At 31.7% G+C, this 63444-nt stretch overlaps 3 protein-coding genes across 5 annotated transcripts; 1 reads left to right on the forward strand and 2 right to left on the reverse strand.

The window, feature by feature from the left end:
- Positions 1 to 4131: 4131 nt before the first annotated feature.
- LOC119669732 (casein kinase I-like) lies at positions 4132 to 6630 on the reverse strand. 2 transcript variants are annotated; one of them, XM_038079743.1, is made up of 2 exons: positions 6520 to 6630; positions 4132 to 5325 (listed from the first exon to the last, which is right to left on the reverse strand). In XM_038079743.1, the coding sequence occupies exon 2, from the start codon at positions 5225 to 5227 to the stop codon at positions 4190 to 4192; it is 1038 nt and encodes a 345-aa protein (XP_037935671.1). In that variant the 5' UTR covers positions 5228 to 5325; positions 6520 to 6630; the 3' UTR covers positions 4132 to 4189. The 2 variants fall into 2 exon arrangements, with proteins under 2 accessions (XP_037935671.1, XP_037935672.1); XM_038079744.1 differs by lacking the exon at positions 6520 to 6630 and adding an exon at positions 5413 to 5451.
- A 12123-nt stretch (positions 6631 to 18753) lies between these two features.
- Positions 18754 to 55877, forward strand: LOC119669733 (interference hedgehog). 2 transcript variants are annotated; one of them, XM_038079745.1, is made up of 8 exons: positions 18754 to 19171; positions 21275 to 22234; positions 22346 to 22484; positions 41469 to 42131; positions 42190 to 42366; positions 43766 to 43920; positions 54703 to 55068; positions 55157 to 55877. In XM_038079745.1, exons 1-8 carry the CDS (start codon positions 18842 to 18844, stop codon positions 55697 to 55699), a joined length of 3333 nt encoding a protein of 1110 aa, XP_037935673.1. In that variant the 5' UTR covers positions 18754 to 18841; the 3' UTR covers positions 55700 to 55877. The 2 variants fall into 2 exon arrangements, with proteins under 2 accessions (XP_037935673.1, XP_037935674.1); XM_038079746.1 differs by lacking the exon at positions 54703 to 55068.
- LOC119669734 (regulatory protein zeste) lies at positions 23857 to 30950 on the reverse strand. Its single transcript, XM_038079747.1, has 3 exons — positions 30024 to 30950; positions 24724 to 25142; positions 23857 to 24648 (listed from the first exon to the last, which is right to left on the reverse strand). Exons 1-3 carry the CDS (start codon positions 30242 to 30244, stop codon positions 23981 to 23983), a joined length of 1308 nt encoding a protein of 435 aa, XP_037935675.1. The 5' UTR covers positions 30245 to 30950; the 3' UTR covers positions 23857 to 23980.
- Positions 55878 to 63444: the final 7567 nt, after the last annotated feature.

Raw genomic sequence — 63444 nt, forward strand, 5'->3', positions numbered from 1 at the left:
AAAAAATAAATCATCCACCATATATGAACACAGTTTAGACAGCCAAAAATCAGATCACTCCTAAGCAATGATTTAATTCAATACAATTCCTGCAATATATCTATTATTTCATTTATACAATTGAAAGCGTGACATCCTATCTTTGAGTTATGTTTTTGTGAAAAAATGATATCAAATGATGTCAAGAATATTACAAAATAAGTCACCATATATAAACATTGTTTTAATATCCAAAAATCTGTCTAGTCACCCCTAAGTATAAATTGAATTCAATTCAATTTCTGCAATATATCTAAAAGATATATAGTCCATAAATGAGAATTAGCAGAGAATGCTAAAGGTCATACCTTCGTTGGCCGATAAAAAAACATGTTAAAGGCTGGAAAAAACGTTGAGAAATGTATAACGCTGATTATATGCTGATCTGATGCTGATTATATTAAATAGAATAAAATAAATATTGAAGAATACATTAACAAAATTTGAAATAAAATTGAGTGGCTTTTATTTACACTCATTTTACATTACATTATATTTGAGTAATTATATCAAATAATAATACATCAAAAATGATATATTTTTGAATCCTTAAACTACCTTACAGTATCTTTTGTGAAAATAGGGTTTTTGAAAATTTAAACAAAAATACGTTGAAAACCGTTTACGTATCCAAGTTTATCTTTCAGATCACTCTGTCCTGTCATAAGTGAAAACTGTACCTACTTAATGTTTTATTATCATTGTTACTATATTTTCTTTTATTCTGTTCAACTTTTGTATCTTCTTTTTACAAGAATTTATCATTCCTAAACTCTCTATTCACAGAGCATGTTCCGTTCTAGCCAAAAATTGTATTTCTAAATTTCCATAAATCAACTAAAACTTTTTAGTGTTTTTCTCTCTTTAACAATTCCGGTAATTTTTCTTAGGCCCATATTATGTAGAGTGTCATGGGCTCGTCATGAGCAAAATTGTTGTTGTTTTCAATGCAAATTATAAAATTGAAAGTGAGAGAAAAAGCAATATATCGGTTTTAATTTGGTCATGAGAGCCGAGACTATCTGTGCCTCGTCACTTAGGCAAAATAGTGTTGTAGTGTCTTTTAGAAGCAAATAATTAGAATTGTGACACTCTGGACAATATGCATTTTCGTCACAGCTGAGAAGAGACAATTTTGACGAGCCTATCGCACTATATATAACATGGTCTTTACCAGAATGGTTGTAGAGTTCTGCAATGAATTATAATATTGTGATGAGATTAAAAGAGTGTTTATAACTAAAATATTATATTGAGAATATTTTGATTCTTGATTCTTCTTCTTGAGTTAGCCATTACTCTATAATGGCATGGCTGGGGGGCTAATCTCTACACCACGCTAGGCTTTAACTAGGCTAAGAAATCATATCATTTATTTGTCTTTTAGTCGATGATGGACCTTATTATAAATCAGCATATCTTCCTGAGAGTCCAGAAGTGGATTTGAGGATTGTTAGGACGTGGTTACGTAGCGTATCAACTTTAGTGAATAATTTTAGAGCTTTATTTCTGATATATTTTATCACTGAGTCAATCCTAAGATCTCTATGTATGTCTGTTGATCTAATATACCATGGAATCTTAAACAGTCTTCTTAAAGCCAGGTTTTCTGCTATCTGTAATTGCATTAACCATTTTTGTTATTGTCAAATCAGTTCAAATAGACACATAAATCTATATTTAAATTTTTTCAACATCAAATAAATTTTTAAGAATTGAATAAATCAGTCGAACCTTAAAGAGCTTTGCAATCGGCTAACTTTTCTGGTGTATTTAGAAGCGATAAAAATTCAATATTTTTTGTTTTGCATTGTATCTCAACATTCCTGCATGTTTGTTTGTAAGAAATTCTACTGTCCGTCCATGTATGCACCCGTATCTGTCGTTATATTGGCGAGAAACGTTTTTGCGCATGTCCAAGGCATTCTGTTGAACTTGTAAACGTGCGTAGAAGAACTCGTTTTTATGGCACTGGCACTGTTAGGTCCACAAAAAGATATGTGGCAACTTATATGCTCAGCACGAATTGAAGGGCTTAGCTTAGGCTTGTAATTGTATGCATAAAATATCTTTCGGTGGTATGCAAAGGTGGTACGCATACGTAGTTTGCACTACAGGGTGATTAATTGCAAAAAGTAAAACATTTAAAATGCTATAAATTATTTTTCAGTTTAAAGACAAGCAGAAGATATTTTCCAACCTGGGAATGACATTTTAAGGTCGTTTATATTGACTTCGTACGTACTGCAAGTTAATATTAGACATGATTTAAGGTTTCAGGGCATTTTCGATTTTATAAGAGATTACTAGAATTTACCACTTGCTGATAAAATGGAAGTTATTAATTGAGTAAATTTGTTAAAATAAATGTGCTTATTGGATTTTAGATACTCGTATATGCACGAATATATAGAGAGCAAATAGCATCAGTGAATTTGAAAAAATAAATGACTTTACTTCTTAAAGTTGTTAATTATAACATAACTTAAGCTAAAGATATTTTATAATTATTTTTAAACTGTTAGTGGAATTTTTTAATAGCTCACTATTACAGTAGACATTACATACAAAATACTGGTAGGACATTATTTTATGCATTTAAAAGCACCTTTAGATTCGTACGCCTTTAAAGAAACTGCAGGAAGTAATTTAAAGCAAAAAATCTCATCTAGAAAGTTGCTAGATCATATTATAAGTTCATCTTATAAATCTGATGGTATAAATTGGGTTCAAGGGTATTAGCGGCCTCATAAATATATTTAACTCAGGTTTCTAAACTTCAGTCGAAGATAACTAGTTGAAAGATATTGATTTCATTTCTTAATAAACGTATAACTTAAATAAAGTGTATTTCGTTATAGTTAGTTTGTTTTAATTACATCATAGTAAACTGGTAGTTAACAAGAGGACATCATTTTAGAAAATTTGTTGTCCCGATATTCATATAAGCAAAGTACTGCAGTACAACGTATATATATTAATTGTTTTAAAGATATAATTAAGAAGGAAGATACTATTAGTTCATGTTTTTAAACAAAATTCGTTGAAACTGTTTTTAATTATATTAGTGCTGACAATAGTACACTGGGACCTACGAGATTTATTGTGCTATCTTCTAGAAAGATTTTTCTAAACTAATCTAATCTTAAAGAAATATCACAGATATCATAGAATGCAATGAAAACCAGAATATGAAATTGGACAATTTTGTTGGCCATGGCTGGGCACTCAAATATCAATTGGACTGAAGTTTCTCTCCGCAATTCATACAATCTATAGGTGTTGGTGTTCTTTAGTCCCAAATTCGAAAGGTAGTAAGTAACAGGAGCATACATATCTAGTTGACTACTAATGTATAATTTAAAATCAGATCTTATTAGATTAAAAAATCTGCCAATATTAATTTATAGTTACACTTAAACCACTAGATGTTTTCAAATACCACTAATGACCATTTTTGGGACTCTCAAAAAGAGTCGTTTGATCAGTACATGAGTTTACTTAAATAAATATTGGATTTAAAAATTTTTTCCCTATTATATTTTTTAGTCGATATAAAACTCTTTTTGACTTCTTGATTCTTCTTCTTGAGTTAGAGCTATTACGCACTTTTACTCTATAATGGCTGTGGGTTTATCTCTACCCCACACTAGGCTTTAACTAGGCTAAGAAATCATATAATTTATTTGTCTTTTAGTTGATGACGGACCTTAAATCAGCATATCTTCCAGAAGTGGACTTGACGATTGTTAGGGTATGGTTACGTAGCGTATCAACTTTAGTGAATAATTTTAAAGCTCTGTTTCTGATATATTTTTTCACTAAGTCAATCCTAAGATCTCTATATATGTCTGTTGATCTAATATACCATGGAATCTTAAACAGTCTTCTTAAAACTCTTGTTATTAGACATAAAAATTTCTAATAAGTAATTTAAGATAAAAGTCAAAATAATAATGATATATATTAAATTTTTTTTTTTAGAAATTAGTTTATTTTTACTAAATAGAAGTGCATGCTTGAGAACATCTTTACAAAATTTTGAACTTTAATTTTGAAAAATTTATAAAACTAATAAAAAATCATTTGATAATATAATATAGAAAATATTAGAACAATATATTGAAACTGTTGTATTGGTGTATCGAACTTAATTTTGAGTAACTGTTTGTTTTATATCTTGTACCTTTTTAGTTTTTTTGACCTTAGCAGCTTGCTTTTCTTTTTTGGCCTTTTCTTTTTTCTCCTTTTCACTCTTTAGACGCAATTTACCCTTATCATCCAACCAGTCGTAGTGATTATCACGCTTGTAGTTCAAAATTTTATGCAAATTTTTAAATAAGCTAAGTAGATAATCATAGTCAGGATCCTCGTCATAAAGCAAATTGCGGATATAATTCAAGTATATAACAAACTCGTCAGGTAATTCTTTGCATAATTGCTCAACACTAATCGATAATTTCTTTTCAGCAATTTTTTCGTACTTTTGCTTTTTGGAATTTGCCTTCAAACCTTGCCAAGGCAGTATGCCCTTAGCAAAATATATTGCAGTGTACCCAACTGCCTCGAGATCATCGCGCCTAGATTGTTCATAGCCTAAATGTGAATTAATGGACGCATATCGTACAGTACCAACTAGTTTCTTGTCTTCTCTGAACTTAATATGTTTCTTCGATTTGGGATCACAATAAAACTTGGATAAACCAAAATCGCTAATAAAAATTGTTGATCTAGTACCGTCAGTATGACCAATTAAAAAGTTGTGTGGTTTAACATCGCGATGTATGATACCCTTTGAATGCATATATTCTAGACGCTCTAATAATTGTTCAAATATTTGTATTACCGTCTTCATCGAAAAGCGACAGTGGCAAGCTACAAATAATTCCTCCAGATTTGGACCCAATCGGTCTATCACAAGAACATAACACTTATTATAGCAACCGAAATAATGTACATTTGCAATACCAAAGCCACCAGCCAAATAATTATATATAGACTTTTCATTTAGTAATTGTGTAGCATATTTGGTCTTTTTTTCGATTTTAATAGCAACATGCTTATTTCCTGAGACGCTCTTACCAAAATATATATCGCCAAATGAGCCTTCACCAATTTTATTCAGTAATTTAAACTTACCACCAACAATAGTATCGTTCTCTTCAGATTTTGGTTCCTCCCCGCTCATTTTGGGCGCAAAGTAATACAAAGACAGTGTGATTGGTAAGAAGAATACCAAGAACAAAACAAGTAGAAGAACCCCAAATTTCAAAAGTCCAAGGACATCTAAATTTATCAATTTTTAAATTTAATTAATTTTTCAATATTTTTTTCTATTTTAGTTTAAGAAACACAGTAAAAACTTTTAGATACCTATGCGGAATATTTTGTTGATCAAAAATTTTATTATTAAAAACAGTTTTCTTACAAAAATATTGAATCTAAATTCAAAGCATATCTTATTAAAATTGTGATTGAGTTTTAGACTTACTTCGTTTATCATAAGAATACGATTGATTTTTTTAGTTGATTTAATGTCCACAAAATTGGTCTAAAAGGTTATCTGCTTTTAGAGATCCACTATACTTAGTTCATTGCTACTTTATCATCAACTTTATCATCATGGAAAACTGACATTTTTAACAATTCATTTGTTAATTTTAAGATCATTAAGATAAGAAGTTCACATTAAAATGCAAGAGATACTACATAGTATCTTTTTTTAGTGAATATTTTATGTAAAGATTTCTTTAAAAGCATTGTTGAATTTATAGTAGTTTATCAACTGCCTATGGAAATTGATATATATAATTATTCCTATTGTGATCTGGGCCTAGAGAAAAATACTGCCCGATTCAGTATTAAAGCTTTAAACTTCGTCTGATGTTCGGAAAATTTTAAGGACAGATTTTGTGACTTCCATTCGGAATTCTCCTGTGTAGATATTATCAGTTGTACAAAATAATTTCTAAGACCTATTCTATTCTGGTATACTATTTTTATTCAATTATACAACTTATATTTTCTACGTATGTACTCTTGTAAAATTCTAAATTTAATATAATATATATAATTAAATTTGGGAAAGGGTTTTTATGATAACGCATAGCGAAGTCGGTAATCGGTAACATAGTTTCATAGTAAATAGCAGCAACCACAAAAGACATTTAATCAAATTCTATTTTATTGTTGGTGTTTTATAGTATTACCATGTTGCCCGATTACTAAGCTTGTTACTCGAGATCGTGAGTACCCCTAATATGTATGAATATCAAAATTGTATATGAAGAAGAAAAACTGTTTAATTGATCTTTTAACAAAGTTATTATTTTAAATTATTTCTATTTATTATAATCGTCAACACCCCTATTTTTGACCATTATAATTTACCATTATAATCAAAACTTTAACCAAATCTGATAAAAGCTAATAAAATATTTATAAAGCTAACATAATTATATTAAAAAATTTTATACTCACGCAATTTAATTGATGAATTCGATTAGCTTCTGTTACACAATCTAACTAAAAATTCTAGATGTAAAAGAACTAGAATTTATGTAATATATTATATGTTTGTATTTCAGAAAAAAAAATTTAGAATCATACACTAATAAAAATTTTTTATTTATTGATCCTAAAATCAAAGTTAAGTTATAAATTTAATTTTATATTTATATAAATATAAATATATGCTTACATGCAAATATATTTATTATTTAGTACGTATATATTGCAATATGATTCTATATATATTGCAATATTGAAGTTAATGACGTAGAACAATTTTAAAACAACCTATTCTGCAATTTAAATTGAAATACATCTAAAGTCAGAGTAAAAAATTTATTTTTAAAGATAGATTTGATGCGATACCTTTACTTAGTGTTCCATAAGCAAATGGATAACTGGAGTATTTAATCAAAAAATATTGTAAAGATTATTAATGGTCTTTATCACCAGGTATTTACAATATATCTCAAAGGTCGAAATATACCTTTGTCCTCTGTCATATCTAAAAGTAATATATAATGAAGATACAATTAATTTTACAGATTGGTCAATAGTATTGGGGGGTTTTTGGATTATGCTAAGACCCCTATGCACTGCAACCAGCTTGATCTATTCTACACCCCTTTGTATTTAGGCATTCAGTATCTTGAGGAATCGAACCAGCTCCTTCAGAGGGAGTGTTCGAAGGTCTCTGATTTATTCTCTGATTGGTATGCACCAAAAATTTCTTCTGTGGCCTAGTGTATCGCACTTGGTGATCAGATGATCCATAGACACTTACTCATCACAACAGATCAGATGGAAATAAGATTAGTTTTACACTTTTTAATTAGTGACAGGTTGGGAGAAAATTTAATTACCTAATAAAAAATATAGTTTGTTTTTCACTTCATGAATTTTTTCAAAAATTTTGCATTTATATTTATATACTGAATTTCAATGTTAAAAGAATTAAGTTTTAACTTAATTTTTATAAATTTTGTGGTTTTTGTTTTTGGTTTTAATAAGCTGCTTGGTGCCAAAAAAAAAAATTGGCCTGTGGCATTCGAATTTAGTTTTGCTCACTTTCAGTCAATTGGTAAAAACCAAAACTCCTGATTTTATCTCAACTCCCATTTTTTCTATATAAAAGCATGAATTTCAATGCAGTGCCATCAAAAAAATGCAAAAAATCTAGAATCTCCACAAAATTAACAACACTCTTTGGATATATTTAAGTGGCAACTGGTAACTGGATATTCTGCCTTGCAGCAACATTTAAATATGCGTCAATTAAGAATTTGCATGTTAAATCGTTGAGGTTCTCTACAAAAAAATTAAAAGGAATTTATCTTAAAAAAATCTTGAGTCCAAAAATCGAATCAGTTCAGTGTTCAATAAAACGTGTCGTTCATTCAAATTGTGAAAAAAAGAATATATGACCAACTTCAGTTTTGCTCATGAGCATTACCACAAATTCTTAAGCATTAACAACAACAAACTTTTAAAAACTATATGGAAAAAATTGCTTATAATCTTATAAAGCAATAATCTCAAAAAATATCTGAAAAAAATTATTGGTAGATTTAAAATTGTTTTCAAACACGCACAAAATAATATAAGTGACGAAATAATATACTTTTCAATCTGCTAAATGGTTTAAATGAAATGTATATAAAATGGTGAGCCCTCATACAACAAGATCCAAGGCCCAGCATACATCCTTGTACCATTTACACAGACAAATTTTACTACTATATCAGTCAGTAAAATGATCGACCAATTTTCACTTTTTGACAAGCTCTCAATTAAACATTGGAGAGCTTGATTAAACTTTGTTTTATTTGTTGGTTATTATAAAGACACATCATTAACGCAATTAAAATTTTACTCCTTTTTTACTTTAGTTAAATTTAACACATTATTTACTGTATTGTATATTGAGGGTTTACTGTATTTTATTCTATTGCATATTAAGCATATCTTAAAAAAAAAAAATATTTAAAATATTTATGCAATGGTTTCTTAAACAAATTAGTTAAGAAAAAAAAAATTATTAATCTTTAGGTTTTTTAGTGAAGTTAGCTGGCACTTTTGTTTTTTATTTTGTTATTAAATTAAAATTTGTTTTTCCAAAATGCACTACTGAACATTCAAAAAGATCATAGAATGACTATCAATCATCTATGTTAAAATTAATAAATTTTTAATTTAATTCAGCAACATATGTTAGTCTCTTTCAAGACTGATGGAATATGTTACATCAACATTTAGAAGCCTTTCCTGTAGGACGATATACACTTTGTCCTTAGTTTCGAAAGACAATTATTAATTTTAGCCATATTTTTTTCTTAAGTGTTCTCTTTAGGTCTGCACGCATGTGATAGTCGTTGGAAGTCAGAACAAAATATATCGGTGGATGATTAAGCAACTTAAACTTATCTATCACCAAGTGATAAGCATTGCATATTATGCTTTTCATTTTTCGTCTTACTTTCCATTTTTTTTTAAACCAACATCCGTAGTCGTTTGATGCATTCTTATAAATATGCTGGCAAGCTCTTTTATGCTCCGTGCAACTATTGTAATAATATCTACATATGCGTATAGCCATTACGATTCTATAATCTCTTTATTTTAATGCCAAAACCTTAGTAGTTATAATTTTAGTTATTATGAATGGCTTTCGCCGATTGGTGTCTAATTTACTGAATGACGATTTAGGTCTGGAATAACAGTAATATAATCTATATAAATAAACCTATAAACTCTTTATTTTAATGCCAAAACCTTAGTAGTTAGTATTTTAGTTATTATGAATGACCTTAGTAGTTAGTATTTTAGTTATTATGAATGACTTTCACCGATTGCTATCTACTTTACTGAATAATGCTTTAGGTTTCGAATAATAGTAATTGTTTCATAATTTATACCGTAGTACATACCCTATAAAAAGTTGTATTTTTTTGTATTAAAATAGCACAATAGCGGTATCTATTGTACGTATATCTCATATTATGAAATACCGGCGATATCTAGTGTTTATACTTCATTCTAATATCTTTAAGTTGTCGATTATCTCTTTGAACTTCACTTCACTGTTAGGCAAAGTAGACGTTAAGACGTAGACGTTAAGCATTATACAATAATTCAGTTAACCATTGTCAAATATTTGTTATCGATAGAGCAGACTAAGTTCTAACTAATAGAACTTGCTACATTTTTTTACATAAAAAAATCTTACGTATAATTTTCAATATCTCTTTAATTATAATACCATAACTAAAAGCCATAAATTGGCATAAAAATTTCATTTGAAACTCCTGAATCTTTTTTAATACTCACAATCCGTATGATCGCTTGGCCGCTTGGCTGCTTGACCGCTTGACCACCTGGCTAATTTATATAATTTGAAATCGTCTGAAGTTTGTTTAAATTTCACACACCTAATACTAATTTTTATAGCCTCCTGAGTAAGCGTATATGCGAATCCGTACGTTTGCGAATCCCTGTCAGTACGAGTATAGATATACGTACATGTGCTGGCATGAAACTAAATTTGAAAGCAATTAAAAAATTCCTTAATATTTACAAAATCAAATTAACTGCTGTTAATAAAGTTTTGCTTTGTTTTTTGATTTGCTTATTGCTTATTGCTTATTGCTAACTGCTAACAAACATCTCTGGAGCAAATGGACAAAATAAATTATTAGCAGAAATACAGACGCATTTGATTTACGATCGCAAAACGGATCATAAATATTAATAACCAAACATAAAATAAAATCCTTAAAGAATTGCTTTAATAATATTTCTTTAAAGATACTTTTTTAATGTATTTTACTTTTTCAATATACAATATCTTTGCTGCCGTTTATCTGCAAAGCGCAAAGGAATTTGCATTGATTTTTGCGGACCCAAATATACTCACACATCTCAACATCTGACTATCTGAACGCATATAGCATATAGGAAACTCCTCAATCTCTTAACACATACGAACGAATTGTAAAATTAAATGGCACCAGTTGTGGTGGCAGGGATGCTGTTCTTGATGAGTATCATAATCATCGTTGTTTTAAACACGTTTTAAATGGAATGGACACATCAGATGTTTGAAATTTTTATGCTTCATCTTTTGCAATCTTTTGCTGCCAACAAAACTACTACAATACTTCGCGTATCTGCAGATACGGCAGTAGAGCTACATATATAGACAGATACACAAACATAAGGTAACAAAAAAAAAAAAACAAAAAAGCGATAATAAAGTGTACAAAAAGAAGGGTCCAAAAGGCATTAAAAAAGAGAAATCTCTAAGATGAATGCAATTGGTTCGGTTCAGTTTGGTTTAGCTTGGTTTGGTTTGGTGTGTCTTGGTTTGATTTCGTTTGGTGGTACGTCTTCGAAGAATTTCCAATAACAACAAGTGGCATTGACTTGCATTAAATTGCATTCAATGTTGCAGCATTGGAAAGCACAAAGTACACATATGACCAAGTGCAGAAAGCTTTGTGGTCCTTAGTTTTGCTGTGCTGTACTGCTGTACTGTGCTGTACTGTGCTGTGTTGTGTTGTGTTGTGTTTTTTATTGCCAGTTTCATATATTCGAGCCGCGTTGCACTTTATCAATTTTTATGACTTTCGAATGTGGCAGCCAGCAAGTATATATCGCAGTAAGAATTGAGTAGCTGTCGAAAAAATGTAGTGTAACAAGTAATACAGTCCTTAAATATTTCAACGTACTTCTGGAACTTGAGAAACCTACATGCATGGTATGAAATTATCACGACACAATTTCAGTAAAAGTCTAACCAAATTAAATAAAATATCAAATTTATGGCGTTCAATGGTGATAGTCAAGTAATTTTAAGTATTTGTGTTAGGAATAATAAATTCTAATTTAGATTGGATAGTGCGGAAATAAACATTTTATATATTATATCTCTTGTAGATGTCGTACAATAATTTTTTAGTAGAACTAACTAATTAAAAAAGCAACCGTTGAACACATTTATACTGAACATTCCAACTTCTTAAAAAAAGTCAAGCACTAAAGTACAGTAAAAGACTTAAAAGTGACTTAAGTATGAATTAAGTTAGCAAAAGTTATGACTTAAGCATGTCTTAAGTCAGTGTTGAGACTTAAGTTATAATGTTTAATCGTTTCCAATTAAATGTACAAACTTTTATTTATAGTATGGCTATTGGAAATTGTGAGGAACAAATAAAGTAGTATTAAATTTTAACTTCAATTTATCTACATATTAGGTATTTTCTTTACTGTCTTAAATTCGTCATAAGACCTTTCTAAAGAATAACTGAAAGTACATTTTAGTTCTTTCCTTGTTACTGTTTAGTTATTGGTTGAAAGAGTTCGAAAGTTAAAAAATAATTTATAACATTCCTTTTGACATTCTCTTATAACCTAATAAGGAGATATAGAAACGATTTTGTTTTTGGTTTCATTTGCAATTTTTCTTTACAAGAAGCGATTTTTTTTTGTTTTTGAAAGAAAACAAACACAGGTAGTCTACATTGAACCCTCATATTATATAAATATAATATTTTATAATCTCTTATGGTAATTCCACTTAGTAAAATCAGTAGCCCTCTTAATCTTCTTGGAGACAAGTTATTGTCCAAAAATGTCTTGTTGAAGAAGTCAAAAATCTTCAAAACATCGGTATTACTAAATAAACAATTTTAAAAATTTGTTTTATTTTTTATATTGTTCTAATTAATAAATTTAAAAACTTAACATAAAAACATAACATACTGCTGTCTGATTGAAATGAATACTTATTCTTTAGATGTTTTTTTTTGCTGAAAAATGTAAATAAAGTCCTCATAAAGGGAATAATCTTTTCACCCACTTTAACATTTTAGATACTTTTACAATTAGATATAATTTCTCTTTGTTAATGATACTTACAATCTCTTAGCTAGATCGATTCTAGCATGATTTTATAAGATGATTGTGTTACCTATTATAAATACCTATTATTTTTAGGATAATCAATGTTATACTATATTGAGATGTACTGTCTTGCGCTTACTACTGTAACTTACTTACCAAAAAAATATCATAAATTGCATCTTATCATCCAAATAAGCTCAAATTCTTATGTTTGTATTACTGTAATCATGCGAAGTTAATACCCAAATAAGCTCGAATCCTTATGTTGGTATTACTGTAACTCTATAAACATTGAAATAGGATACCAAATAAAGAGATGCTGACTCCTAGAGATTCAACACTGCTCCTCTAATAAGATACTTTCCTTTTTGAATGAAGGCAACAATTTCAGCTATTGATGAGGACATCCTAACTTCGAATGGGGGTAAGAACTCTCGCCACAGAAGTTCTTTATTAACGTAGATCACTGTCGCACAGTCAAAAAGAATAAAACTAAGGGTCGTATCTACGTCTAAGTGGAGACAACATTTTGTCTTTTTAGGTATACTTGTTAGATATTGTTAAGATGTTAACGCAGATTACGATGACCCATCAGATAATCTGCCAACAAACTCAGGTCACAGGACGCATTGATAAACCCATATCTTTTCTTATAATAATGAAAGTTAATGTTTTAAGGACTATGTATATATATTATCTCTAATTCATCAAAAAAATCCTCGATCATCTCTGATATTTAACTAGTGCTCTCTACCTAATTGTTTAAGATATATTCACTTATCCTATTGATATTTGTCACTATTGCATTTTAATTAGTAATATTTGAACGCAATTGTCTAATGAAAAAAAAATGTGTTGCAAAAAAAAATATAGTCTATCATATACCAATTAATATTTGGAAAAGATTTGAATCGTGTACTTAACGGTTTCTATTAAACACGAAGCAGAAAATCATTTTCTTACATACCGAAAAATTTCAAAATTGGCAAAAAATTTGTGAAATATTTTAAAGTTATAAGAGGGCAGCATTCCAACATGTCTTCAGTCTGGTTTGATTTCACTTAAATATATATGACTGAATATATTATATGTACACATATATACATATAAATATATATATACCTGCGTGTATATGTACATCATTTGTTGAGACCGTAAATGACACTTCATAAACAGTGGTTCGCAGTATTTATCGTTTTGGTATGGCACCTTTATAAAGCGTCACATTAACAACGCCATTGCATTGATGATGATCATCATCATCATCATCATTCTCATTCCCATTCCCATCATCATCAACATCCTTTGTCAGTAACGCTTTTGTCATTGCCACTACTATTTTCAAAATGTATCTTGATGATCTCTCATATCAAACATTTCAGTACCATTCTTCATTCTTTAGTGTAACCCTCATTCAAAATCGAATTATTTATTTTTTTGTCTGTCTCGTTGTCTCGTTGTCTGTTTGATTTTTTGTTATTTTTATTTTTATTTTTATTTTATTCTTTTATTTTTAATTTTATTTTTTAATACTCGCTAATACTTCAACAGTAACAGCAACAGCAGCTCCAGTTTAAATGGAATTCTCTTCTTTTAAACTATAGCCGCGATTTATTGTAATGACGGGCATTCTTACTACCTGCCAACTGCAAAATACACTGCTGCCAACTTGACATCAACTAAAGTGCGATGAGGATGGATCGCTGCTTTGATTCGATATTTAAGTTAAGTTCCTGTGGCGAAATTAATGCATCAAAGCGCAGCAATACAAAAAATCCATCTTCCTTTTCAACTGCCTTCACTCTTACTTCACTCCTCTCGTATTAACTTAATAACTTTTTGCGCAGATGCGTGTTTTATACAATAATTGCAATAAATATAAAAGAAATATAATTTATCATTAACCCGTCTACATATATCCATTGGATATCATCACGCTGATTTGATGATTTTTCGATTATGTGCACATATCCGAACCTAATGGAATTCTTTATATGTGTATCTAATATAAAAAATTTTATTATATTTATTATCTTTTTCAATAAATATTTTATTATTAATATTTAAAATAAATATTTAACATAAATAAAATGAAATAAATTAAAGAAAGTAGATTTCAGATCACTGGTATTATTGTGCAGAAATCGAACGTACAAATAGAATATGTGAAGTAAATATTTTTAATTTTTTTCTATTCTACTTATTCAATAAAATAATTAAATATTATTAGTAAACAATATATATATTTGTTAGATAAAACTGTTAAAGGTGGTCTTAAAAATGATAGACACACGAAATGTGTTTTATAGAGCATAACCACAAACTACAACTGCAGTCTTGAAACCATTCGGTACAGGTAAAAATATTCATTCTGTGAAAATAAGTACGAAAGCTTCGAATTACTTTGATTACCGTATAGTAATAAAATCTATTTGAAATTTAAGAATTATATGCTCCACTGAGGGTAAAAGACAAGAGAAGGGGAAAAAGATTTGCTTATCTCTCAAATGAAGAGAGATAAATGCTATCCGAAATGTATTGCCACAGTTAGTATCAGCCTGTTGTCACATATCAATATAACATATATATAGAATTCAGTGCGATTTCAAATATATAGTATGAGTTTTTTATAGATAATAACACTCATTTGAAAACATCTAAACATAATGTCCCCAGTTGAATTTTCATCTAGTCTTGGATAGGTTCAGTTCGTTAAAATATTTTATGAACTCAATTTTCAAATGATTGCAAATTCTTGAATTAAAAATTAAACAAATATAATACATATTTAAAGTAACTAAGTCAAAATTTGACTTACCACTAAATGAAAATCCACGGTAAATTAAATTAATTGTCACATTCACATGATAAAGTATAAGCCAAATGTCTAACAAAGCTTGTAGGTGAATAAAACATACCCATATATACACACATAACCTACTCGTATAAATGTGATTTACATCAACAGACTCTCTAACAGACATATATCTAAAATGTTATCCGGATTACCGAATCAGTAGTCGATTCGGACTACAAGGCACATAATACATATTTTGCATTTTTTTAATTTTATCTGGATAACGAGGTCTTCAGGTTTACTGCAGTTGCAGACTAGCGGAGATGAACTGTATTGTAATGCCTTATTTTTTACATTATTGCGGAACTCTTACAAACTTACATATACCGATTACGGAATAATCCTAACAAACTTATAAAGTTTCTGATTGGGAAATCTAGATTTACTTCCAATATGTTATTGTTTGCGTTAATTTCAATCGTTAATATCGTCTATTCATATTTCGAATAATCTTGATGTTTCACATCCCGGTTGGGCATTGAAATTATATTGTATTTCACACCTATTTTAAGTGATCCAAACAATATACAGAAATAAAACTATAATCGAAATCTTGATCAAAAGTGTATTTTATTTACGTTTACTTTTGGAACCACAAATGGATCACAAATTTCGAATACTTTTTAGACACGAAATAATTTATTGAAGATAATGTTTTATTAATTTTACTGAAAGGTACAAGGTACATTATGTAACCACCGACGTCTCTACATATAGGTGACCCGTTATGGAAAGATTTTTGTGGGTCTTTTCTTTTGATATGAATAACCCTGTATTACAAATACTCTTTGGTCAAGAAATCATTTATTATAAAAATTTTATTAATCTTACTGAAAGGTCCAACATATTTTATATAACTACTGGCGTACTCGATATCTATATAGATGATCCGTAACGAAAATATTTCTGTGTGCCTTTTCCTTTGATAGGAATAAATTGTGGCAATGGCAAAAATCTTGGTTCTTTATTATAATGCAGTGTGAGCCACTGTTTAAGTATTTTATATTTGAAACTTGATATAAATTGGTTACATATTATATTAATAGATTCTACATAGACTGCCTATGGATTTGCTATATTTCTGCTCTGCTCTTTTTATTAAATTTTTCTGTCTTGAATTATTTTGTAGTATTTGAGAAAGAGTTTAAACTCTTAGAAGGTAAATAACCAAATGCAACAACAAAAATTTTTTATCATTTTTAAAATAATTTTATTATATTATTAATTATTTTAATAATTATTTTATTAAGTATATAAATAATTATTTTAATAATTATATATATTATTTTTTAATTATTTAAAAAAATTAATTTTTTTTTATTATTTATAATTAATAATTATTTTTTATTAATTAAAAATAAAAATATTTATGTTGTTGCAATTCACTACTGTTAGAAAAGATACTTTATGATTCTGTCAGATAAGATAAGATAAGAATCAACGGGGTACTAGCTCCCACTTGATCAGAGCACTGCGACCATGATTCATCTTTTGTGCTACAACAGACCCTAACCGAACAGCAGACTTTCTGCCTTCCTTCCGAAAACAGAAAATAAATTTGTTATCATTTTCAGTTAAATATATTTGTTGTTGTTTTGTAATTTAATGATTTTGGTGAAGTAGGTAGTATATAATAATAATTTATTATATTAAAAACAATAAAAATAATAAAAAATAAAAAAAATAAACTTAATCAATTAATAGGAGCTATTTGTGGAATTAAAAAATATTAATTGATTAATAATTTTAGTTTGACATACTAATGTTATTTATGTGTGCCGTTGAGGACCTCCTAATATCGGAAAGTGAGAGTAGTTCCCGATCCAGTGACATCCTACTGGCCCAGATCAAGGCTGGACAGTCACATATATGATTCTGTATGGTCAGCCAAAAATTCAATTAATTAAAATAATATAAAATAAATTTTTGTTGTTGTAGTTCACTACTGTTCGAAAAACCTCTTTATTAAGTTTGTTATTTAAATTTAATTATATTTTAAATTCAATTTAAAATTCAATAAATTGTATTTTTGGTTGGCTATAGAAATCTTAGTCTGTTATTATTGGTAATATTTTTTTTTTGTTTTTTGCAATCAGTTCTTGATGATCAATCATTAAATATTTTCACTTCTCCTTTTCGTATTTGAATTTATCTCACTAATGGCATTATTGCGTCCTTGATTCAAGCTGCACCCATTGATGTGTTCATCACTCCTCAACTACGCCCATTTTGCAAAAATTCTGAAGACAGCTCTCCAAATTTCTTACTTCCCGAAATACCATATATACTCTGATGTACTGAAGCTTTTTTATAAATAAATAAAACCAAAAACCTCTTCTGCAATGTTTAGTTTTTTTTCCTGCATGTCAGCATATGTTCATACATAATACATAAATATTTACAAAACAATGCAACAAGTAGGAATTCAGGTTGAGGTTCAGGTTCAATGAGCAATAATAATCAAAACTGAATCGAGCTAATAAAAAAGGAGAAACAACAATAAATTCATGCTGCGAACATAGTCGAATGTAGTTTTTTCTTGTTTGAAAAATACTAACAAAAATTTATTGGTTGCCTTGTAAATAAATTCACGTTTGTAGAATTTGCACAACAAGACTACATGGATCGTAAACATGTGCAGTCTACAGTTGTACAAATACAGTGGAATGCACTAAGCATCCCAGCATATCCTTTGATTCTCCATACACGAAATCAACTACTTAAAGACATCAACAATCTGCTCCACTGTATCTACCTATCGAGTCATTTAACTTACATTATGTGACCAGTGCATTTTTTTTAGTATGATTTCCAATGTTCCATTCCTTGTAGCCTTCATTACTGCAAGAAATTATTTTTTATCCATCGATTTTGTATAAATTGTCGCTATCTTCTGTTCGTCTGTTCTGTTCTGCTCAGTTTATAGGAGTGTTCAGCTCTTCGACGTTTTTAATTCAGAGTTATTTGATTGCGCGGAGATGAGTATCCTTTTCGAATCTTTCCGCAACGCATTGTATATTGTGCAAATCGATGTTAATATTGCTGCATTAATGCCATTGATGACATCTCATGGTTTATTTGAAATGTTTTAGCGCTCTTTAGCGCTCTGAGGCCCATGATAAATTCCAATTGCGCAAGTTTATAAAGTAAAAACTACGAATTGTGCACTCCCTGCAGAAATTATTTCACGTCTGCAACTTGGAAGATATTGAGACATAGCCAAGCTGTGAGGATGTAGTCTACGCTATTTGCTAACTGATTTATGCGTTACCTTTCCTTAATGGTTAAGTTATTTATAAGTTCTACAAAACAAGTATTTTAAGATTAAAACAGCAGATGTTTGTTTGAGTGCACATGATGCGCCATTGATCACTGCTTTAATTATCCTTGTCTGATACATAATTAATTATTGATAAAAAATGTTTAATTTTTTTCATTACAGGCATTGCAAATTTACATTTTTTTCTTTTACGATTCACTAGTACAATTGAAATTCATTTCCTCGATTCGTGATTGATTGAAACCGCCATAATAATGACGAGACTGTCATCATCATCAATGACATCAAGATCACATCTCATCAATTTAACCTGCTCATACATTTGCTGCACTACGTTTCGTTTGTTCAGCATATGCCTCTTAGCACTTTTATTACCTCTGTTGGATAATAGTTGCTCAGCGACACAGCCCACATCTCTGGGTGTACATATAGTGCGCTCACCTGAATCTGCAGTGGCTCCCAAGGGCGATGAAGTTGTTTTTGAGTGTGAATTAAATTTGAATCCAGAACGTTTGGAATGGCGCTTTCGTCACACAAGTTCACGTGCCGCTGATGCCAATAATTTTCGCTATTTAAGGAGAGAGGTAAGAAGGAAATTGTATTTTAATAACTTTATAATTAAAGTCGAAAAAAATTATATATTATATATATGAAGATAATATATTCGCAATAGATATATTTATTAATTTTTATAAGAATAGAACTATATTATTCATAAAAACATATTCGCAATAGATATATTATTAATTTATATACGAACATATTTTATTTATTTGCTTGATTTAAAATGAAAAGTAGATATAATAAACCACGGAGCGGATTCTTGTAGAATTCACTTAATATTTTCGCGTCGTTACTTATGGACCCAAAAAAAATGATCCAAAAACTGAGCTAATTTCATTGCGAGATAGATTCATAAAATAACCAAAAATGTTATCTCCTATTTATAATTGAACATTTGAAGCAATAGAATATCAAACATGACACCACATATTATACATACATCTGTTATCTACAAGTATTACTAAATTTAGACCAGTTCTCTGCAATGTATCCCCAAATTAATAATCTAATCTATAGTACTAATAAACATCTTAAGCCGAGTGATTTTAAGCATGGTTTACAAGATATTTATGATATCAATGCCACAAAATCGGTCTTAACTATCTCATTCGCTTTTTTATTATCAAATAACTCTTTTTCGATCATAAAATTCAAATATATTGTAATATACCTTTACATCATTCATGATAAGCCTATGTATTACAATCCTAGATTTAAACTCCATTAAACAATTAATACATTCAACCGACCATTTAAATCGTCTAAAATACCTATAGTATAGTTTTCTTAACATAACCACACTATAAAACTTTAATTTAGGATAATGATTTTAACCAATAACTGTATCCTGAATAGATATGCGACATAATCTCATTCGCTTTGATACTAATATCGGATGAAGTCCTTACTAAACTTATTGTTGTAGCCTGTTTACCATCAAATGGGTTAAAATAATTCTTACTGCAGTTAAAGCACTTCTTGCATCCTTCGGGATATCAAACGGAGACCTGTTGAAAATCTATATAACTGTGGTCTCGAAGAAAACACAACCTCGGTATAGATAGTGGATAATCCTTCATGATATGATATGAAGTGATCAATACGTGGAATACAAATAGAGGGCTCTGGTGACTATGCGCCGTCTGAGTTAACATTAGCTGATAGTACGTTTTCACTGAAATCATTTTAAGTTTTGCATAAAGACGATAAACACATGACATCTGATAACAACTGAATAAAATGTATAGTACCGTGTTTTGACAATATTTGAATCCATACTGATGCAGTATTAAATATAGGTAGCAAGCCTGTTGCTCCGTATATGTCCAATAAATTTTCCTTTATTTTTATATGTAACTTTGGCAGCGATTTTAGCACATTGTTAAAATTTTTCAACAGATTGCTTAAAAACAGGGCCATCGTACTGTTCATTAACTTGGAATATATTTGATCCGAAAAAATGCTTAATGTTATTAAGTTAGACACACATCGTAATAGGTCTTTAGGTCGCAAAACAAAATGGCCCCACTTAGTAATCACCATGGACTAAATTCTAGTTATTATCGATGAAATTAATATGATACGAAATTCTAAATTGACTAAAAAGCTTTCGTCAACCTATGTGGGTGCATCATTTTATTATTATTAAATAATAGGCTAGGAATTCACTCCGACCTAAAAGATCAATTGTGGCCTTAAAGTTCAAATTAAACTGTTCTAGACTATTTATAAATCTCGTAATTATTGTGGGCTTAATTTTACCTTTTTGATTTGAGTCCAAAATCCCGTTTTCAAGGAAGTCAAGTCTATGTCTTGGGCAATTATATAGAACATGTTCTGATGTTCCCTTCTCCTCTAGAATCGACAGGAATCACTTTCTACCGCACTAATATGCCTGATGTGGTATTCCTCATGACTTTGTAGTGCTCTATAAGAAGTTCAGTATAGAGTTTAAAATCGCCTCTGCTAAGATGTAGCATTTTAACTATAAATTACTAATCCAGTGGGTTTCTTATCCAGTGAGTTTAATATAAAAATTGAACACTGAAACTTAAGAAACAAATTTAATCACTAAAAAAATATAATAAATATATATTCTTTAACACAATTTTATTATTTTCTAGGATGGTTTTAATATAACAAACGATGATCGTACGTTTAAATTGCGAATTTTCGTAGCACCTGAAAATCTTGGAGATTATCAATGCGTTGCATGGTTTGGTTCTGCAGCGATAGCATCAACATCAGCACGGCTTACATTAGTTTCCATTAGTATAGACAACTCCAATGGTTTTAGTCGGAATGCAATACGTTGGAGTATTCCAACCAAAAATTGTGTTCTTATACGTTGTGGTTCAGTTACCTCAAATCCACCAGCTGTTTGGAGTTTTTATCGCAATGGAGAAAAGTTTCCTCAAACTGAAATATTGCCATCATCAAATGGTGCACTTATATTAAATTCGGTTACTACTAAAGATTCAGGAAATTACACATGCTCAGCCATGAATGCTATAACTGGAACTGAATTAACATTGCCACAACGTATTGATTTACGTGTAGACTATATGGATCGTATGCCACCATATTTTCCAAGACAGCCACCGAAAAACGTAACAGCGCGTCCTGGTGAGACTATAGTACTTGAATGTCCTGGTGTTGGTTCACCAAAACCTGAAGCTGTTTGGAGTAGTCCAAACGTTGTTAATTATAATAACAATCGTACTAAAATGTTGCCTTATGGTCTGCAAATAACTGATGTTAAACCTGAGGATCAAGGTACATATATTTGCCGTTTAGATAATGGTATTGCTCCAGCTTTGGTGCACACAACGAAATTAGTTGTATTGGAACGGCCAAAAATTTTACGTGGTCCAGCAACTACATTGACAAATGAAAACTCACGTTTGGAATTGGAATGTTCAGTCACCGGAAATCCACATCCCGATATTTATTGGTTAATAAATGGTGAGGATACATCGTTGGATAATGAAACTTTTCACGAAGGTCGTCGTTTGGTTATTAAAAATGTTGAAAAACGACATGCAGGCATTGTGCAGTGTTTTGCTAAAAATGAAGTGGGTGAGGTGAGTGAAGAAATTTAGAAACTTTTTATGGTAGATTAAATTATTTTAGTATTTGATTTGAACTTCAAATAAATGTTCATTATTAATTTATAATAAATATTTTATTTACAGACTAGCGAAGCTAATTTGTTGCAAGTCAATCCGAAACAAATCGGAGAAACGGGTTCTGCACCTTTAGGAAATGTCCCAGTGCGTCAATCGCATGAACATTCAGGAAATAAAAATAAAGGCAGGCGAAAGCATAAAGTTTGTAAGTTTTCTTTATATATATAATATATATTTTATATAAAAACATTTTTCATACATATACAATTTTTTTTTAAACTGGATTCTATAACTGGTAACTTTAATTCTAATTTAAAAATATTTTCAATTTAAACTCTTATTTTACCAAAGTAATTTAAAATAATTTTATTTTATTTTTATATAAAATATAAATATATTAATACCATACATAATGCACATATATATGTACATATGTGTATGTTTATATATTCATATACTCATATTCATATGTATATAAATATACATATATATGTATTATATATAATATAATATATATATAAATATAATATATATATTATATATATATATATATAAATATATATATATATAATATAATATATATATAAATATAATATATATATAAATATAATATATATATATATTATAATATATATATAAATATAATATATATATAAATACAATATATATATAAACATTATATATACATTTATATATATACATATATTTATATATATGTATATACATTTATATAAGTATATATACTTCTATATATATAGTATATACTTCTATATATATAATATATACTTTTACATATAGATATATTTATAAGTATTTATATATATTTATAAATATTTATATATATATATAAATATATATGTTCCTATATAGATAAATACTATATTTGTTTTTCATTCTACCTTCTATAAATTATAGTCATATATTTTAAAAATAAATTTACATTATTATTTTATTTATATTCTAACACTTATGTATATACGTATTAACTTCGTTTCTTCATATTAAATTTTAAACTTTCCAACATTAGTTTTAATTAATATTTTATTCTTTTTTCTTAAATTTAAACAATTTTAGTCAAATTCTAAAAACAAAAAGCCTAAATTCTTATGCACTCATATTTCATTTCTACATTCGTAAGGACGAAATATTATAAGTTCAATATAGAAAGCATAAATTATTATTTTATAAGATTATATGTGATTATATATATATGTAGACATATTTATATAGATATATAAATATATGTATGTATATATTATTTTATATCTACATATAACATATTAATTTATCTTAATATGGTTTCTATTGTATTGTTTGTTATCATCATCTTGTCAAGGCGGGCAATTCAACTGTCCAGTACCTCTCTCTTGGACATCTTCTTAGATTCTAATAGAGGCCATATTTACATCTTTTGTAAAATGAAAATGTTTACTATTTAAAATTAGTTTTCAATCATTCCAGTCATTTTGTTTTGGAACTTTTTATTGGAAGTATATTTGTGATTCAAAAAGATCATTATTATTTTTAAAAATATTTTCTTATATCAAATTTTTTCATATATATAAAATGACGACGAATAATGTATAAAACTAATAAAATCTAGAATAATTGTTATTTATAAACTGCGTTGCTTAAATGAAATAATAAAACTAAACTGTTGTTTTACGACTATCCTGGTTTGCAATAGAATCCATTTTGCTCCTAAGATTGCACAGGATTTATATTTTTTCGCATGACCTTTTCTTCCTCTTGCAAAATACGTATCTTCAGTTTCAATTCCTCGACTTGTAGATGATGTACTTCTCGCAGATGTTTAAGTTCCTCTTGAGCTCGGCTCAAATCAATTTTCTTTCTTTCAAGCGCCACTTGCTCTTCCTTAAAGCGTAATTCGGCCTCTTTCAGTTTGAAATAATTAATTTTTTCTTCGAAGGAGTCAACAGTGACCGCTGTAGTAGCCGCGGATGCAATGCTTGCGGTTGTTGGTGCAGCAACGGTTGCTGTTGCAGCAGTAGCTGGTACTGCATTGAATGTCGTGCATGTGAAGGTGGGTGTGCCATTAGTAAATTGTGCAGCTGGAGATTGTAATTGAATTTTTACTTGTTGTGGCTGTTGTTGTTGCTGCTGTTGGTGTGCTACAGCAATTTGCTGATGTTGCAAGTGTTGTTGCTGCTGTTGCATTTGTTGTTGCTGCTGTTGTTGCAACTGTTGCTGTTGCTGTGCTTGATATTGTGCCAATGTGATCTGTTGTGGTTTGATTTCACTGATTATTTGCTGATTGTAGCCACTTGCAGTTATAGTTGCCATTGCATGTTGCTGCTGATGTGTTGGTATGGTGATACGTGTGGGTGAAGGTATAGTTATTTGTGAACCTAATTAAATTGTAAAAAATAATATAATGTTAGAATATATTTTTTACTGTAAAACAAAAAAAAAATAGTACATACTTGTGGCATCTGCTTGTTTGATTTGCAATATAATTTCATCGCGTGGGCGTGCGGTCTTGAACTGCAACAGATCATTCAACGTTAGTTTGTCGGCACTTATTTGATCGACACTAATTTGTTGTGTTTGTATGGTGTTTGTTTGTTGATGTTGTACATGTTGTTGCAACTGTTGTTGTTGATGATGGTGTGTTTGTTGTTCTTGATGTGGATCATTTGAATCCTCATCTAATTGGGTGACACTAGCATCCATTTCAATTTCCTCGAAAGTTTCATTTTCCGTTCCCTGTTCGGCAGTGTCGTTATTATTCAAATATTCGGGCTCATCTTTTATGACGTGAGTAACAAGCTGGGATTGATTGCCATTAAGTGAGTTTGCTACATTACTACACTTTATACGAAATGGATACTGTTTGCGAAGTCTGAAATGTATAAAAAAAAACAGTTTTGTATGTAGTATTAGCCGAAAAAGCTGGTATATAGAATAGCACTAACATATGTACCAGATAACACAGAGAGGTTCTCTACAGAAATTTTTTCTCATATTTTCATATATTAAATTCTATATACTTTTTGTGCACTCAACTAACATTTCTTTCATTTTCCTTACGCTATTTTTAGTTTTATCAATGTATATATATGAACAAAATTAAGCACTGACTGTATGTAAGACTGAAATTTGAAGGTTGCTAGACTTGGTAATTGATATAGATTTAGTAACGTAACTGATATACAGAGTAAAATTTTTAATGGATGACTTTGTTCTCTTAGTGAATGATGGTGAAGAACTTTTCTTCTATTTAGTAAAAAACATATTTGTATATATATTTGAAAATAATTTGTAAAAGTATAAGTTAAACAAAAACTTTTTTTATTGTATATTATTTATTGTGTATATTATTTTTTTATTTTTATTGTTTTTTTTTCGTGTTATTGTGTTTTGTTTTTATGGTTATATTTTTTTAATTTGGCACTATTATTTTTTTCTGTTTTTATATTATTTATTTTTTCTGTTTTATTTTGTTTTTTATGTTATATTTTTTTATATATTTTTTTATTTTTATATTATTGTTTTTTTTATTGTTATATTAGTTATTTTATTTTTATTTTTATATTATTTATTTTATTTTTATATTATTTATATTTTTGTTTTTATATTATTTATTATATTTTTGTTTTTATATTATTTATTTTATTTTTGTATATTTTTTTTTATTTTATGTATTTTTTTTTGTTTTTATATATATTTTTTTATTTATATATATTATTTTTATTTTTATTGTGTTACAGTTTTCAGTATTTTTAACTAATACTTATTTATATTTATTACTTTAATATATATATATTATATATAATATATAATCATTTGTTGTGTTTTATTTTCCCCAAAATATTTTTGTGTTAATTGGATTATGCTATAGAATCCCAAAAATAGTTTATCCGCTTATTGGATTCATTCAAATCCAGCATTATTTAGGTTTAAAAATCTGTGCTTCAAACTTGTTAAATTTATTCTTAATTCACAAAAAAAATATTTTATATTAAGTATATAAGAAATAAAATTGTTAACCCCACTTTTAAAAAGCATATATAATCTTTAAGTGTTCGCTCGATATCGCCCACTAAAATAATATTTAAATTCAAATATATGTTATTTAAGTGTTAGTAAAATTATATAAATTTCTTTATTTATTTTATTTTATTTTTAATTTATTTTATTTTATTTTTAATTTATTTAATTTTATTTTTAATTTATTTTATTTTATTTTTAATTTATTTTATTTTATTTTTAAATAAAATAAAATGTTAATTTTTTTATTGATGAAACTATAATATATAATAAAAAAAGAAAAATATTTTAAAGTAACAGAAAACCCGCTTTCGTCATGTCTATTCTTAATTTAAACCGTGCCCCTTGCAAATTTGAAATTAAAATTATTTATTGCTCTTTCATAAACTCTGCTGTAGTATTTACTTTTTTTTAAATTTATTTTGAAACCATTATTTGTAATTATTTCGTTGATTTCATTTGATTTAATAAATAAAACATTAACCAACCTAGAGATTTTTATAATCTCAAGGCATCAAATCAACAGTGCCAAAAATGTTATGCCTGGCCTATGCCTGATACACTGTAGTAATTCACAAAATTAACATTTGAATTATTCATATTATTCGAGACTGGCAGTGCTTTCCACATCGCATAGAACGAAGCAAACTCAAAGAGAGTGAAATAATCTCAATAGTAACCTTATTGGTGTTGTTTTTGTTGTTGTTCTTGCTGTTGCGCCACTACTCGAGTGATGAACTCGTTTTCTGTCAGAGTAAAGTCAACTCACACACAAGTTAAAAACAACAGAAATAATCACGTTAAGGGAAAGAAGAAAAAACATTATATTTTGGACGGACAGCTGCCGTAAAGCAACAACAAAATTTCTCAGAACCCGAAAGGAATTCATAAAGATAACATAACCATAAGCGAAGATAAAAGTTTAAGGTTTTCACTGTTGCTGTTTTTTTTTTCTTCAAAATTTCATATAAAAAATAATATATTTTTTGTGTTTTTTATTTTAAATTGCGATGTGCGTGAATTTGTTATAATTTGCCGCCATTTTATTTTGACTCATGACATAAAGTTTATTTATAATTTTATTGAAATGCTAGAACTGCACTTTTTCATTTATTCTGTTACTTGCATTCCTTGCTCAAATGCAGTTTCAAGTGCATCTCAAAATTTTTATGAGTTCATTTGTTTGTTTTGAATGAACTGGGAAATATTAACTCCATTTTTCTAAGCACTAATTAAACACATGAGCACTTCTCCTAAAAATATTGTTTTGAGTTTTATATTAAAGAAAACCACTAAAAGCACTAAAAAAAAACACTTCAATATATTTTCAGTAACAGGTGAAATCCCTTATTTTCTTAACAAAAGTTATTACTCATATTAACAAAAATATAGAAATGTATTTACCTATTAATATTTTAAATTAAAAATATTTTTGTGAAATCAAAAATAATTATTTTAATTTTTATTTCCAAATTGTCTCCAAAAATAAAATCAATTTTGAACTCATTTTTGTGCTTATTAAGCGTTAATTTGTTGATTAATAAAAAAAATATAAAAAAATTTGTGTGTAAACAAATATTTCAACTCAAGACAGGAGCGAACTTTGTACACTGCGGCCTAAGTTGCCGCAAGTAGCGTTTTATTTATCAAACTAATGAAATTAAATTGTAACGAATAATTACAAATTTTAATTAAAACTTTATTCTATATTCAATAAATAAAAAAAATCCATTTTCAACATGTTTTAAATCGATTAATAAAATATAATATATTAATTATTATATATTAATATATTTTATCATTTTATTATTTTAATTGATAAATAAATATAATACAAAAATGTATAAATTGAAAGTTCTCTTGAAATGACTTAAAAAAAGTGCAGCTTTTTTTTTAATTAAGTTTATTACTACTTTATATAATTTTAATTATTCATATAATATTCATTTTCTTAATTATATTATTTAATATTGTTTTCATTTTATTAGCTTTTTTTTATCATATTTATTTTCTATCATTTTTATCTTAAATTATTTTTGTATCATATTTTTTTTATTATTTTATTTTAAAATATTTTTTATCATTTTTATTTTTTTACTATTATTTATCATTATTGCTTCTTTATTATTTTCGTTTTTTGTTTAATTGTTTCACATTTATATTATTTATTTTAATTTCATATTATTTTAATTTTCTTTTAGTTTATATATCATATTATCTTTTTTATTTCTTGTCTTTATTTATTTCTTTTATTGTTTATTTTTATATTATATTATATTATTATTTTTTTTATTTTGTATAGAAAAAAGTTTTTTAGTAAAACTTCCAACTATTAAATATTTATCATTTTAAATAGTTCTACAGTTAATCCACAATTTAAACAAAAAAATGCTATGTAATAGATCTCACGTGGTTTTATTTAGAATCATTACAGTTTCAGTCATTTGAAAACATTTAGAATCTATTTCAGCATCCGCAAATCTACATAGTAAACCAGAGATAGAATACAGCTATAGATATACTATATTAGAGAAACCTCTATATGTTTAGGTTAGCTTCTATATGGCTATCATATAATATCAAAATATAATAGTTTCAGGATTGAAATGTGTAATTAGTGTCTACTTCTTCTTCTTCTTCAGTAAAGAAGAACAACAAAATACATTACAAAACCGGTTTAAAATACGTTTTAGTATATAATTTGTTGTTGTCGAGTGGCCTTTCTTTATAAAGTAGATTATATCATAATTATTTGTTTAGAATAGATAGGCAGTTGGAATAACATGACAAACGTATCGTTATAATGTTAGAGATGTAGTATTATATACATCTTTATTACTGAAGTAAAGGACTTTTAGTATGCTGTAAATATTCATTTTTTTAGAATCGCTAGATAGATCGAATATTCTATTTGCTAAAAGTTAGATATGTGTTGTAATTTTTTTTATATATGTCTAGAACAAAGGTAATAGCATAATCATATGCTTCGTGTCATACTATCTATAACACCAGATTAATATGTAAAAATATATATATTTAACGTTTAATATTCTTCAAATAATTTGAATTCAATTTTCTTTAGTGATTTCTTCTTCTTGTTTTCATATTATATTCTCATTTAAATTGACCTGCATATATTATTTTTTTTTTATAACTATCATTTCTATTAGAATTCTTTACCTGTGTCAATGTTACTACAACAACAAGAGTTCATTATAATTATAATACAACATCATAATTTATTATATTATTATTATAAAAAGAGATTGGTGCTAAGCGATCTATGAGATCTGTTATTGTAGCGCGCAAGAAATAGAGGATCTACAGTTAGGATAGGAAAAGGAATTACAAAGACTCATACATAGCTTACGTTATGAGATTTATTGTTATTTGTATAGTTCCAACTTCTCCATCTAGTTTAAATATTAACTATCATATATATAGGGTTCAATAAATTTGTCATCTAACACTTACGGTAAACTTACTATTATCGCTATTATAAAAGTAATCCATAATTGTTTTAATGAACCGTTTTTTCTCTTAAGGCCCTCCTTCTTAACACAAGTCCGCTACTCTCTCTTGACATTTTTCTACATTACTACAATTTTCACACATAAAAATCTAATTTGATTATAGTTTTTTTTTTTACGCTACATAATCAACTTTCTGAAGTCCCTCTCCTCCCCCCTTTCCTTGCAACCCTTCAAAATAAACTCCTATCTTGTATGTTTACCTTGCATTGAGCCAAAATTTTTGTATCTGCTTGACATTGCGCTGCTGACTGACGCTGGGATGTCCATTGAATTCGTGCACGATTTGATCCCAAGTATCGCGTACCGAATATTTACTCCTCTGCTTCTTCCGAAACTTGATATCAATGATTTCCTCGTGCTGATGGAATAGGCTATAGAGGATCTCCTTCTCTTCGGTCGTGAAGCGCGGCGTTAGCGACATTTGACCACCACCGGCTTTGATGCTGTTGCTGCTAGTGGGGGCGTTCAGTGCAGTAACGTTACCATCGGCGACGACAGTGACACCAACGTCGCCGGCGGGCGCTTGCCGTTGTTTCTTCGCAATTGTGGCGGTTAATGATGGAGCAGTGGAGTGATGTAATATTGTAAAAGTATGTGCCGTTGTGGAAGCGTATAACTTCTGTGGGATTTTAATAGCAGCAAACGCTAATATCAAAAATGGAAATGTGGGAATTCCTTGCAACTTTTTTCTTTGAAGATTTTTTTTTAATTGATTTTTGTTTTTATATTAAATAATTTGTTGTAAACTTTGTAAATACAAATTGTACGGCTGCTTTTATTTTTCTTTCTTGTGTTGCTTGCTTGACTATTTCACTCTGCTCGATAGTCTTTTTTGTACTCGTTTTTTTTTTCTTTTTGCTTCACAAACAAGCAAATTGTATTCAACAATTTTATGTTAAAATTTTTATTATTATATGAAGAAAATTTTGATTTCGGTATTGAAATGCACGTAATTATATAAATTTCAATTGAATATACTGCAAAATAATATTCTTTTAAATATTTTTTGTTACTATTTTTAATAAAAACGCGCGATAAATATCTCGTAATTCCACTCACAACAGGCCACTATGAGAAACTAAACTCGCTTGGAAATAAGTTGAGTATACATTTCTACGAGTCAGCCATTTTATTTTCACTTAAATTTTGAGCAATGTTAATGTGTGAGTGAGTGAAACGTGTTGAAAGAAAAATATGATAAAAGAAAATACAAAAAAAATATCTACACAAAGTTGGTTGTTGGCTTGGGTTGTTAATGCTAAAATTTTTCGTTCGGTGTGTGTATTAGATAAAGTGAAGAAATGCTTTCATTCACAATAGTTCAAAAAAAAATATTTTTAAAGAAAATTTTTTTTTTTAAAGTTAGAATTTAAATTTACGGTAGAAAATGCTTAATGTATTTGCAAAATTTATAAAAATATTTTTAAATTCGAAAATGTTTATCTTATTGATAACAACTCAATTATTTAACATTGTTAATAACATAAGTATACAATAGCTGTAATTTTGTCTTTCAGAGTAGCAAACAAATACACTCACTCAACTTACAAATAAAAACATGTGAAGCAACAAAAATGCTCTTAAAATCTTCAGCTTTAGTTTTTAGTCGCAAAATTTTTTTTGTCTCAAGTTTTAGTGCAGCTACATTTAAAAATCAGTCTATTGTGAATGTTCACTGGATATATGTTGCAAAATTCCAGTCATCCGTTAAAACCAGGGTTCAGAAAAACACTGTGCTGTGCACAAAAATGCAAAACACCACGCACAAATGTTGTGCGATTCTAAAATTTCACACCACAAATGTGGTGTGCGAAAATTTTTGTGCACATCTTAAGTGCACATCTTGTGTGCACAAACGAAACGCACATTTCACACGAGTGTGGTGGAGTGAAATAAAACTCGCACACGCATTCGGTGTTTGTGCCGAAGTTATTTCGCACAGCACATTGTGTGTGCGGCAGCCAACATGCCCTCGCACACAACGTGTGCAGAAAAGAATACGAGAAGCACATTTTGTGTGCAGGCTCGAAAATAAAAATGCACCCAAATGTGCGGAGACGAAATGTCTACTGCACGTTTGTGTGAAATGATGATTTAAAAGCGCACAATATTATGACAAATATCGCAGCAAAATAGTACGGAAAACTGATTTGTATTAATTTTGGTCTTAATGCGAAATATTTTATTGAAGAAATAATTTTGTATTTATATTTTAATTTTGAATTTATTATTAGATTTACATTTATTGCTTATATTACTTATTTTTTTAAGGTTTATTAATTTAAAATATGGGAATAAAGTTAATTTCACAATGTACTTGAAAACTTTGTTATATTCAATAGGTACATGAATTTAATAGAGAAAGAGTATTTGTTTCGAAATGTTATAAGTAAAGATCGGTTCTACGGATCGTACTTTGAAAAAATTAAATATATCAATTTTGGACTACTTCATAAAATTTTATTTAATAGTAAGTTGTACACTAAGATTCGTTAGTAAGGTTATAAAAAGCAAATTAAATATTTTTTACAACAACATAAATTAATTTTGTTATTAGATTTCACTTAATTTTTTATCTTTAATTACAGTTTAAATTTTACAAAGTTATTGAAATAATTTAATAATTTAATATTTTAATTTCTTATTAAAAAATATATAATTTTTATTACATATTTTTTGAAATAAATTTTCATTTAATCTTATTAATAACATTGCTGAAATATTTTTTTCACTTAAATTATATCTCTGCTTACTTAGCACAGTAGAAAGGGCGCTAAAATCCTGCTACCTGTTCAAGAAAATATTTTCTTAATCTTTCGCGTTTTTTAATGAATGTTAGATACTCTACCTAAGTGAATACATATTTCTGGAGAAGAAAAATACCTATTTGTGGCCCTCCCGTATTATCTTTTTTAAACTGTTGCAAAATTTATTAAACAAATACACCAATACCAATACCTGCTACCTGTTCAAAAAAAATATTTTCCTAATCTTTCATATTTTTTGGGCATAAAAAAATCTTCCTAAAATATGTTTTTATTTTTTTTAAACTGGTGCAAAACATTCCAAACAAATACTTTAAGTTCACTTACTATATTTGCATTTAAAAATGCTCAAAGTAATATACAAAAAACTAATATTTTAAGTTAAAATACAAATAAGGTTAAGACAGTTATAATTTTTAGTTTACATTAATTAACAAAAATAATTATTTTAAATATTTGTTAATTTATGCAATTTTTAACATAAATTACGATCCCAACGAACGCAAATATCAATTTTTTAAAAATTTGCAACAAAATAATATTTTCTATTTCAAACAAAATTGTGAAGTTCCTGTAATTTTTTCCACCCTTGGGTGCAAGCGCAAAATCGCACATTTGTGCACGTTTGTGCATCGCACATTTGTGCACATTTGTGCACGTTTGTGCAGTCGCACATTTGTGCACATTTGTGCAAACGTAATATGAGCAGCACACTCGTGTGCAAAGAGAATTTTTTGTCGCACAGTGCGGTGCGAGCATAAAGTTTTCTCGCACATCTGATTGTGCACATTTTTAAAAATCAGTCACACAGCACAAATGTGTGTGCACGAATCTGTGTGCACAATCATCGCTTTGTGCGATGTGAAATTTAAAATCGCACAACAAATTTGAGTGCGTGCATTTTTTTTCTTAACACCACAAATGTGCGTGTGCATATTTTAAAAATAATTTCCACTCGCACAGTGCAGTGTGCGATTTTGTGCACCACATTCCGAACTCTGGTTAAAACCATATAAGCATTTCTAATTACTAATTTCAAATACAAAAACAAATAAATTAATTTAAATGCATACATAAGATAAAAATGCTTTTTATTACCCTTCCACTATTCGTTTTGTTTTTTTTTTATTTAAATTAATTAATTTTTAGTGTTTACAATTTTAATTTATCATATTGTACACAATACAACAAATATCATATACCAAGAAAAACCATTTAATATATTTCAAAAGTGATAAAATGTTCCAACCAGACTGAATACTGTTTTTTTACAACTCTGAAAGAAAAAATTACGGCTAATGTATATAGTGCATTCACAACAAGATTTTAAAATTAATACGTTTTTATATAAATATATTTATATTTTTTATACAAAGGCTTTCATGTTTTGTATTTTGTTATATGGAATTTACATAACATAGCTGTAAATTGATATAGAAACTTACTCTATCGTAAATATAAAATTAGTTATAAATCTTACGGCAATTTTCATTATTAAATCTGGATTCTGGATACGACCAAAAACTTGCTACTCTGACAAAATATCTAGATTGTTATATATTAATCGCGAGTGTTAAATATTAATCTAGAGTGTTATACAGATTTGTCCCCTATGGGTTCGAGGATGTAAGAATAGTTGAATGGTAAGATATGCGTGTCGTAAAAGGTGACTAAAATTCAAAACGTGCACGGACAGGGTCTCGTGTGAGCATAGGTCCATAACTATGTGCATGTAAAAAGTGAAAAATGCACGCTATACTAACACCTAGGCTCAGCAGCAAATCATTTTTTTGAGTGAATGCGAGCATCTGGCGCGATAAAACCAGACATATAATATGCTAAAAGACCTTAGAATAGATCCGGTCAAAGAATACATAAGGGACAGAGCTGTGAAGCTATATGCAAAAGCCGACAGGCTGCCCTACTTAACACTATCTAATCTCAGAGTAATCACTAACCGCACGGGGCGGTACGCAGATCTTAGATCAATCATTGAATAATCACGAAGATTATCAGGAATACCAGCTATCATAGTGTAAAAGTGCCCAGATGCACTAACTCGGAAAAGGCTTAACATAATAATGATTTGGCCTAGGTCAACTAACACAGTAAAAAACAATCAAGTTATGACATTCTCGGGAGGAATGTCATAAAACAAGCTTAGGTTTTGATGGTGATGATGATGATGTTATACAGATTTAACAATCGAAAATGAAAATTGCACTAAAAATGAATCTGAATTGAAAAGGTTACCACAGACTTTACTAATTGAAAACGCCATAAAATGTTAATGTAAACACTAAAAGATAGAAACTATAATGTATGTATTTTTATTATCTATACACATATTTCACATTATTAATTAAACTTAATTAGATTTATAATGGATATGTGGTGAGAATCAACAAAGTAGGCTAAAATTGTCAGATTCTCTGATATTTAAAAATATTTTATTTAAAATATTTATTCAGATTTTTTCAGTCAGTTGATCAGTCAGTCAATTAGTTAGTGTTTCTAAAGTTGTATTAAAAATAATAAAAGTTTGTGTTACAATAAATACTGTTTTTTATTAATAAAAGCTATTTGGTTATTGTAATCACAACATTGGTGACCCCGACACAAAAAGGAGTTGTAAGTTATTATCAAGCCCAACATTAGCAAGCAAGATGACTAACCGTGAGGAAGAAGATTTTTTCCGGCAGAAGGAGAAAGTCGCACTGACAAGGAGGTATACCGGGTTTCAGTTAAGCCGATGATGTTTTCAAGAGAGCATCCGGACCTTTTTTTTCTGCAAATGGAAGCACAGTTCAGGAATGCGGGAATAACGAAAGATGATACAATGTTCGACCATGTAGTAGCAAGTTTAGAGCCGAAATACCTGGAGTGCATAGTTGATGTGATTCGAGATCCACCGAAGGTGTTGAAATATGAGACGTTGAAGAAACGGTTAATTTATGAATTCACAGAATCGGAGCACAAAAGGCTGCGTAAGTTGCTGACAGAATTGGAGCTAGGTGACATGAAACCAACTCAATTGCTGAAGAAAATGAAGGAGATGACCGGCAATTCAATGAATGATGATGTACTAAAGTCATTGTGGTTACAGCGACTGCCAGTGGGAGTTAGAACAATCGTAGCTGCAGTGGAAGGTGATTCTGCACAGTGGGCCAAAGTGGCTGATAAGGTATTTGAGGTACAGGAAACAGAAACGGTTTGTGTAGTTCAAAGGAATGAACCGAAGGAGATGAGGAAGGAAATTGACGAGTTGAAAGTCATGATAAATAATTTGGTCATTCAGTTGAGCAAAAGAGGAAGAAGCAATGACAGAGATCGTGGAAAAGGGCGATCATCAAGTGCTAGAAGAGGTAATATCTGTTTTTATCATCGGCGGTTCAAGGAGAGGTCCACAAAATGTGTTCAGCCTTGCCAGTACAAACCACCGCAAAACTCAGCGGAAAACTAAACACCACTTCACGTCTGACGGCGAGTGAAGTGGCAGAGGGTAAAGCATGCCGTTTGTTCTTCAAAGATAATAAAACAGGTATAAATTATCTAATAGACACAGGCGCGGAAGTTTCAATTTTGCCAAAGAGAATGCAGCCTGAAAATGAAGCCACGCAATATTATTTATACGCAGCAAACGGAGCGAAAATTAGCACGTATGGAACGAAATTAGTGCAAGTCAATTTGGGGTTGCGCAGACAGTTCCTGTGGGAGTTCCTAGTGGCGAAGGTAAATCACCCAATAATAGGGGCGGATTTTTTGAATAATTTTGGTTTGATAGTTGACCTGAAGAACAGGAGAATTTTAGATGGCATTACAGGCCTCCAGGTAATGGGTTCGAAAAGAGAGATGCACTGCGTGAAGCTAAGCACAATTGATGCGACTAGCCCGGTACATAACATTCTGCGGGATTATAAAGAGATAACGGAACCGGCTGCTAGTAATAAGGTGGCCACGAAGGTTACGCTAGTAGAGCATCAAATTGTTACCAAGGGACAGCCAGTGTATGCAAAACCTCGGCGGTTAAATCCTGAAAAATTTGAAATTGCGAGAAAGGAATTTGAATTTATGACGAAACAAGGTATTTGTAGACCAAGTAACAGCAATTGGCCAAGTCCGTTGCATTTAGTGGCGAAAAAGGATGGTAAGTGGAGACCGTGTGGTGACTATAGGAAGCTTAATTCAATAACACTACCAGACCGGTATCCAATACCCCATATACATGATTTTACTCGCATATTGTACAATAAGAAAATTTTCTCAACCATTGACTTGGAAAAGGCCTACAATCAAATTCCGATTGCTGAGGAGGATCGACCTAAAACGGCGATAATAACCCCGTTCGGCTTATATGAGTTTAACATGATGACTTTTGGTTTATGCAATGCTGCGCAAACTTTCCAAAGGTTTATGAATGATGTCCTAAAGAATCTGAGTTATGTGGTAACGTACATTGATGATATATGTATAGCATCAGCTGATGAAAAGGAACACGAAATACATTTAAGAGAAGTGTTCAAACGATTAAGTGATCATGGTCTGAGAATCAATCTGGGAAAGTGTGTGTTTTTTATGAAAGAAGTTACCTTCCTGGGTCATGTGATAAATGGGGATGGAATTAGACCTATAGCTGAAAAGGTAGAAGCGATAAGAAATTTTAAAAAACCGAAGGAAGTACGAGAGTTAAGAAGGTTCATTGCTTCAATTAATTTTTACAGGCGTTTCCTCCCGAATGCCGCAAAGAATCATAGCATCCTGCACGCGCTATTAAAAGGAAATAAGAAAAATGATAGATCTCTGATTGATTGGACAGCAGAGGCTGAGAAAATATTTGAAGTGTGTAAGAATAATCTGGCGAATGCTGCAATGCTAGCACACCCGGCTCCGAATGCGAAACTGGTGCTAAATGTGGATGCTAGCAATGTTGCAGTAGGAGCAGTGTTGCAACAGCTTATAGATGGACAGATGCAACCGCTGGGATTCTATTCCAAAAGGCTGAAAGAGACTCAAAAAAGATATAGTACTTATGACCGCGAGCTACTTGCTATATATATGGCGGTCAAGTATTTCAGGTACATGATTGAGGGCAGGAATTGCACTGTGCTAACGGATCATAAACCGATTACATTTGCTTTCTTACAAAGATCTGAAAAAGCATCAGAACGCCAGTTACGCCATTTAGATTTTATCGGGCAGCTGACAACAGATATTCAGCATATAGCAGGCAGCAAAAATACGGTCGCAGATGCTTTATCTCGAGTCGAAAGTGTAGTGGCTGGAGTTAGACGATCACTAGACTATGATAAGTTGGCAGAAGCTCAGAGAGTTGACCAAGAGATGAACAAGTTGATAAGAAACTGTACAGCGTCATCTCTGGAGCTCAAGTTGGTAGAGTTAATTACAGAGGGTGTTTCTGTGTATTGTGATGTATCCGGAAAGAAACCGAGACCGTTTATTACAAAGTCCTTCCGAGTGCAAGTGTTCGAAATGTTACACAATTTAGCTCATCCTGGTAGAAAAGCAACTATAAAACTAATAAGTTCTCGTTTTTGTTGGCCTAAAATGAAGACTGAAATAAGTCAAATGGTGAAAACATGCATGGCATGCCAAAAGTCAAAAATCCAGCGGCACAACAGGACTGTGTTGCAGGATTTCAACGCTCCTGATCAACGTTTTGAGCATGTTCATATTGATATCGTGGGACCTTTGCCCTATAGTAATGGTATGCGGTATTGCCTGACATGCATTGACCGGTTTTCAAGGTGGCCGGTGGTGGTACCATTGGCGGAGATTACGGCAGAATGGGTGGCTGAGGCTTTAATTAAGGATTGGATAGCGCATTATGGTGTGCCGAAAAGGATTACGACAGACCAGGGACGACAATTTGAATCCAAGCTTTTCGATGAGCTAGCCAAAATTTTGGGGTGTGAAAGGCATCGAACTACAGCATATCATCCACAGTCAAATGGACTTGTCGAACGTTTTCATCGCACGCTAAAGTCTGCACTGAAGTGTAAATCAAGTGTTGAATGGACAAGGGCCTTGCCAATTGTTGTAATGGGATTAAGAGCGGCATTTAAAGAAGATTTGCAAGCGACACCGTCGGAATTAATTTATGGGGTAAATATACGTTTACCAGGAGAGGTGTTTGATGGTGATTTTAAGCAAGTATCGCAAACAGAGTTTGTTAAGAAGTTAAGGGAAACTATGAGCGAACTGAAGCCATTGCAAACATCGCGTCATATGACGGAAAAGCCATTCGTATTTAAAGATTTGAAAAGCAGTACGCACGTATTCTTACGTGATGACGCTGTGCGACCACCACTGAAACAGCCGTATGAGGGCCCATATGAAATTTTATGTCGTGGTGAGAAAACTCTAACAATAAGGGCAAGAGGACGCACGATGAACGTCAGCATGGATCGAGTGAAACCAGCATATTTTGCAAATGAAGCTGGTGAAGGTTGTTGCCAAGATAGTGTCAAGGTGTTAGATGATGACAGTAACAAGCAGATAGCACCGAAGGTGACTCGAGTGGGTAGAATAGTGCGTTTTCCATTGAGGCTTATGAGGTAGTAATAATGTGTAATACGGATAGAATTTGTCGTGATGCAGTCGTCAAATTCTAGAAGGGGCTGTGTGGTGAGAATCAACAAAGTAGGCTAAAATTGTCAGATTCTCTGATATTTAAAAATATTTTATTTAAAATATTTATTCAGATTTTTTCAGTCAGTTGATCAGTCAGTCAATTAGTTAGTGTTTCTAAAGTTGTATTAAAAATAATAAAAGTTTGTGTTACAATAAATACTGTTTTTTATTAATAAAAGCTATTTGGTTATTGTAATCACAACAGATATATGATATATAATATGAAGTGTAATGTACTCGGAAGGATTTTTTAGAATTTTTTTATTATAATTCTCATTGAGTTTAATTTACTCTGTCAATAAATACATTACAACAGCTAACATTTTCTGTATTTACTTTAATATCTATCATATTTGTTAGTACCTATAAAGCAGTATTCTACACATTCACCATATTGGGATGACATAAATATTGTAATTAAATTACAAAATAATTTTAAATTTCACGTTATTAAGTTGAAATTTTTGACATATAACTTTAATTTGTAGAGAACTTTATGTACAAATTAATTTAAAATTTTATTGCTCGTTTATTGTGTATTATTTAATTATAATTCTCATTAACTTTAGTTAACAGTTAGCCATATGCATATCACAACAACATTAATGATATATTTCTTGAATTTTATTATAATAATTTTTATTGATTTTAATTAAAAATGCTTTTGAATATGTTAAAGAAATAGTACCAATTACATTTAATTTCATATCATTTTTATTATTTACTATTTATCAATTGATTTATTACAACTGTTTCCATATTAGATTCAATTAGAATAGTTATTCGGGAACCATTGTTAAATACCAAATAAGAAAAACAATGGATACTTAAATTAAATGCAAAAAAGGCTATTATCAATATTTCTCTAACGGACGAACATAACGTCTTGACTATCTGTTTATACATATTGCTAACTATAAACTAAACTCAATGAGAATTATTATAAATAATGTACACCAATATTAATTTGTTTATCTGTACAAATCTAATTCTAGGCTGATTTATTTATTTATTCAATTATTAGTACTTTAAATCATATTTCTCTACTTAATTGAAGCCAAAATAAGTCAAAATGTACAACTAGTATGAAACTTAACGCTCTTGCTATAATTGAATCACAATATTTATGTGATACTAAAACAAAATATGGAAAATATGGTTTCCAATACTACACAATACACTCTGATAAATATTAAAGTTAATACACAAGAATTTATTGCTAATACTTGTGGAACCTATTTATAACCGCTTTTAATTAAACTTAATAAGAATTATAAAAACAAAGTATATGTACATCCAAAAAATGTATATATTTGGAATATTAAAAATATTTATTTATTTATTTAAATAAAATTAATTACATTATTTTTGCCTGTCACGTTACAATACTAGAGATAGTTTTAAAGTAAATAAATAATATTTGTTTGAGAAAAAAGTTTATATATAAAAATCAACAAAAAATACATAAGGGAGAGAGCCCTTAAGCTATTCGCGAAAACCGACACGCTAACCTACTTAGCACTATATAATCTCAGGATAATCTCTGGCCACACGGGGCGTTACGCAGATCTTAGATCAGTCATCGAATAATCACGAAGCTTTTGAGGAATACATAAATTAGTCAGTGAGAAGGATGGGGCTCTGTAGAAACCCCTCAGCTATCAAACAGTGAAAATGCGCAAATGCACTAACACGAAAAAGACTCAACATATACATATGTATATTTATATTTTGTGTTTTCGCAAAATATTAAGTTGCTTATGGAGTTAGTGTAAATAATTAATGAGGCCATCAGAGCAGTTTAATTGGAGAATGTCAAGAATTGACCTTCTTGGAAACTTGGAAACGGGTTATTAAGATATATACAAAGAAAATACGTTGGACATGATTTTGATAATTGAGATTTGACTGTCTATATAACATACCTTTATGGTCATAACTAGAAAGAGAGTAAAAATAACGTGACCTTTCGGTATTCTAAATTTTAAGGTATTTGACTTTGATATTAGGTGGGGTTATTATGAAAATACTATTATTGAAAAAAAAAAAATATTACTAACTCTAATGTCTGCTATCACAGACGTATGTATGAATAAAACAAATTAAATTGGCTTCACAGATTTTAAAAATAGATATTTAATATAAAACTTGATTTTTAATATAATATATTTAATTAATTTCATTTTACATTTAATAATATTAAAATTAATAACTTTTTTTTTGTTACAGTTAAAATTGTACCTCCATCACGTCCCAATGTTACGCGCCTCTCTGATGATTCCGTTATGTTACGCTGGCATGTGCCAAAGAATGATGGATTAGCTATAACATTCTTCAAGGTTCAATATAGGATGTTGGGTGGCATAAATCGTACAATACCGCGTGAAACTTGGCAGACCACCTATGAGGATATAAAATTTGGTAAAAGAGATCGTAACAATGATGGTGTGACTAATTTCACATCGTCTGTGACCGGTCTTAAACCAGATCGATTTTATCGTTTTCGTATTATTGCTGTTTACTCAAACAATGACAATAAAGAGGGAAATATATCTGCGAAATTCTTTTTACAACGTGCCGATACGCTTGGTCCAACTAAATCTAAGCTACCCACACCAGAATTGGCACCTATAGAACCAATCTCAGATACAGCTGTTGTGCTACATTGGACACTACAAGAAAGTCCTGAGAATATGGTTGATGGATTTTATGCTTACTACAGGCACACCTCGTCTGCTGGCGATTATATGAAAGCCACGGTTGATGGTATGCATACGCGGAAATTTAAAATAGACACACTGGATCCAGATACTATGTATGAATTCAAATTACAGTCATTCAATGCTTTAGCAGCATCAGACTTTAGCACGATTATACAGGGTAAAACGAAAAGTAAGTTGCAGTGATTAGATTTGTGATACTTCATTCTAATAATGTATGTTTCTTTTAGAACAAGTTAAAACTATGCCCACAGAGCCGCCTGTTGTGACAACAACTAAGGCAAATGAAGAAGATAATTCTATTTATCCAGTTATCGCTGGTGCTGCTGGTGGCGGTATCTTATTACTGCTTGCAACTATAGCAGTGTGTTTATGTATGAAACGGCGGATAAATGCACAAACGGAAGGTAAGAAAAATATATAACTCATAAATATGTCACTTCTCAGTGTGTGCTATGGCTGCGACCTTATTTCCCATGACGTTGTCCATCTGTTCTGATGCCCTCACTATTTTAGACCTATAGACCTTTCAGTTCGACACTTCAATTGGTTATGAAAACAAGGAATGTCATATGAAATTATACAATCCGTCTCGATTTATTAGGGTTATTCGATAATGGAATTATATAGAATTCTTCAAAGCCAGCCAAAGATGGTGTGGTTTAGAGTGCAAATTCTAATTCTTGCCAAGGTGGAATATTCGCAAAATTAATGAACTAGTATTACTGTCATCACAGTATTGTTGGAATTGTTATAGTATATTTTTAAAAAAAATATTCAATTTATATTTAAGTCCACCTAGTTGTCAGGTAATATATATTTTGATGTTGATAGTTTTTGACACCAACGAGTAATTATATGGTTGTTGTAGATGCCAAAATATCTCAGGATAGTTCTTCCTTCTGAAATTTACCATTTCAAAAAGTATACTTTATGTGTCCAATTAAACTTTTCGCATACGCATCTTAGTTTCAATTCTAAACAAAGTTCCATCCTATCCTATCGATTTACCCACGTATTTCTTTACATATTTTTATGACCACGAACCTACATAAAATAAATTCTATGACGAAGGTTAGTCGATACACGTTCTTCTTATACTGAACAATTAGATGGGATCACAAAACTATATCTCTGAGATTTACTTAAATAGAAGAAATAGAGTCTTAAAAAAACAAATGATTTGATGTGAGAATTAGATAACGTCATAAAGTATTAATCATTTTCATTAAATTTAAATATTTAATTAGTAATTCATGGGTGAGTAAGAAATGAATGTCTTATATCTTATGTCTTAGAAGTAAATTTGGTTAACAAAAAAATATATAAAAAATAATTACCTGCATAAAAGTCCACAAAGTCGTTATGTCCACTGTTTTAGGAACTCTTTCTTTTGTTGGAAATAAATTTTGTCATATAGAAGTATTGGCAAAAATTAAAAAAATATTTACCTGTAATAGAAGTTCTCATAATCCCCGTTTTTTCATAGTCTTTCAAATCCAACACATTTGCAAGTCGGAGCGTTGCATAACTCTTCCACTTATACATTTTATGGGTATCATATGAATTTTATCCCCAAATTTATAAATTGCAACACATCCACGAGTCTACGACAGTATTACCCTCATCCACTAATGCCACTATTGTATACCTTATACATATTTATTAAATTATATTACTACATTACAATATTACACATTATATATTAATTTGTATTATATTAAATGAAACTACATTTTTAATTATATATATATTATATGATATCATATCGCCATCTCCATATTAAAAATATCTACCTTTTCTTAGATGAAGACAAACCTCAGTTGGATCATCTGCAAGCAGATTTTGTGGTACCCGGCGTTTTGGGAGTTAATACACATCACAAATCTGGTCACCGCTTGAATGGTGTTATGCCGCGTATGAATATCACACCGAATCCATTGGCTCAAGAAGCCGATAAGGTAAGTTGTTATAAATGAAATTATTCAACTGCAAGTCGCACTTTTAATTAATTTTGAGAAAAAGAAATTATTTATTTAAAACTTTAATTAAATCTGTATTTGTTAAAAGCACAAACTTTCAAATGATTTTCGTTTTTGGTCGGTCAAAATTCAAGTATCTTATTTAGATTTTATTTTATTTTAATTTTTATTTTAATTTTTTATGATTTCCGCTTGTACTTAGTCAATTTCTAGTTGGGGTTGTATGTGTTTCAACAGCTGTTTTGGTGTCTCAACTCTATCTCAACTCAAACTCAAACTCAAGCTACTCGCATTTCAAACAATTTTGGCGCAATTCTACTTTTTACAAAATTCATTTTTTGCAACTATTTTTGTGCTAAATTTTCAAGAAATTATATTTTTATGTATATAAAATTAAATGTATATACCTAAATATATACCACCTTATATATATATGGTATTGTATGAAGCAAACATTTATCACATACACATTGTATATGATCTAATAATATTTTTTTATTTTTAATTTTATATTATTTATTTTTTAGAATAATATATATTATTATTGTACTTTTATATTTAAAAATCACGATCCCTTTTATATATTATATTGTACTTCTTACTATATAAGATTATCTATTTTTACAAAAAATGGTAGTCGGGAACTACGTGAGCTACTAGCATTAACAAGCGATGTAGTTATGCGAACGGAAACCACTCCAAGTTTAACTCAATAACGACATCCGAGAATCGAAGGACTTACGTGGCCTACTTCGGCTAATCCTACAGCCCCACTACAGTGGGGCCACTTTTTGGACGGTGCGCTGTTGGACGGTAGTGACTACAAGTTTAACTCAATAATGACATCCGAAAATCGAAGGACTTGCGTGGTCTACTTCGGCTAATCCTACAGCCCCACTACAGTGGGGCCACTTTTTGGACGGTGCGCTATCTCAATGTATATAGATATATATATATATCCTGGGATAGAAGGTACCAACTTGCGCTGCTAGTACTTCTCGTTCGGGCAACCACTTCGGCGAAGACCTTCGAAAAATGCGTAGTCGCCTTTAACAAAATAAAGCAAGCCGTAAATCGACAAAGAAATATCTCGACAGACATTAAAGAGGGGGTACATGAACTGGAGACGCAGTTCGATATGATGGCTTATTTCCACCGATGTTGGCTTAAGGCCGAAGTAAATAAAAAAGCACGAAAGGAAACCAATGCGGTAGACACACCAGCCGCAGCCCCCACCGAAGGCACCGTAGAAAAAAACGAAGAAAAATGTGTAATGGTAACAGGCAAAAAACAAAAAGCGGCAAAAAAGCCTGAAGCACCCCCAAAGAAAACGGTAAAACGAAAAGAGAAGCCCTCATCAAACCAAATGAAGGACACACATACGCAGATATCCTTAAGGACCTTCGAACGAAGATAAAGCCAGATGATGAAGAGGTGGCCATCCAGTCCATACTCAAAACTAGGAGTGGGGTCGTACTTTTAGAACTAGGAAAAAGTGAAAAAAAAACGAAATTTACGCGGAATTAAAACGAACAATGGGAGAGGCAGCAATGGTAACTGAACTGAAGCCCCGTGCAAAAATAGAAATCCGCTACTTTGATAGTCTTACAACAGATGATGAGGTAACAGTTGCAATAAGAATTGTACTCCAAGAACCCACGGAGCAAATAGATGTAAAAATTTCTGGTGCAAATACCAGGGAACAACGGAGAGCCTATATCTGCATATCAAGCCAGGCAGCTAAAACACTTCAAAAGGCGGAACGTATTCGTGTGGGCTTAGTAAGATGCAGAATAAAACTCTTACAAGATGTAAAACGCTGTTACAGATGCTTCGAAACAGGACATCTTCAATACAATTGCAAAGGACCTAACAGAAACGGCCAAGGCCTATGCATTCGATGCAGAGAAAGCGGGCACAAGCTGAAAGAGTGCACAAGGCCGCCAAAATGCTAGATTTGCGCAAGTAAAGGATGCACCAAGGTGGACCACATACCGGTTTCCCATAACTGCTAAGCTAGCAAAACGAAATGAGAATACTCCAAACAAATATGCATAGGAGCAAGATGGCTGACACTCTGCTCTCTCAGTTAGTTCTAGAACGAAAAATCGACGTCGTCATCATAAGCGAGCAATACAAGAAAATTTGTAACAGAAGATGGTATGAGGACCACACTGGAACCGAAGCTATCTGGACGGCATCAAAAGGAACACTTAATGTTGTAAGTAATGGAAGCGGGGAAGGTTTTGTATGGGTAAGGACAAATGACTACACTGTTATAAGCTGCTATCTAACACCCAATGACACTATTAGTGAATTTGAAAACAAACTCCATAATATAGAAGAGAAGGCTAGAGAAATCGGAGTCTCCCTATTTATTGCAGGGGACTTCAACTCTAAAGCAATCGAATGGGATTCCACGACGACAAACTCACGCGATTGACGCGTACTTGACATGGTGTCTAGATTGGAGCTTGCAGTAGCAAACTCAAGTTTCGCTACAACATTCAGAAGACCCGGATGTGAAGCCACAACTCCAGATATAACACTTGTGTCGGATACGTTTTCAGGGGCACTCAAAGACTGGAAAGTGCTGGAAGATTATACCGGCTGCGATCGCCAGTATGTTGAATTCAAGATTACACTGCGGGACAGTGCTGCAACAGATTATCAACCTAGCAGGATGCGGAAATGGAGGGTAGACCATTTAGATGTACCAACTCTACTTGCTGCTATAGACAGCAGAGTTGCAGAAAGGGATCCCATACTAAACTCGACCACACTCACAGAATACACCATGAATAGCATTCTACAAGCTTATAATGTTTCCTTGCCAAAAGTGGGAAGATCAACCCGAAAGAAAGCCGCATACTGGTGGACCGAGCAAATCGCGGAAATGCGGACCATCTGTTTGAGGTGCAGGCGAAAGCTGACCAGAGCCCGTAGAAGAAGTACTGCTGAAATAGAGGAGCTGAAGTTTAAAACAGCTAACAAAAATTTGAAAGCAGCCATAAACCAAAGCAAAAAGGCGAAGTGGGAAGAACAACAATCCATGGGTCACCGGATACAAGATTGTAACTAAAAAGCTGGGTGCCAGACAACCCATCCCGTCACTAGAAAGCGCAAAAATGAAGGAAATAGTTGACACATTATTCCCGACACATGAGGTGCTCCCAAGCAAAGCAGATGATTCCCTGAGAGAAATGCCGGCTCTATTTACACTACAAGAGCTCTCCGCAGGTGCTAGCGCGCTAAAAAATAATAAAGCTCCGGGGCCAGATGGAATACCAGCCGAGATACTAAAAGTGATTGGTAATGAACGACCACATGTGTACTAGAAATGTACAGTGCTTGTTTAATGGAAGGCAACTTTCCTAAAATTTGGAAGAAACAGAAACTAACATTAATTAGTAAGGGTAAGGGCGACCCAGCACGTGCTGAAGCATACCCACCACTCTGCATGCTCGACACCGCTGGAAAACTCCTTGAAAGACTGATCAAGCCCCGACTTACAAAAGCTTTCGAATCAGCAGGTGGCTTGTCACCGAGACAGCACGGTTTTAGAACAGGACGCTGCACGCTAGGTGCAATAGAGGATATAGTTGAAGCAGTAAAGACTGCACAGACTGGTAACCACTACTCAAGAAACATTGTCTTGCTTGCAACACTTGACGTACGATACGCGTTCAATAGTGTAAGATGGGCTGATATTCTCGATACACTGGAAAGCAAGTTTAGTGTACCACGCTACCTGATGGATATAATAGCTAGCTATTTGAAAAACCGCGTGCTAGTCTACGACACTCACGAAAGACCAAAAGGAAAAACAAATCACATCAGGAGCAGCGCAAGGATCAGTCCTCGGACCTTAGCTGTGGAATAATTATTACGATGATATCTTAGAGCTGGAAATGCGGGATGATACACATCTGGTGGCATTTGCAGATGATTTAGCAGTGATAAAGGCAAGAAATACAGAAGAAGCGCAACGAAAGCTACCAGGTAATGATACGAAGAATGATTGGAGGACCACGGACTCAAACTCGCCGCGAAGAAAACAGAGCTGATCTTTTTCACAAAAAAGCATATACAGCTAGGAGTCGAGATGCGAGTATGCGACAAAACTATAATGACGCAGAAAACAGTCAAATATTTAGGCCTTCGACTGGACTCCAGACTAACATTCTGGGCTCAGATTGAGAAAGCGGCATCTAAAGCAGTAAAAGCTACAGCAGCACTAAGCAGACTTATGGCAAGCATAAGAGGACCCACACAGAGTAAAAGACAGCGCCTGATGGCTACGGTAAACTCCATTCTATTATACGGAAACGAAATATAGGCAGACGCACTACAGGCAAAATACCGAAGAAGAGCGTTAGCGTCAGTGCAGCGAACAGCAGCTCTGAGGATATCTTCAGCGTACCGTACCGTTTCAGAAGCAGCGGTACTCGTGATTAGTGGAAATATTCCTATTGACCTGCAGGCTCAAGAGCGAAAAACATGTTGACAGGCAAAACGAATGGGAAACAACAACACCGACAAGCAGTTGGTAGGCACAGATTCATTGCAGTATGGCGGCAACGCTGGGACTCAGATAACCGTGGACGATGGACCGCAAGGCTTATCCCAGATCTAAAAAGCTGGCTAGCAAGAGACTTTGGGGAGGTTAACTACTACCTCACTCAGTTCCTGTCGGGACATGGATACTTCAACAGCTACCTGTACCGCATGCGCAAAGTAGTCACCAAATTGCATATTTTGCGGAGCGGAGAATGATACCGCAGAACACACATTCTTTGAGTGCAATAAGTGGTTACCCGAACGAGAAGTACTAGCAGCGCAAGTTGGTACCTTCTATCTTCTACCTTCTTGCGCTGCTAGTACTTCTCGTTCGGGCAACCACTTATTGCACTCAAAGAATGTTTGTTCTGCGGTATCATCCTCCGCTCCGCAATATATGCAATTTGGTGACTACTTTGCGCATGCGGTAGAGGTAGCTGTTGAAGTATCCATGTCCCGACAGGAACTGAGTGAGGTAGTAGTTAACCTCCCCAAAGTCTCTTGCTAGCCAGCTTTTTAGATCTGGGATAAGCCTTGCGGTCCATCGTCCACGGTTATCTGAGTCCCAGCGTTGCCGCCATACTGCAATGAATCTGTGCCTACCAACTGCTTGTCGGTGTTGTTGTTTCCCATTCGTTTTGCCTGTCAACATGTTTTTCGCTCTTGAGCCTGCAGGTCAATAGGAATATTTCCACTAATCACGAGTACCGCTGCTTCTGAAACGGTACGGTACGCTGAAGATATCCTCAGAGCTGCTGTTCGCTGCACTGACGCTAACGCTCTTCTTCGGTATTTTGCCTGTAGTGCGTCTGCCTATATTTCGTTTCCGTATAATAGAATGGAGTTTACCGTAGCCATCAGGCGCTGTCTTTTACTCTGTGTGGGTCCTCTTATGCTTGCCATAAGTCTGCTTAGTGCTGCTGTAGCTTTTACTGCTTTAGATGCCGCTTTCTCAATCTGAGCCCAGAATGTTAGTCTGGAGTCCAGTCGAAGGCCTAAATATTTGACTGTTTTCTGCGTCATTATAGTTTTGTCGCATACTCGCATCTCGACTCCTAGCTGTATATGCTTTTTTGTGAAAAAGATCAGCTCTGTTTTCTTCGCGGCGAGTTTGAGTCCGTGGTCCTCCAATCATTCTTCGTATCATTACCTGGTAGCTTTCGTTGCGCTTCTTCTGTATTTCTTGCCTTTATCACTGCTAAATCATCTGCAAATGCCACCAGATGTGTATCATCCCGCATTTCCAGCTCTAAGATATCATCGTAATAATTATTCCACAGCTAAGGTCCGAGGACTGATCCTTGCGCTGCTCCTGATGTGATTTGTTTTTCCTTTTGGTCTTTCGTGAGTGTCGTAGACTAGCACGCGGTTTTTCAAATAGCTAGCTATTATATCCATCAGGTAGCGTGGTACACTAAACTTGCTTTCCAGTGTATCGAGAATATCAGCCCATCTTACACTATTGAACGCGTTTCGTACGTCAAGTGTTGCAAGCAAGACAATGTTTCTTGAGTAGTGGTTACCAGTCTGTGCAGTCTTTACTGCTTCAACTATATCCTCTATTGCACCTAGCGTGCAGCGTCCTGTTCTAAAACCGTGCTGTCTCGGTGACAAGCCACCTGCTGATTCGAAAGCTTTTGTAAGTCGGGGCTTGATCAGTCTTTCAAGGAGTTTTCCAGCGGTGTCGAGCATGCAGAGTGGTGGGTATGCTTCAGCACGTGCTGGGTCGCCCTTACCCTTACTAATTAATGTTAGTTTCTGTTTCTTCCAAATTTTAGGAAAGTTGCCTTCCATTAAACAAGCACTGTACATTTCTAGTACACATGTGGTCGTTCATTACCAATCACTTTTAGTATCTCGGCTGGTATTCCATCTGGCCCCGGAGCTTTATTATTTTTTAGCGCGCTAGCACCTGCGGAGAGCTCTTGTAGTGTAAATAGAGGCGGCATTTCTCTCAGGGAATCATCTGCTCTGCTTGGGAGCACCTCATGTGTCGGGAATAATGTGTCAACTATTTCCTTCATTTTTGCGCTTTCTAGTGACGGGGTGGGTTGTCTGGCAACCAGCTTTTTAGTTATAATCTTGTATCCGGTGACCCATGAATTGTTGTTTATATCTTCTCTTAGTTCTTCCCACTTCGCCTTTTTGCTTTGGTTTATGGCTGCTATCAAATTTTTCTTAGCTATTTTAAACTTCAGCTCCTCTATTTCAGCATTACTTCTTCTCCGGGCTCTGGTCAGCTTTCGCCTGCACCTCAAACAGATGGTCCGCATTTCTGCGATTTGCTCGGTCCACCAGTATGCGGCTTTCTTTCGGGTTGATCTTCCCGCTTTTGACATGGAAACATTACAAGCTTGTAGAATGAGTTTAGTATGGGATCCCTTTCTGCAACCCTGCTGTCTATAGCAGCAAGTAGAGTTGGTACATCTAAATGGTCTACCCTCCATTTTCGCATCCTGCTAGGTTGATAATCTGTTGCAGCACTCTCCCGCAGTGTAATCCTGAATTCAACATACTGGCGATCGCAGCCGGTATAATCTTCCAGCACTTTCCAGTCTCTGAGTGCCCCTGAAAACGTATCCGACACAAGTGTTATATCTGGAGTTGTGGCTTCACATCCGGGTCTTCTGAATGTTGTAGCGAAACTTGAGTTTGCTACTGCAAGCCTCAATCTAGACACCATATCAAGTACGCGTCGATCGCGTGAGTTTGTCGTCGTGGAATCCCATTCGATTGCTTTAGAGTTGAAGTCCCCTGCAATAATTAGGGAGCCTCCGATTTCTCTAGCCTTCTCTTCTATATTATGGAGTTTGTTTTCAAATTCACCAATAGTGTCATTGGGTGTTAGATAGCAGCTTATAACAGTGTAGTCATTTGTCCTTACCCATACAAAACCTTCCCCGCTTCCATTACTTACAGCATTAAGTGTTCCTTTTGATAGCTCCCAGATAGCTTCGGTTCCAGTGTAGTCCTCATACCATCCTGTGTTACAAATTTTCTTGTATTGCTCGCTTCTGATGACGATGTCGATTTTTCGTTCTAGAACTAACTGAGAGAGCAGAGCGTCAGCCATCTTGCTCCTATGCATATTTGTTTGGAGTATTCTCATTTCGTTTTGCTAGCTTCGCACTTATGGGAACCCGGTATGTGGTCCACCTTGGTGTATCCTTTACTTGCGCAAATGCAGCATTTTGACGGCCTTGTGCACTCTTTCAGCTTGTGCCCGCTTTCTCCGCATCGGATGCATAGGCCTTGACCGTTTCTGTCAGGTCCTTTGCAATTGTATTGAAGATGTCCGGTTTCGAAGCATGTGTAACAGCGTTTTACATCTTGTAAGAGTTTTATTCTGTATCTTACTAAGCCCACACGAATACGTTCCGCCTTTTGAAGTGTTTTAGCTGCCTGGCTTGATATGCAGTCATATTCTCTCCGTTGTTCTCTGGTATTTGCACCAGAAATTTTTACATCTATTTGCTCCGTGGGTTCTTGGAGTGCAATTCTTACTGCAACTCTTACCTCATCATCTGTTGTAAGACTATTCTCATCTGTTGTAAGACAAGATTTCTATTTTTGCACAGGGCTGCAGTTCAGTTACCATTGCTGCCTCTCCCATTGTTCCTTTTAATTCGGCGTAAAAGTCGTTTTTTTCACCTCTTCATCATCTGGCTTTATCTTAGTTCGAAGGTCCTTAAGGATATCTGTGTATGTGTGTCCTTCGTTTGGTTTGATGAGGACAGCTTCCGGTTTCTCACGAATTCTGGGCTTCTCTTTTCGTTTTACCCTTTTCTTTGGGGGTGCTTCAGGCTTTTTTACCGCTTTTTGTTTTTTGCCTGTTACCATTACCCATTTTTCTTCGTTTTTTTCTTCGGCGCCTTCGGTGGGGGCTGCGGTTGGTGTCTACCGCATTGTTATTCCTTCGTGTCTTTTTTTTTACTTCTGCCTTAAGCCAACATCGATGAAAATAAGCCATCATAAGCCTCTTTAATGTCCGTGGAGACATTTCTTTGCCGATTTACGGCTTGCTTTATTTTCTTATAGGCAACTACGCATTTTTCGAATGTCTTCGCCTATTCGCTCTTCATTTTCTGGGTGAACTCATTTCCCGGCGAAATGAGTACACCATTCGTTTGTGGTGGCACCTTTGGCGTGCCCTCGTCCATTGCAGTCTTCTTTCGGCCATCTTGCAGTGACACTTTCGTTAACGTTTGTGGTGTGTTTTGTTTTTCCTTATTCATATTTGATAGGGTCCAAACTCCTAGCCGCTATCGATGTTCGATTGTATAGTCGCTCGTAACGATCCCCATGGTTATCTAAGCAAAACAGGGAGGTGACGAGACATCGAACGTACTCGGAGACTTGCCAAGTTTTAAAAGGACGGAGGAAGATGTGGCATTAACCTGAAAGCCATTTCTATGAGATGTCACTCTCATATACTCAGGTAACAGAATACCACATCCGCCAGCCCAAAAATTATCATTTAAGTAGTTTGTTCCAGTATGCCATAATCAGGATCTTACTGGGCTCAATCCTGATGGGTGTTTAAACGCTGAATTCATAATCATGTCTATTTGCATATGCATTGTCTGTTTCGGTATGCATTTTTTTCAGCTTTCGTGCCTAGCATAGTTTTCGTTGAGCACGAAAGAACTTCATCGATGGTGCATATGCCCGCTCTTGGAACAGTTCGCTCCCCTGTATTCCTCTATGGTACGCAGCTGTTTAACCACGCTCCGCGCACTTGGATGTCCCTCGTTGCCATCCCGGGATGGTGGAAGCTTACTTAGAGCCGGCGTCTACTTAATATATAGTTATAATTTGTTTTTGGTATTCACTACAGTAGTAGTGTTACATATATATTATGAGTCCATTTAGTTTATAGCCGTTTGTGCAGGCGTTAGTGGCATATGATACTTAGTTCATATCATTAGTTAGTGTATCATATGATACTTCCGTAAAAGTATCATATAATACAACTACACTTCAGTGTAGTTTTTAAAACAATTGTAATGATTATATAGCTTGATTTTTTTACCGAGTGAGATTTGTATTGTATCCAAAGTTGTATCAGTTGACAATGGAATCCTTCGTGATATCTTTGGATTAATTTTTTATATTACCATTGTTAGAACTATTCTCTTTGAAAAATAATATTTTTAAAATTTTGAGAAAGGGATAAAATATTTAATTACATTAAGTGAAAGATAAGTGACTATCATAAATATATGTGTATACTATATATAATTTATATACTTCTTTGAAAAATGTTATTAAATATAAGGTGTAAATTAAATTTTCTTATTATTATGGCATTTATTGAACCTACATAAAAATATTTCGTACTGATAGTAAATTTATAAGTTAATATAAATATTATTGAATAATAGTGTATATATTCATATTGCTTATCTCTTTTCTTACTAGTATATTTGTCAAAAATAGGTGTTTATGTAAATTATGCTTTAAAGATTATTTTAAAATTTATATTTTATTTAAATAGTTATTAAATCAATATTATCAATATTTTTCTCTTTCACACATTCACTATTTTTAGTATTTTATATACAGTATTCCCCCTATAACGCGGTAGATTGGGACTGCATTATAGGAAAACGCGTTATAGGGTATACCCCCATTCCACGCGCGCAAAGGTACGCAAAGCTAATTATGAACTGTACAAATCCCCGCGTTATATGGGAGAATGTCCGTATTTTACGGGGGATTGAAATCGCGTAAAATGAAAACGCGTTTTAAGGGTACTGCGTTATAGGGTGGATTACTGTATACATATTTAAATTAATGAAAAAAATCAATATATTTTCTCAAATCTTTAATGCATAAGAGTTTTTAATCGATTTATATATATTATTCATATCAGTATTTTTTTTAATCGATTTATATATATTATTCATATCAGTATTTAATCTGTATAAATCTACATGTACTTAATACCTAAAGGAGCTTAATATTGCATACTAACAAACACCGAACCCGCTTATAACTATTAGTAAACTTTACTAGCTACTATATATCATCTATTGCTATTTATTCATTGTTGCCAAAAAATTTGTAAATAATAATTTTTCGGAATCTGTTCCATATATAATTCACAAGTAAATGAGAATTAAATTGGCTTATTACTAGTGCGACTGTTAAACTATTTGGTTGGTACTAGTTAAGAAATATTAGCGTGAACTGTTTTAGAATCGAAATGTGATGGAACTAAGATTTTTGCCAAACACCACACAAACGACACCCTCAACAACATCACATCATAGTGACGAGCAACTAAATAGTGACGATACACAACAACAAATACAACAACATCGCTCGTCATCATCATGCGAGACACTGGAAGCGAGTGAAGGTATCACAACTACTACAAACACAACAACAACTAACACACAAACTACCAACAATAAACATTGTAATGGAGTGATTGATACAAATTCTCCACTCTCCAAACCGTTACCACCATTACCAACAAAAACAAATCAAAATGTCTCCACTAACTGTAACAATACAACAAATGCAGCTGCTAAATCGAACCATACAACCCCAACAGCTAAAGTAAAAGACAACAATTTCTATAATTAAATATTTTTTTTTTCCAATAACTTAATTAAATATTAATAATATTTTTCTATTTGCATCTTAGACAAACTTACATACTCATCTTGGTTCACATCAAGGAATACATCACGCTCAACCTTATCATCAAACTTCAACACCGGGTACTCCTTCGATGTTACACAAACGTGAATATCAACCACATCACAATCACAACAATCATCAGCCTCCACCAGTACCACCACATCAGAATAACAATCATCACTTGCACAATCCATATCACCAGTCAACTACACCGCACACAACGCCGGCTATGGAGCAGCATCGTCGCACTTTAGAACGCAGCGCACGCAATTTACACTATCAAATGCCACCAAATACACAAACCTCGCCGCATGACTCTTCCATGAATATTGAGGGCCTCCCGACACGTATACCCTCGCTGCGACGCACAAGACGTACTTCGGGCAATGCAAACAATAACAATGGCGGCGTGGGTATACCCATCGTACCGGGCAGTCCGCGTGTTCAACGCTCTCCAATGCCAGCGCGCGCCATGATCAAACGCAACAGGCTGGGTAGTCACAATGACAACATTTCGTCGGGCAGTCTCAACAGTATTGAAGTGTGAATTTATTTCTAAAGCAGGTTTAGGTATAGGCTTAGGCGTAGGCGTAGGCGTAGGCGTAGGCGTAGGCGTAGGTGTAGGTGTAGTTATAGGCGTAAGCAGTGCAAGCAATATAAGCTCAGTATTTACTTGAGGCGAGACTTAATTTAACTTTATTTTATTAAATATAATATTTTAATTATATATGTAAAAATAATATTACAATTAAAATTACTATTAGTCAATAGTACATGAAAAAAAATCAATTAAGTCATAGAGCAAATTTTTAACGCATACAAAAGATATAATCAACTCATAGGTTAACTAAAATGATTTTGTTTTTATTTTTAATGAATGTAAAAAAACAATTTTGTTTTTTAAATCAGTAAAAAAAAATGAATAAAATTTCTTCAAGACTGAGAACAACTCATAAATTCGAATTATAATATTAAATTCTTTGACTATAATCGATTATTATAGATTTTATTATTATTAATTAATATATGATCAATTTATAAAGAATAATGTCTACCTCCATTTTCTATAAAGAAATCAAAAAAATTACTTTACTTATACCAACTATCCCAGTTGAACTCTTAATTTTGATAAAAAATAATCTAAATAATATATTAATAAAGATATATACATATTGTATTCAGTAATAATCCTATTTCCATAGAGAACTTTTTGCGCTCAAAGATTTGATTATACAGTGAACTTACGCTTATATTTGCTTGCAATAAAAATATATAATAAATATATTTTTAATAATTAATAAATAATAATAATAATTATTATCGAAATATTTATCGAATCAATTAAAAAGAACAAAAATTGTTTAAATTGTAAATAAAACAAAATTAGCCTAATACTTCTTACGTTATTAGTTTAGTATTTTTATATAAAAATTATAATAAATAATTTACTCGAATTATTTAATTTTATATTAGTATTTTAGAAAAATAAATTAGAAAAGACTTATTATGTAAAACTTATTTTATAAAAAATTGTACTAAACTATATACCTATATTATTCATTTTAATCCTTAATAATTAATTTTAGTAACCATATCTTTAAGTTTAATATAAAAATAAAATACATACCATAATGTATATTGTATGTATTATTAAATTTATATATATATATTTATATAAAATTCTTTATATATGTAAAAAGGAAGCATATTATATGTTTGTTATGATATCCGTCCTGTACTAAAATATTATAAATAGTTAAAAAAAAATTATTGTTTTTCATTTTTAAATCAATAATATAAAATCTATATTATTAGATTTGATTTGAATATAAATTAAATCAATATTCATTCTTTAATAGTTTTAAAACATCACTAAGAAAAACCAACTACAGTTTTTATTTTAATCTTAATTTATTTTTTTTATTTTATTATTTAATTTTTTTGTTTTTTTTTTATTATTTACATTTCTTGTTTTGTTATTTTTTTATTACTTTTCTTGTTTTGCTATTTTTTTATTTTATTATTTCTTTTTACTTTATTATTTCTTTTTATTTTATTATTTTTTATATTTTATTATTTTTTTTATTCTATTTATTTCATATTTTTTTTTATTATTTTTTTTGTTTTAAATTTATTTTAACTTTGTTATTTTCATTCGTTTTCTTTCATATAATTTATTTTTGTATTTATTTTTGTTTATTTCGCATTACGGTATAATAAATATTATTGGATATCAGTTAATATATCAATTACACTAATTACAATAATTGTTATAAGCACAAAATTAAAAAAAAACTAAAAACTGTAGTTTTATTTATTTTCAAGTTTAATTATGTTTTAAAAATAACTCATAAAGCAACTAATAGTCTTATTATATATTTATATCTGTTCTTCTAACTCTTATTAAGAGTAAAAAGAGTCAATGGTCTTATTAAAGTGAATTAAATTAAATTATTTAAAATATTTGCATTACACCGATTACGAGCATTCATTTTAAATTATAAAATATTTATATTAATTATATTTAAAAATGTTAAAAAGTACTTCCTATTTCCATTTGTTTAATGAAATAAACATTTATTTATTTTTTAGTTTTTTAATATTAAAATATAATTGATGTTTCCTCTAAATTAATTTTGACTTTAAAAAATATTAATTAATATTTTGTTTCTGAATATTATATTATTTATGTTTGTTTTTACTGAATTGTATTTTATTTTTATGCATTTATTCATTGAATAATATAAGTAATGAACGTAAATATGTTTAATATTTTTAATTCAAAAATTTTGTTTATAAACTGTTATATTTATAAATGATTAATTCTTCCTGATACAAGCTTTGCTTGATAATTATATATATATACATTAATAATTAATTGTATTTTAATTTAATTAATTTTATTTTTATTTATTAATTTATATTATAATATATATTTATAAACAATAAATTAAAAATTCATAATTTAAAAACAAATGTATAATCAATTTTTTATTATGGTTCTAGTCCGGCAGATCTATATATTAGTGATATAAAAAAGTTCTTACGGATTTTGTCAATAGATGATGTTGGTACCCATATATCTAGCAACACTAATCAGATTGTGTCAAACGAGCACGAGTTTGAAAAGTGACATTTCCCGCCACATTTGGTTTTTTAAAGACAGTTGTGTAATTCGTTTCTTGTTTAAAAAGTAATATATATATATATATTAAATAATTATATATTTATTTTATATTATATTGGAAATGAGTGAAATATCTGTAGGAATATGCCAAATGAAACTTTATTACAATAAAAATGGTAAAATGCCAAAATTATGTGCGGTTTACGATAGGGATGCAGGGACTGAACGCGGTATCCATACCTGGTTTGCTCGATTCCGTCAGAGATGAAACCCGCTCTAGTCAGCAAGTAACTGATAAAGTTGATCAAAGATCGATACGCAAGCTATCAGGAGATAGCAAAGGCATTAAACATCAATCATGTGACAGTTTGGAATCATTTAAAAAGTGCAGGCTATACAAAAAAGCTCAATGTTTGGGTTCCACATGAGTAACCACAAAGATTTTGGATTATTCAAATTACTATCAGTGAAACACTCCTAAAACGTAATGAAATAGAACCATTTTTGAAGCGAATCATTATGGTTAATGAGAAATGAGAAATCATTGTTAAAGGCCGGTGATCCTCCACAAACGATTTCAAAATTTTCTACTGACCAAAATTGGTGACTGACAATCTCGGTGAAATTGGTGAAGCACAGTTTTTTTCTCCACTGTAAATTCTTAACCGCAACAAAAGTCATTGTAGGATACAACATTTTTTTTTTTTTTTTTTTTAAATATCTATTTTATTTATTGAATCTCTTTTATAAGAAGATTTACAATAAGTATTCAAATCTTAAAAACTAAAGCAAACAAATGAACTGACAATTATAACTGCAGTTAATTGATAATAATTAAAGCTAAAGATATTTCATGAAAAGCAAAGAATAAAGAAATAAATAAAATAAAATAAAAAAATACAAAATAAACGAAAAACAAAAAAAAAAAGTATATTAAATTGAAGTAAATTAAAGTTTAAATTAGGTTGATAATAAGTAAATATATAAAGATAGAAAAAGGAATCAGTGCGTTGGTATATCTTTTCTGCGTAATCTTGACGAAGGCCGCGTTAGCAATAGATTCCTTGCAAGGTGGTTCGGATGAATTTCAAGTTTTTGTTTGTATTTGCATTTGATTTTAGTGAGTTCATCTTTGATTAGTGGTATTTTCAGATCTTCATGAATTTTATCACTTCTTATATACCACGGAGCCCCAGTAATTATACGAAGGATTCTGGATTGAGTACGCTGAATTAACTCAATGTTGGAGGAACATGCATTACCCCATAGTTCAGCGCCATACTTCCAAATTGGCTTAAGTAAACTATTGTAGAGTAACACTTTGTGGTTTAGCCGTAACTTGGAATTTTTATGCAATAACCAGTGAATTTTTTGCGTCTTAAGTTTTATTTGCGTTCGCTTAGCTTCTAGATGTTTACGCCAAGTTAGTCTCCTATCCAAATGAACACCCAGATACGATACGGTGTTTGATTGCGGAATGGTGATGCCGTTGAAGGTTACTGGGGGACATGTGTCCTTACGTAGGGTAAATGTTACATGTGTGCATTTACTTTCATTTACACGAATGCGCCAGTTGGCTAACCATGTTTCAATGAGTTCGAGGTGTTCAATTAAGTCCCTAGATGCTATGAATCTATTTTGGTGAGAACTAAGGACAGCAGTGTCATCAGCAAACGTAGATGTCACAAGACGAGAGTTGCTTGGTATATCCGAAGTAAACAGGATATAAAGTATTGGACCTAGAACACTGCCTTGAGGAACTCCAGCCTTTATGTCTAGATTAGCTGTTGTATGGCTTCCAACTTTTATATGGAATTTCCTGTCCTGAAGATATGACTCTAGTATTTTGTGAGAGTAGTCAGGAGTGAGTTCCTTGATTTTATAAATAAGTCCAGCGTGCCAAACCTTGTCAAAAGCTTGTGCTATATCAAGAAATATAGCAGAGCAGAATTTTTTATCTTCAAATGCTTTCCTAATCTCATTTGTTATGCGATTCACTTGCTCGATGGTGCCATGTTTGGCACGAAAACCAAATTGGTGGTGAGGTATTATGTTATTTTGCTGTAGATATGTTGTTATCTTCCCGAGAAGCATTCGTTCAAAAAGTTTTGACAGCATTGGTAAAAGACTTATTGGTCTATATGAAGACGGTAATGTTAAGTTTTTTCCTGGTTTTGGAATCATTATAATTTGTGAAATTTTCCAGCTTTGAGGAAAGTACCCAAGTCGAAGTATTGCGTTAAATATTTTTGTCAGTATTTTGAAAGCTATTTGAGGTAACTCTATTAGCATTTTTGCTGTAATTTGGTCATATCCTGGGGACTTGTTGACACATAATTGGGTTTTTGCAACCTGTTGAATCTGTTTGGTTTTGAGTTTAAGACGCCCATAACTGACTAGAGGAGATTGAATTGGTAGTTCAAAGTTATTGGTCGGAGGATTTGGTTGAAATACCTGACTTAAATGGTCTGCGAACACATTTGCTTTGTCTACTTCATCCCTAGCCCATTTTCCGTCGGCTTGCCTGAGCGGTGGTGCACTCTCCTTAGGTGTTTTTAATTTCCTTACCGATCGCCATAGGGAATAATTCGTACTTTCTGTAGGTGTTAACTTTCGTACGTAGGTGTTCAAACTATTTTCCATCTCTATGAGCAATGCTTTTTTTAGGCGTTGTTTAGCTGCCAAAAACTTGAATTTACTTGTAGGTGATCTATGCTTTTGCCACATCCGTCTCAGATGTCTTTTTTCTCTGACGATATTTTCAATTGCATCTGAAGACTTTCTTGTAGATCTAGTAAAAGTTATTTTATCAGTAGGAGTAGCGTGCTTAGCAGCCAATTTTAAAACTGTGTCAAATCCATTAAGAGCCGAATCGATTTCACTTACACACTGTAGAGATGGGTTTATATCTAAGTGGCTACTAATATATTGACGATATCTTAGCCAATTGGTTTTCTTTGACGTCAGTTTTGGTGCACTTTGATTGTTTATAGGTACCTTAAATAAGGTTATAAAAACTGGAGAGTGATCGGATGATAGTTCGAAGCTAGAGTGGGCAGATATTAGTTCGCGGTCAATATTTTTCACTACACAAAAGTCGATTAGATCTGGTATTTTTTTGGGGTCAGATGGCCAGTAAGTGGGTTGTCCTGATGATATGAAATCTAAATTGTTGCGGCGATTTGTAATGGTAGAGTAGAGTTGCTTTCCTTTTGGGTTTATTAGACGGGAGCCCCAGTATGTATGTTTAGCATTAAAGTCTCCCGCTGCTATAAATTTTTTACCGAGATTATAAAAGAAATCCACGAATTGAGCTTCTGTTACAAGAAATCTAGGAGGACAGTAGACAGCACTGAGCACGACTTCATCTTCAATGAATTTAATACATATTGACGTAGCTTGTATGTGGGCTGTGGAGTGCTGTTCTAGGACGTGATGCTTAATTCTTGAATTAATTAGAATTCCTGTTCCCCCGTGGGGCTTATCTTCAGGATGGTTTGTGAAGTAGAAATTGAATCCAGGTACAGAGAAGTTGTGTTTACTACATAGATGGGTTTCAGATATTAGAAAAACATCAATATTGTGGGACGACAGAAAATTTATGATTTCAAGTTTGTGCTGGCGGATGCCGTTGGCATTCCAGTGACACATTCTAAGACAGTTCATTTATTAGCTGAAAGAAACTGCATCATTTGGTTTTGAGTTTTTACTATATCTTGCACTAAGTTTTGCATTGAGGCCATAAAGTTCGTCATAAGCTGGGTAAGAGTTATTAGCATTGATTCTAAGTTTTGATTGGGGGTTACTGAATTTTCAGGAATTTGTTTAACTAAACCATTTTTTAAGACGGCTGAGTATGAATTAGCTGTTTCAACTTCTTTTGTGATTGTTTGGTTAATATTGACTGGATTTTGTGGAATTATGGATGGAGCATTTGGTACCTTTTCGGAGCGTGGGATAGCTTTATTCTTAATTTCGATATAAATTGGACAGCCACGGTAGTTTGCAGTATGATTACCACCACAGTTGTTACATTTTCTGGAATTTATGTTGTTTTTATCTGTACTGCATTGAGTTGAGTGGTGAGCACCACCGCAGGCCACACAAACTTTGCGCAGAGTACAATAACTTTTAGTATGCCCAAATTCCTGACAGTTTAGACATTGCACTGGAGTTTTGCGTTTATGAGGCTCCTCCACTGTTATCTTACGGTTTAGCAAGAAACGCAAGTGGTAAATTGGATGAATCTCGTTATTTTTTAATTTTTTAGTATCTGGTTCTAATTCAATTTTATATAAAGGTTGAGGAATTTTATCTTTGTTTTTTATGTTAAAAACTGATTTTACCTCAAAGCCAGCATTTTCAACAGCAATTTTTATTTCTTCAGTATCAGCATTCGGTTCGATGCCTTTAACAACTACTGCTATTCCCTTGCTACTTTTGAGCTGATAAGTATAAAAATTTTTGGAGTTTTCCTTTAAATAGTCGTTAATCTTACGGAACTGGTGTTCGGTTTCAGTTTGTATCTTAGTTTCTTCAATTGCACCTCTTTTAAGAGGAGTAACGTAGAAAGACTTAGAGTCAATTAATTTAGTAAGATTGTTGACAAGAGTACTTGAACACTTTTCGCGTAAGTAAATTGGAGGTGGACGGAAAGTTTTTATTTCTGATATATGGTCCTTTTCATGATTTTCAATAGCGAGCGCGGCAAAGCGATTACCATATAGAGAATTATCACTTAATTTTAATTGTTTTAAATTTGACTTAGACATTTTTTGTGGGCTCAATTTTCTTTTTATGTTAACGTAGCGGTCCATACCAGTCTGTATGACCGCACTTATTTGGTTATTTGTGTTCGCTGTAAAAGTGGAGCTTTTGTGAGCGAGCTTTTTTGTGCTTATATGTGGTGGTGGTTCTGAGTTTTTAAGAGAATTATCTACGCTTATTATATTACACAGTTTTTGATTTAAATTAAGAGACTCACTTTTATCACTTTTCAAGTTTTGATCGTAGGAAATGTTTTGCGCGGGAGTTTGCTTATTCGAATTTAAACAGGCGGTAATAGGTGATTTTTTTAATTCTTTTGGTGAACTATCCTGTATGCACGACAAACTTATAAGTTTATTTGTTTTTGAACTCAGAATGTCAGGTTTTTCTAATTTATC

Source organism: Teleopsis dalmanni, chromosome 1 (genome assembly GCF_002237135.1).
Source record: "Teleopsis dalmanni isolate 2A chromosome 1, ASM223713v2, whole genome shotgun sequence".
Classification (NCBI taxonomy): domain Eukaryota; kingdom Metazoa; phylum Arthropoda; class Insecta; order Diptera; family Diopsidae; genus Teleopsis; species Teleopsis dalmanni.

Bases quoted from the DNA above. Each gene is read 5' to 3' on its own strand.
- LOC119669732 (XM_038079743.1), bottom strand. From the start codon at position 5,227: ATGAGCGGGGAGGAACCAAAATCTGAAGAGAACGATACTATTGTTGGT.
- LOC119669733 (XM_038079745.1), top strand. From the start codon at position 18,842: ATGACGAGACTGTCATCATCATCAATGACATCAAGATCACATCTCATC. The intron at 19,172-21,274 runs GTAAGAAGGAAA...ATTATTTTCTAG, and splicing joins TTCGCTATTTAAGGAGAGAG to GATGGTTTTAATATAACAAA. The intron at 42,367-43,765 runs GTAAGAAAAATA...ACCTTTTCTTAG, and splicing joins GATAAATGCACAAACGGAAG to ATGAAGACAAACCTCAGTTG.
- LOC119669734 (XM_038079747.1), bottom strand. From the start codon at position 30,244: ATGTCGCTAACGCCGCGCTTCACGACCGAAGAGAAGGAGATCCTCTAT. The intron at 25,143-30,023 runs GTAAACATACAA...TATACATTTCAG, and splicing joins AAATTTTGGCTCAATGCAAG to ACTTCGCAAACAGTATCCAT. The intron at 24,649-24,723 runs GTATGTACTATT...CAATTTAATTAG, and splicing joins CAAACAAGCAGATGCCACAA to GTTCACAAATAACTATACCT.